This window comes from Mytilus trossulus, chromosome 8 (genome assembly GCF_036588685.1).
Source record: "Mytilus trossulus isolate FHL-02 chromosome 8, PNRI_Mtr1.1.1.hap1, whole genome shotgun sequence".
Classification (NCBI taxonomy): domain Eukaryota; kingdom Metazoa; phylum Mollusca; class Bivalvia; order Mytilida; family Mytilidae; genus Mytilus; species Mytilus trossulus.
The window spans coordinates 43,467,633-43,538,393 of record NC_086380.1 but is presented as its reverse complement, the minus strand read 5'-3'; the positions used below and the strand labels follow the sequence as shown (position 1 = coordinate 43,538,393).

At 31.7% G+C, this 70,761-nt stretch overlaps 3 protein-coding genes across 4 annotated transcripts; 2 read left to right on the top strand and 1 right to left on the bottom strand.

The window, feature by feature from the left end:
- The first annotated feature begins 14,129 nt into the window (after positions 1–14,129).
- Positions 14,130–50,948, top strand: LOC134727690 (sodium-dependent serotonin transporter-like). The gene is made up of 12 exons (XM_063592073.1): positions 14,130–14,458; positions 39,562–39,696; positions 40,191–40,518; positions 40,887–41,025; positions 41,516–41,650; positions 42,943–43,046; positions 44,258–44,382; positions 45,913–46,025; positions 47,726–47,854; positions 48,659–48,758; positions 49,228–49,328; positions 50,760–50,948. The coding sequence occupies exons 1-12, from the start codon at positions 14,275–14,277 to the stop codon at positions 50,946–50,948; spliced, it is 1,782 nt and encodes a 593-aa protein (XP_063448143.1). The 5' UTR covers positions 14,130–14,274.
- On the bottom strand, positions 23,454–35,425 carry LOC134680982 (uncharacterized). Of its 2 annotated transcripts, none has more exons than XM_063540308.1 (2): positions 35,210–35,425; positions 23,454–23,767 (listed from the first exon to the last, which is right to left on the bottom strand). In XM_063540308.1, exons 1-2 carry the CDS (start codon positions 35,288–35,290, stop codon positions 23,468–23,470), a joined length of 381 nt encoding a protein of 126 aa, XP_063396378.1. In that variant the 5' UTR covers positions 35,291–35,425; the 3' UTR covers positions 23,454–23,467. The 2 variants fall into 2 exon arrangements, 1 of the variants encoding a protein (XP_063396378.1); XR_010100545.1 differs by lacking the exon at positions 23,454–23,767 and adding an exon at positions 32,550–32,961.
- Positions 50,949–58,899: 7,951 nt separating the features above from the next.
- Positions 58,900–69,817, top strand: LOC134681927 (uncharacterized). Its single transcript, XM_063541554.1, has 2 exons — positions 58,900–58,944; positions 68,372–69,817. The coding sequence occupies exon 2, from the start codon at positions 68,481–68,483 to the stop codon at positions 69,450–69,452; it is 972 nt and encodes a 323-aa protein (XP_063397624.1). The 5' UTR covers positions 58,900–58,944; positions 68,372–68,480; the 3' UTR covers positions 69,453–69,817.
- The last annotated feature ends 944 nt before the right edge of the window (positions 69,818–70,761 follow it).

The window sequence follows — 70,761 nt, the reverse complement described above, 5'->3', positions numbered from 1 at the left end:
AACATGGTTCTGGTTGATAAAATGAAAAATAACAAAAAGTCTCCATCTTAACAAGTAAATGATTATGATGCTGTAAAAACATGGTCCTGGTTAATAAAATGTTAGTAATGGTAAACAGTCTTTATCTTAACAAGGAAAAGTACATGTTTAACGTCAAGCGGCAAATATAACATGCATAATCTGAACTAGAACATATGTGATGGATTGGGACAGTTGCGGTCATGATTTGTTTGACCGTTAATTAATATCTCTATCACAGATTTCTTCGAATGTGGTCTTGAATCGAAGCATCAAACCTGTTCTCAAATCCTTGTTAATGAACTTACTTTTTAAATTGTTATTTGGATGGGGAGTTGTCTCATTGGCACACACACACCACATCTTCCTATATCTATTGACATGTCAAGAGTTATTGGCATTTCACGAAGAACTCGACTGGCTTGACTTGATGTGCAAGAACAACGTTCATGCCAAAATCGCGAAAGTCAATCAGGTTTTTTTTTCGTTTTTAAGTGCAGTGATTTTGTTTATAACTGTTTGTCTCATTTTCGTTTGTATAAAGACAATGAATTAATGTATCTGTCTGTTTTCAACGCATGGATTCGTGCACACATTCAGGAACCAAGAAATATTTTTGACAAGAAATAGCTGAAGCGATTTTGATTTCTTCTTTTTTTTTACCAAATATTATATTTTTACATTTGTTCTGTTATCAGTTATGGCGTAATTATATTATGGAAGATTGTTAAAATCATGAAAACTTACAAGGAACGCTGGGAACCAGGATCACTCAGAAACATGAAGAATCAGAAGCAATAAACCATAGAACCGGGGAAACCAGAATCACTTTAGGATTACGATAGAATAAAGTAAAAAATGATGCTTCATTCATATATAATTAAAGTGTATAGAAGGCATACATTGTACACAACCTAGTCTTTAGTTTTCTATGTTGCCCCTTGTTTACTATTGCTTTTTATTGTTTAAGCCATATTGTTGTCATTTTGTTTTCTATCTATGAGTTTGGCTATGACCTCTGGTATCTTTCTCCCCTCTTTTGTGAGGTTAGATATGTTTAATTTGAACACTCAGTGTATACGGTTTTGTTCCATACACGTTTCACTGAAATATTGACAATTGTTCATTGCTCAATAAAGATGTCAAGTTGACACTAAATGACATGCGTGATAAACGTACCATTTCCGTTTGTTCCATAGCTTTCATTACATTCAAATGTATCATTTCCAACCAATCAAAATTGTGGCAATTCAAATCTGTTACTTTTTTTAACCGCCGTATCTTTTTTCCATTTAAGGTGGTACCTAACACTACAGGGAGATAACTCTCTAATATCAGCTAAACGTTTTAATTACGTTGCCTTGTGAAGGCAATATAAAGCTTCACAATGATCAAAATTAGTATTTGTCAAACTGCTATATAACCAGTGTAATTTTTCTGACAAAACTGTTGGTTCAAAATTTTTGAAATTTTTATATTTTTGTTAAAGGGTCAAAGTAAATACTTTGACAAAATTTTATGAAAATTAAACGAGCCAAAATAATTTTAGTGAAAGTGTTGGGTACCACTTTAAATAATATTCCGTTAGTTGTAAATGCAACCGCAAAAAAACATATTAAGAGTCAACTACTTAGTGTAAAATTAACTCTTTAAAAAGAAATTTTAAATAAAGGTTTCATAAAATGAATAATCAAAATCTCAGTATTTTTTTCTTTTCTTAACAATATCAATAAAATGTTAATTAGAATATAGTCCTTTGATTTCAAGTTTTATGTCATTAAATTCATTCTGCAGAGTATGAGTAGACTACACTTAATAGTGTTACATTGATGGTATGCTTTGTTATCTTTGAGTGTCTTTTCTAGGTTGTTTTTTTTTTTTTGGGGGGGGGGGGGGGTGTATATTTCGTATCTGCTTTCATTATGTCAAAATAAATACTCCAGCAATGCATGCTAAAAAAGAAGATGTGGTATGATTGCCAATAAGACAAATCTCAACAAGAGACCAACTCACACAGAAATTGACAGGTATGGGGTCACCAGACGGCCTTTTATAATGAGCAATGCCCATACCGGCTATAATATTAAGCTCCTGGAGGTCACTGAATTTTCAGTCATTTAATCTCTCTAAACTAGGTATTCCTCAGTGACCCAATCGTGTTCAAAAAGATTGTTACTGGACGTTGTTACGCAATCACCAAGTAATCAATTGATCGACTGAATGCTTTGGAAATTAAGAAACCTTCATGACAAGATAAGACCAGAAAACTTTATTTTTAAATAACATAAAAACAGTGCATTTTGACATATAAAACAACCTGTAATACAAAGTTGAAATCTCATACACATAGCATGCAAGACAAATAAGCAACAAATTTTCGAATGAAGTAAAACCATGCTTGACCAGAGCAACCAAAAGCAGCTTAAATAATAAACATTTCAAGAATTATCTGCAAGCAGAACAGTGACATTCCAAACCGTTCCAGGACTGAACAAGACATTTAAAATGTGAAAAACTGTTTTCAGTCCTGAAATGGTTTGGAAGACTGTTCCATACAGTAGCAGCAGCACTGCATCTACGAGTCCAATAGACTTTGAAAACAGGCAATACATCGAATTAAATTTGAAATGTAACCCCCGACCCCCGTTCTTTTTTTGTAGTTTATTTCGTTTTTAGTTGAAATACGTTAGTATTCTATCTATTACATTTCTTAAAAATTGAGAATGAAAATGTGGAATGTGTAAAACAGACAGTACTTAACATGACAAAAGAGCAGAAAGCAGTCGAAGGCCACCAATGGGTCTTCAACAAAGCGTGAAAATCCCTCGACCAGAGGCGGGCTTCAGCTGGCCCCTAAACAAAGTGTATACTAGTAATGTAATTCAGTGGTTGTCGTTTGTTTATGTGTTACATATTTGTTTTTCGTTCATTTTTTTACATAAACAAGGCCGTTAGTTTTCTCGTTTGAATTGTTTTACATTGTCTTATCGGGGCCTTTTATAGCTGACTATGCGGTATGGGATTTGCTCATTGTTGAAGGCCGCACGGTGACCTATAGTTGTTAATGCTTGTGTCAGTTTGGTCTTTTGTGGATAGTTGTTTCATTGGCAATCATACCACATCTTCTTTGTTATGTAATCGTGCTACACAAAACTAAAAACTATATATCTTTATATCTAAAATAGATATAATAAGATGTGGTATGAGTGCCAATCAGACAATTCCTCATTTAATTCAAACAAAATATACAAGTTGTACATTGAGGCCAAAGGTCAAGCTCAGATGAAGTTTCTATTGCCACTAGACTCACCATCTTATGAAAATACATCTACATGCCACATATTCAGAAGCAAGGTCAATTGAAAATTATATTTTGAGGTCAAGGTAATATACACACTGTATCCCGATGACACACCTAACGTGCATACACGTAGGTCAAGAGTCAAACAGTCATATTCTGGTCAATAGTTCCATGTCAAAAATATACACAGCAGTCATGCACGAAAGTTCATCATGGTACACCTAACAATGTCTTATGTCATGATGCACTGCACATGCCAAATACAGAAAACCTAGGTCAGAGACAGGAACACAACACATATAACTAAAATCAATGGAACTGTACTTGTATTGCAGGTCACTACAATTGCCTTCAAAATAGAACATAAACTCTCGCAACACTGCAAAATTAAAACCGTCTTTCACAAAAGATTAACAGGATTCTTTGCAACGATTATCTTATCACTATCAATTGAGAATCGAGTCGTGCAGTTATGTCAATAAATTAAAACGGTAAGCACTAAAAACTAGGGTTTACCATTAATTTCAAACCTAACCATGAAATAGTTCTATGGTAAACTGATGGAAACACATGATACAATCATAAAATTTAAAATTTGCAATAGTACGACCAGAACAATACAAGACAGAGTTGTAAACAAATGAAAGTAATGATACACGAATTTTTAATCACAATGCACAAATAAGGAACCGTAGTTTTCATTACCTAAAATGTACGCTTGCGTTAAACAATGGAAATTAACACTGTATATTTATATAAACGATCAATCTTGTAATAAAAAAAAAATAATAATGAATGAATGAATACAATTGAAAAAGATATTTTTTTAAATGTGCACCGATTTACACACGTATATTAAGCGGACAAGGAACGAATAAGTAACAGTGCATTAGTCAAGTACTGAAACGAGTATTTACCAGACGGAAGAAAAAATGGAAAAAATTGTTATAAGCGAATAAGTTACAGGGCATCGGTCTAGCGCTGAAACGGGTACATACGCTCTAATATATAGGGGTGTTTCACCTTTAAGGGCATACGATATAGTTTTGATCTGGTATTTACAGTTTGATAAAAATTTCCATACAGACTATTTTTTACCTGATTAAATCAAATATGTAATAAAAAATATACCTTCAAGTGCTTCTTTTTGAGTAAAATGAGGTCGAAATTTTGTATATTTGCTCAAAATTCGGATTTGCGGCAGTATTTTCTCTTTCGAAAGAAAGACATAACTTTTTTGTTTTAAAAGATAAACACAAATTGTTTTTTGTTCAATAATTTGTTAATTTCTGTATTTTATAAGTCTCCTAAAAATGTATACATTTTTTGTTCAGAAATAACTCATATTTATCAAATGTTCACGAATGTAGTAAGAAACGTCATTTTGTGCGGCATATTTATCAAATTTAAAAAAAAATGCACTATTTACGTTTTCATGAAAATTGGCACACGTATTCGTCTCGCGTAATCAAACCAAATGGCATTTTGAAAAAGAGGGGTCCATGAACTCGTTTTCAAGTTAAATAAGTTTGAATGATAAAAATCAGTCGAAAACTGAATCTTTTCCCGATAACGAATAAGTAACGGTATCAGTCGAGCACTGAAACGGGTCCTGTCCCAAGTCAGAAGCTTGTTGGTTCATACGTTATTTTCTCGATTGAATTGTTTTACATTTGTCATTTCTGGACCTTTTATAGCTGTATATGCGGTATGAGATTTGCTCATTGTTAAAGGCCGTACGGTGGCCTATATTTCCTGTGTCAATTGGTCTCTTGTGGAAAGTTGTGTTATTTGAAATCATACCACATCTCACTTTTTCTATTTATCTTTCAGAAGAATGACGCAAAAACGTCGTATACATTTTATGCAGATTTATTTTCATACCTACATAAAACACTTTGAATTCTAGATCGGTCTATCTCGATGTATCTAAGCGTTTTCATTTAAACAAATATCAGGGTTGCGTTCAATATCGTAGCGGCTACATTGGGCTACTTAGATTTTTGACTATTGAACGTTTAGCTAGCCTAGCTACTACATAGATATTGATAGAAGCTAGACTAGCTAATCGTTCAATAGTCATAAATCTACGTTACCCTATGAAGCCGCTACGATATTGAACGCAATCCAGGAGGTGGTATTTTTAAGTCCGATGGAGATCGATCTTTCTCATTTTTGAAATACTAAAGATCGGCTATCTTTATTGAAAGTGGAAGCGGGGTCTTAGATTTCTATTGATTTTAAGTAATTGTCATCAAAATTAAAAGGAACAGCATTCTTAACCGAAATTAGAATTCATGATATCGAAAGCAAAGTTCCGTCTTGTCTTTCAGATATACTTTGACTGAACTATGAAATAATATAAAAAATGTATTCACTATTTTAAGAAGAATTTCTGTTCAACACAGACATGTTAGCACTATAAACAACCTGAATAGAAATGTTGTTAATAGAAGCATTTGTGAGTACATTTGTACAATGCATTGTTTTCCAAACACCGCATCTAAATTACGTGTCTGTGAAACTGACTGAAAACCATGGATATGGGATACCAACTTTAAAAAAAATATTACACTGCAATTGACAAGAAGTCCCGATTTCCAAATTCCATGAAAAAGATGGCGTTTTAAATCGAAAACGAGGTCGGTGATCCCATTTTTTTATTTGCTTATTTTGAAGCTTTTGCCTAGCCTAAAGTGAAAACAAAATGTAAAGAAGATATTATTGGTAGATCTGAATAGAATAATTTGTCTTTAACTCCACGGATATTACATTTCGAGTATTCCGTCTTTTATAAAACATAATACGTGTATCTAAAGAGAAAGGTTGTATTAGAATTAAATTTTACACCGATATCAATATGTTGGGTATAGAATATATTTTCAAAACTGTGTTTATTTAGAAAACAGAGATTACATGCTGAACAAATTTCTGCATTTTTCACCATTGTTTCAAGACTGATAATCATATAATTTTGAGTATTTTAAAAATGACCATAATTGATATATTAAACTAAAATTATTCAAGGTAACCTTATAACTCATACTTCACTCTTTATTGTGCTAAATATTTCGCCAAGCTTGGGTCTTTTATCTCTTATTAGTCTTAACGGAAATTACAGGTTTGCGAAGAAACATTTATTACGGCCAGTACGATCACTATGGTAGTCTCAATTAAGATATGTATTAAAGATAATCATAATAATATGAAAGAAATATAGAATATCTGATAAAGTAGTAAAAGCTACAGATATACATAAAAAAAACGGGCTAGACGAAACAAATATTTTGGAGAATTTAGGAATAGTTCTTGGAAATTCATTATCAAATCACCATTCAATAAATAAGTCAATAATATTTGTTTAAACTTTAATAATACTTGCGTATAAAGATAATTTCGGAAGTTGCTGCGTTTAGAAATATAAAAAAAGCACTTGTTCAAATCTGATGAAAATCGAATGGAAAATCGTATCGTGTGAACAGAACGCTGTACGATTTACCTGTGCGACGGTGTCAAGTCGAATGGAAAATCGAACGGGAAATCGTATCGTGTGAATGCACCTTAAAAATTGGGTTTCAAAGGTCATAAAACTAACCATCAGTAACGCTAGTCTAATATAGCAATTCATAATGTTCAGCATTTTTTACTCTAGACTTTCTAATAAATCTATCATCAAGTAATGCCCTCAAATGTTGGTTTACTTTTGTCGTTTTGTTTTTGGTAACAGGAAAGTACGTTAACGATATCACCATATCCAATTCTATCCTGTTACCGATAACAGTATTGCATTTTGTATATGCTTAATTGCGAAGATTAAGACGTTGTAACCTTTAAATGATCTCAAACAACCAAATATTTCATTATGTGAAAAATTTTATGTAATTATATACTTTTTAAAGACGTTTCAGTCAAATCTGGTATATCCTGTTACTGTAACCATTGATAGTAACAGGATAGACAGAAGAGGATAGACAAATTTGTTCAAATATGAATGCTGTTGTGAAATAACTACTCCCTCTGATGCAGTGATAAGGTTTCTCTGTTGTATTTTTGGGTTCATCACGTTATTGCACTTTTTACAAGTATAATATTGTTGGAATTAATAAATTTGTTGTTAACAGCATAGACGTGATAAAAGGGTACCCAATAATGATTTTCATAAAATGTCTTAAATTTTCTTTTCTCTAGACTGTTATGCAAGAAACGTGGTGCGTTAACTTTTAAAGACCCTTCGTAGTTTTGAAATCATCGCTGGGACATTTAACTGTTGATCTAGTGTTGGTAACAGGATGGACATGAACTTCATGTACATGTTGTTCGCTGATTGAATTTAGTTTGTAGAACAAATGTTTCATATATTGATAAAGAAGCTGTGATTATTAGTTAGAGTTATCATTTATACTCTAAAATAATTGCTTTTGCAGATATCAATGCAAACAGAAAATAGGAAAACAATCATTAATAAGTACATGCATTATTATCCCACTAAATTACATATACATGTAATTAGTGAGAAAGCTATTTTCAGTTTTACTTTATTCTAGAAAAATATAAATGTTACTTTATCTTAAACGTTAAACAGGCATGACTCAAGAGAACTGTATGCGTATCCCTATTCTATGCTTTATAGATTTATATAATGTCTCCTATGCCCTATTAAGTTCTAAAAGATTTAAAAAAAAACAAAAAAACTACTACTTTAAGAATTTATATTTTACAATTAAACCCCTTTTCTAAAATGAGACAGCACACAACAAAACACATGACAGTGTCACTATCAGGCCAAATCTAAATATATAGTCAAAATGAAAAACCACTGCTTATATAGGGCATGACTGGAGCGGCCCCCCTCTTAGGTCAGTCAGTGGGCCCCCACTTATGAAAATTTCTAGATCCGCCACTGCACTGTAGAGAACAAAGTTCAATATGAAATGCAATATTCTTATGACATCAATTTCTTCAGGAATATATTTTACTTTTTTAATTAGTCTCTCAATAGAAAATGAAATAAAGCCCTGATTTTGTTTTTATTATTTATTATTTTTTTTCAATTTTTATTACTTTGTAATATTGCTACTTTCAAACATATAGAACTGACTTTTTTGGTAAAGCCTTCTTATAGAGTACTTTGATGAATTCAATTGTCAAAGGTATTTTATCCTAAGTTGTTATATTTCAGTGTTCATCATTAATAGGCCTCACATAAATACTTACTTGCATAAGATAAACATATTTAGAATGGAAATAAACATTTAATAAGTTCACAGATATAACTGACATTGGGTCATAACTTAACAGAAGTTCTCTAAAAACATTACTCTAGAAAAGAATATATAACAGTAAAATTGTACATTTTATACCCATAATCTTTATAAAATATATTTTCATATAGATCTACTTAGAAACAAATATGTTTCTGCATCACTAAATGCTGAATCAAAATGAAGAATTCATGTGTATTCAAGAATAATTATAATTTATGATTCTTCAAAAAAGTATGCCATAAAATAATTATTTTCATATCAAAGTATATATGACAAAATAGAGGTTACATACATGCCATCAGGGAATATGCTGAAACATTCCCCTCTTTAATGATGGAATTTTAACACCAAAGCTTTGGGTAAGTACTTTTTTCTAATAATTTACTGGTCCAAAACACCTCACTTTATATAAAAAAAATAACCATACAGAAAACTTTTTTTATATATTGCTACTGAAGCTGTAGTAATGTATTTTTTAACTGAATATGTAATAATATTTGCAATTTTCCCCGATTTCTAGATGATTATCAGATATTTGTATGCAATATGTAATTAAATAGTGATTTACCAAAGCAGACATACATTCTATTATACTTTCTCTCACTAGTTTGGGTCATGATACCTGACAGGTGCCCTCATTCCAATGATTAATTGTAATATCCAAGGTATTTTTCATATTTACACATTTTGCTATCGCATACTGATAAATTATTTGATATTTTGCCCCAGAATCACTCATTTACTTACTAAAATTGAGCGAAATGGTTATTTTCTCTCGTTTCTGATCAGCCATCACTTCAACGACTTTTCATTCGAGTTATCTCCCTTTGGCCGGTCGCCAGTTTTGGGCCTGTTGAATTGACACAATGCCGTTTTACCTGGCAAGTTTTTGTATCAATAGGCATTTCATGTTCATAATATCGGGAGGTATCATCCCTATAAAGGAAAATACGTTACCATTCCGTGTGTCATTTCAATTTACATTTATTTACTGAGAAGTGTCACGGCCGCGGCACGTTTTTTCATCTTTCCGGGTCAAATAATCAAGGAAATTCTATTTTTTCATTCTTAAATGAATAACGTAGTTAAAGTTTGAAACCTGCCGTATTTAATTATGTATTTGGTTAAGCATGTTAAATACACACAATAGCTTTACGCCGTCGATTTCGTGGCGTCATTGCCGTTGCTAAAAAATGCCATTTTTTAAAATGAAAATCAAGTGACCAGAATAATAAAATCGACGCCATTATGAGATTTGCTGTCCGGCTAAAAGCTGTAGTAAGTTACGCTAGGATTTACGCTTTTTTTACGATCATCTTAACTTACGACGGCTTTGTGAAACGGCTGTAAATCCTACGATTTATTTACGATGGACTTACGATGACACGTAAACTTACGAACGCTTTGTGAAACGGTGGCCAGGTGAGCTAAAAATATAATGGGCGTATTGCATTTCCGCTAATGTTTGAAAGTTTCAATACTACGATTCCGCAAATTTAAAGTATACGTTTCCAGAAATTATATTTTTTACTTTTCCGGAAAGTTAACTTGTAGTAATTTGTTAATAATGTATTATACAGTAACAGTATTACATTAAGACTATTATATGTGTAGTTCTTTTTCAGGTTCCAACATTGGGCTATTGGTGAACCCAACGATGGCACAGAACATTGTTTAGAGGTTGTTTCACGTACAGAATGGCACTGGAATGATGGGCACTGCGAACAAACGGGGCGTGTCAATAAACTAGTATGCGAACGGTATGAATTGACAGCTCAGAATGTTATTGGATGAAATATATCGATTATTGATTCAAATATCACATGACTTTATACAACTTATAGATGGACTTTTTCATATCATTTGGGATGTATTTTTTTGAAGAATGAAACTTTTTACATTAAAAATTACAGTAAAGTGTCTTTTTTTTTTATTGTGTTTAGATTTCAACAACAGCATCAACATGTATGAAAGATCAATTCTTTTATTCATTGCAAACAAAAATAATTTGTTTCAGAAAGTGAAGTGAAAAATTTTGTTTTCGGTGAAAATTGGAAATGAAAAAAATAATAAAATACATTCAGTTTCAAAACAAAATTCTTGATCCAGTTTGTTAATGAAAAACACATTGTGTTTTTTTTTTTTTTATATATTAAAGTAAAGACGAACACGTTTGACACAAAAAAGAACATTAAACAATTTGAAGTATTAACGACGAGAAAGTCGACAGTGAAATATTTACCAATCATTATATTGAGCATAAATTTGCAAAAATGTATCTATTTAGATATAAGAAAATGTAGTATCGGTGCAAATGAGACAAGGTAGCTAAATAGATAGAAGAAAATGTACATTTTTTTAGTATGAGTGCAAATGACACAACTCTCGATTCTAGTCACAATTTAAAAAAGTAAACTATTATCGGTCAAAGTACAATATTCAACACGGTGCCTCGGCTAAGTCCTTATAACAAGTTAGCGTAGTTGTTATAACGACTAAACAAAACCTCCAGCATGACACTAACCGTCTTCCGTTTGGACATCGAAGTTGAGAGTTTTTCCAAAATCAGTCGTATTGATAATATGCAAGATTAAAACATGTGATTACAACAGATTAACCACTCAAATTTCAAAAACAAATTCAAATTATGAACGAAATCCTATATTAACGAGTTTTAGTTTTTATATGGTAGTTTGTTAAGTTGGGCAAACTTATACGATAACAGGTGAAAGAATTAGTGAAATTGCATTATCTGTTGGTTTGTTTCAACTATCATTTTTTATATGCTAATTCCTATTATCGCTATTTTGTGAATTTTTTCTTTGATCATTTTTTGTGATAATTTTCATATCATGCTTCTCGCTTGAGATGGAAAAAATATCGCTAGAAACTAAGGAGGCCACCTGGCGTTTCTAACGAAATTGACATTGAAATTGACAACATCGTCATAGGTAAAATAGCGATAAACAGATTATCATTGGTCATCTCAACTCGATTGCTTTTCTCACTTTCGCTGTACCAGCTCAAGCGAGAAAATGAATCTCGTTGAGATAATCAACGATAATCTATAAATATTGCAAAGAGTTTAGTTGAAAAGAGGCATCTCAGCAAAATTGTTTTATGAAATTTTTATTTCAGACTATGATTCGATGAGGTATTTGATAAATAATTCATGAATACAACAAACTCTTAAAATAGTTCGTATAGATATAAAATATTGGCATGACAAGACAAGAAAAAAAACATTGTTACAGTTAATGGACACACCTGCTATAAATTTCTCGCGAGATCTGTTACTCGGTGCAAATGAATCAAATGTCCATTTCATACGCTGAGTAAATTAGAGACCGGACAGCTAGTTGACAAACAAATAAAACATTTCACGTCGTCTACGACACCGATTCCTCATTAATTAATTATCCCATCCTTATTTACAAAAACAGCTACAAACTGATTGCTTCCTCATAAATATGGTAATTAGTAGATTAAATATTTGTCTACCAATTTATTTGTGTGATATTCAATAGATTTTAATGGCTGAATAAGATATCGAACAGGTTTGGTCTGTGTATTTTTGTAAAATCAATCTCAGGATTGTTCCGTGTAGTTGTACTTGTATTTTACCGGCAAAACGTCAACACAATGATATCTTAAAAAGATGTGAAATAAAAACTTACATACAAAAGGTTCAAAGTAAAGCAAATGTTTAAAATGATGCATGAACACATCCATCCTTATTATACACATTAACAATTGATACAATTAATATCGGTGTCAAAATCTGTGAACGATATTAAGCGCTGAACATTACATCTTCATCGCTTGACTTCCCAGCGCTTTAGTTTACCGCTGTATAGCTGGACTTCAGATCTACAGTATTGGACTAACATCTCCAGCGCTTGACTTCCCATGCAGCGCTTAAGTTTACCGCTATATCGCTGGACTTCAGATTTACAGTATTGGACTAACATCTCCAGCGCTTGACTAAAAATGTAAAGCTCTTAACTTTTAAAAATCACAACTCTTTATCAATGAGACCAAAAGGGTTCTGCATAATATAAATTATTTGTTATCAAATAAGTTATTCATGTCGTGGTCTAAATAGTTTCACTATAAACAAGAAGCGTATGATCTCAGCTATGACTACCAGAAGTCTGAAACTCTGTCTCTTATTTTGTGGTTTTGGCTGTGTTGTTATTTGTTTCCTTTCGAATTATAACATAACATTCGCCATCAAAAAGTATTTGACCGATACAGTGTGTCTAAACTTATCAGTGAGATGTGATTTTTAGAAACAAAAATAGTCATCTGATATGTAAATTTGTATCCTATTACTGACATTTTGACTGAGTATTGATTAGCATGGCGGGTGAGGACTGTATAGTAGCAGGAGATGCTTACTGTGTGATAGTACCTCCCTTTTTTGACGCAATTTTGGAGTCCATGCGATTCCATGAGAATCGGGTTTATTTCCTCCAATTGTTTATTCCTTACATAACATTGTACTGTTTTATCAAAATCATTTGTTTCGCCTTTCTGTGTTTTGTGTACTTCTTCTCTAACGTGAATGCAAACCCACAGAGAACCATGCGTGGATTAAGCAAACCCACAGAGAACCATGCGTGGATTAAAGAAATATTGCGAGGTGTTCGATATTTTGTAATACAATGTAAAACAATCAAATGTATGTAAATATATCTCGTATGGTTTGAAATGTATCGTACCCACCTTCAAATTTTTTTTCTAATTTCCAGGATTTATTTGCACGCAGCCTTTTCATAACTTTTATAAAGATTCGTTATGTTTACTTTGTGTGCATATTTGTCTATGACTGTTTTGGACGTAGGCTCTGCTTTAGTTCGATCTTTGCCACAAATTTAAGCGGTAATTTAAGATACATTTTTGTAGCTACACTTTAAAACTATGTCACTACTTCTTACTATATAATAAATGAAACGATCAAAAGGGGACACTTTTCTTGACTGAAGTCTTAAAACAATTTTATTGTGTCTGCTAGTATTCCTTGATGGCCGTAGTTTATGTCTTTGTGACCATAAATACATCTATTCTAATCAAACCGGTAACAGTATCAAGTTTATTTTACAAAATCTAGATCTTGGATTACTTTTTGTCACCAAATTCGATGCAGAACATTAGTGGACAATTTTATCGTATCTCATGCATAAATTCATTTCACCATTTCTGATTACTTTCTTGGCCAAAAAGTTTATTTCTACAATACGTGGATTGTTGAAGATCGATAGTCTCCCTTATTACTATTCAAATTAACCAATCAAAATGTATACAATACATAAAATATGTCAGTACGTTTATCCTACCAGCTTGTATTGTCGCTTATAGGATCATTTAAGGTTAGAAAGTCACAGAGCAATTAGAAAATCTATTCATTTTTTTGCTGTAGATAACTATAACGTATAAATATGTAATCTAAAGCCATCTTTAAATAACGTACTTCAGTTACTGTCACGTGACATGAAGTTGTGCAGTCATACGTCTAAAGTTTTCTTGACGAAGGATCGGTTGAATTCTAATTGAAATGAATTTTTCTGTGCACCATGAACGTAATTTGAAACATTTGAAATATTTGTAACTTTTGAGTAATTAACCGCATGAAGTAGTTCTTTAGCCTATTTTTGGATAACTGTTCCCGCCAGCATTCAAATTTCAAAAATGGATTCTAAAATGCCTGTCATAGACGGAATAGGAAAACTAATGATAACAGAAAAACCTAAAGAATTACCAGAAAGGGAGAAATGGAGTAAGAAGATAGATTTTCTGCTATCCGTTATTGGATTCGCTGTTGACTTAGGAAATGTTTGGAGGTTTCCATATATTTGTTACAAAAACGGCGGCGGTATGTATATAGTGCCTCTCTTATTCTTACACTTTCAGCCATGTTGCTGATCTTGTTCTAACTTTAACCCAATGTGTCTAGAAAGTTTCATTTTCTATTGTGATTTTTTTTTTATCTCTTTGAGCCCTTCTCTATACTGAACGTATTTTATGAAATCATCAGTTTTTTGAATAATAAATAATCGATAATGAAACAGAGACAGTTTGTTTTGCAGAGTAGATAACGCTGAACCGTATTGAAATAGAAAAATGTTATTAAATATACAAAACTTTATATGGACTTCAAACATTTATTATGGTCACAAACTTCCCATTCATATGGCATTCTTTCAAATTTTGGTACCGTATAAATGGTATATGGTACATGTATATATGAAAGGACAAACAGTCTAATTATTTACAAACAAAACAGAAATTAAACGAGTGTTTTTAGAGAAGCAGGAAGTGCTTACCCATCCACAGAACCTATATTCATCCATACTATTTCACTCAAGTTTATGTCTTATAAGCTTAAATTCCTGATGCTTGTAATGAGTTTAAACATACTAAAGATAATCTAAGCCATCGAAATTTGCTTTTATTTATATACATAAATATAAGACATACATATTATATACAAGTAGATACCCGAATAACAACATTTTTTTATTTTCAATCGGCCGCTTTTGCATGTTCTACTGCTGGCTAAAATGTTGAAATCATCACGCGAAATGAACATACTTAATTACCATAGACAGATTGATACTTGATGGCTCTGCAAATTTGTAGGTACGGGCCTACACGTTGACATAAATGTTATTGTATATTCACTTGTTTTGTATATTTGTAAACTTTATTCTGATCTTATATGTAGTTTGGTTTTTCGTGTGGTTGGGTTGTTGTCTCAATGCGTATACGCGAGTTCTCCTGTTTTAATTATAAATTCGCAAATCAGAACATTATTTTCAATCCGTTATCAATAAATAACATATGCCAGATACTTGTGAAATTTTTGTCGTGTTCACTCGCTTATAATTATTATTCGAAGTGAGATCTTAAAATTTCGTATTTTTTGTACTTATTAAAGGTCAATGAATTTGGTTTGATTTAATATAATATAAATATGCAAAAGCAACACAGTACAATTAATTTTATTATATTTTTCATCTAAAGAACACTGTGCCATAATTACATTGTATTTGATTAAATCATATGAATGTAATATCTATTATTGAAATTTGAAAATTAGAAAATGTCAATTAAAAATTCTATACGGTCTTTTCACAAAAGTTTTTTTTAATACGACGAGGACAATATATATGGTGTTCTTTAATAATTTGCTTGTGACCTTATGAATAGAATTTATAATCATAAATTTTCGCAAATGTTTCAAGTATATTTTCAAATAATAACATAATCTGATTTTATTTAATCTAACAAAAATACCGAACACCAAGTCAAAGTCCAAAAAACCAAGTGAAAATATTTGATTGATAATTTTTAACAGATATATCATTTAAGGAGGGGTATTCGAACAAAATACTAGTCGCGAGAATGTTAAATTTCGCGAGCCGATGGGCGAGCGAAATACATTCTCAAGACTGGAATGTTTCGCAAATACCCATCAATAACTTGAAATATCTGTTTGGAATGTTAACGTTCAAAACGCATTGATGATCATGACGTTACAAGCGTCCAGTCGGATAGAGTATTTTTTGTCAAATACCAAGACAGAGAGGGTAAAAAAAGATGTGTACGGATTGATAGTTTATTCTAAGATGCATGAATTTTTTATTAGTTGTTAGTGCACGTGGCTTTGAACTAGCTGTCAGATAACTGCGAGTACTCTCAGATATGTTCATTGTGTCTTTTTGTGTCGGGATGTATAAGTACCCGGCCACGTCCACTTGTATTTTTGTCCATCTGATGAGTTAAGCCTTTTTCAACTAATTTTTATAGTTCGTTGTTATATTGTACTGTTATACCACTGTCCCATGTAAGGGGGAGAGTTGGGATCCCGCTAACATGTTTAACCCCGCCACATTATTTATGTATGTGCCTGTCCCAAGTCGGGAACCTGTAATTCAGTGGTTGTCGTTTGTTTATGTGTTGCATATTTGTTTTTCATTCATTTTTTTACATAAATAAGGCCGTTAATTTTCTCGTTTGAATTGTTTTACATTGTCTTATCGTGGCCTTTTATAGCTGACTATGCGGTATGGACTTTGCTCATTGTTGAAGGCCGTACGGTGACCTATAGTTGTTAATGTCTGTGTCAATTTGGTCTTTTGTGGATAGGTGGCTCATTGGCAATCATACCACATCTTCTTTTTTATATATCTTTTTTGCATATACTCCGACGGCGTTAAAAATGAACGATATTCATTTGATACATGTAACAGTAAATTGATGAAAAATACACTGGCTAACAACCGATCAAAACCCTTACATCCCAGCTGCTTTGTTCGAACAGGGGTGATCTGATCCGGATCATCCCTACCATATCACCCCAGTTTGAGTTTCATTGATATGCATGCTTTCATACCTGTCAACCTGTGACGATGAAAATGCAGGTCATGACCTGCATTGAAGAATCAAATCTCAGGTCATAACGCGTACGAACTTTTTCGAGCTGAATTTCAGTATTAATGGTACATTTTCTTATTATGTATATGGAAAATACCAAAACATCAATGCATGTTCACTTGGTTAAGTCATTTTATTCTAATTAATTATTATTTCATTGCACTTTTAAAGATTTCAATAAATGTGTGTAATACAGTTTTATGTTCTTTACTTTTTGTAATTGAGAATTGAATGCTTCTTTTTGTAAATTTATTGGGTGGTAAAAGCGTTGACCGAAGTACATTTTGTATGAAGCGCGGAAGCGCTTCATTCTAAAAATGTACGCACGGTCAACGCTTTTACAACCCTATAAAGTTTCAAAAAGAAGTATTCAATACTTATAATTACATTTTTTTAGCTAAAATCATGAAAACACGATTTTTATCCAGTTTTATTTTATTCACCTGTGCACTTTTTTTGTGAGACCTCGTGTCATCATGCATGATATAAATGTTATTGTCTGATGCAATTGTTTACGGAATAACATGTTAGCCAATCAGAATAACGTATTATAATGAAACTTACATCTAATGTAATTATTTATCATTGATTATCAGATACTGGAATTTTTTTCAATTGTAATTTGAAATGTTTGAGACTTTTGGCTCACACAGCAACTCTGAACAAAGTAGGAAATTAGACTAAGATAAAATATAGTAATACAGTTAAAGGCAGTATAAATGTAAAAAATAATTTTCAACTTTTTTTTTAAAATTGTATAAAAGTATTAAAATAATGAAAAGTTATTTTTCAAAATGTATTTGAATTCTAAATTTTTTATCATTTTATCTTTTTCACCCATAAAACGTAAATATAAGGAATAATTTTGAATGGTGACAAATTAGGGGAAGTAACTCTAACTCTATTTGAAAACAAATGTAGAGCAGTTTAATTACGACCTAAAGCTAAGGTAATTGGTGTTAATTAACAGTGTGTTTGAAACCAAAGCTGTCAAGTAAAGCCATGCACTTAATGGGTCACTTAAATTGACAGTTTACATAGCTAGATGAACTTCCTGTTCATGGAAGTATTACGAATTTCCCGGTATTTCAAAAGAATATTACTTATGAAATCAATCGCAAGGCTAAGAAATACGGGTGAAATCGGGTCATTTTCGGAATTCCCGGGTGATTTCAATGACCCGGCGGGTGTCCCGGGTGATCCCTCCGAATTGTGAAAATCTCGGGTCACACCCGCAGAAAACGGGTCAGTTGACTGGTATGTGCTTTCCTTTGTTCTGTAACATTTTGGCGGGAATGTCAAATCCAATATAAAACTTAAGTATATTTATTTATATTTATTTATATACCGAAAAGACTATCTATCAAAATTCACGTAGAAAAATCCAGTGTATATGCTGGGATTCGAACTCAAGACCTTTAGCATATCAAGTCACGACACATACCACTACACCAGGATGAGTGGATACAAACACACAGTAATTTGACCTACTTAAAGGAAGCAAGATCTTTTTATTCATTTATTAGTAATATATAATAAAATTAACAGTACCAATTTTCTTGCACCAGATGCGCATTTCAACAATACATGTCTATTCAGTGATGCTCGTGGCCAAAATATTCGAAATCCAAGGCTTATAAAGTATATTGTAATGGTTGTGTGGCGTTCTCAACTAGATTTTATGAATTGTAAATGTTTTTTCGTCAAATCTAAAATAGCTGGGATGTAAAATAGTTATCCCACTCAGACTTTTTATTCTTTTTTTTTACATAAATAAGGCCGTTATAGTTTTCTCGTTTGAATTGTTTTACATTGTCTTATATTATCGGGGCCTTTTATAGCTGACTATATGCGGTATGGGCTTTGCTCATTGGTGAAGGCCGTACGGTGGCCTATAGTTATAATGTTTGTGTCATTTTGGTCTTTTGTGGATAGTTGTCTCATTGGCAATCATACCACATCTTCTTTTTTATATTGGTGTGTCAGTGTTAGATCACCCTCTGACCTTCGGTCATCGTTGTGATCTTAGTATACACTGACACACCGCGTCCTTGTGGAATAACTATTAATCATCCCACTCGGACTTGGTGTGTCAGTGTTAGATCACCCTCTGGCCTCCGGCCATCGGTCTGATCTTACACTGACACACCGCGTCCTTGTGGGATAACTATTAAAGGATTCTTACGTAAGGTGTAATTAAGAAAAAAAACCAATTGCATGTCGTCGTAAGTTGGCCATATATTAATCTAAAGTTTCAAATTCTATTAAATGTGTTCTTATGTGGCGCTCAAAAATATCATTTACAAATTTTATCAAATGAAAAGATAGCAACAGTTTCATGATACCATACACACATACAAAAATCACACTTTTTCCTTAGAGAAAACAAATATTGATAAGTTTAACAAAAGGATTTTAATTTAGTAATTTTGCAGAGCAAAAAAAAATGTTTTGTATGTTTATAACATGCATTCTGAGATAAGAGAAAAAATCACAAGGTTTTAATTGCAAGACCGCGCTTTATACCCACGTACACTGTTAGGCCAGAAAACAGGTTATCAGGTTGTCAGTAAGATATTAACTACAAGTTTAAATATAAAAAAAATGTCAAGTGAGAGCAGACAAAATGTCTTCATATTATGTTGAGCAGCTGGTATTTTGAATATCACCTTATGTAAGAATCCTGGATTTTGATTGTCGATAGCCAGCATATGTTTCACCAATTTACTGTTATCAAATGAACATCGTTCATTTTTTTAATGCCGCCGGGGTATTTGCCAAAAGGATATGCCTTTTTACCCTCTCTGCCGTGGTATTTGCCAAAAAATACTCTATTCGACTGGACGCTTGTAACGTCACGGTCATCATGTAAAAAGGGAAACTTCACAAAAAAATCAAAAATTGATACATGTACTATGTTAATTCTGTACAAAAATGCTCAAATTCATAGATATCAAAGTTTTATTCCGCTAGATAAGAGATCACAATCGATTTTAAATTTAGAGTATCAGTTTTCTGCGTTCGGCCATTTTGTCTTATTTCCCGATTGATAACAACGATATGTCTATAAACCACAAAGGAACAAAACTATTCATTTACACAAAATGATAGAACAAAATGATAATGCATCAGTTGCAAAATTAACTTACTATTTTTCAGAACTTTTCCTCTAAGTTAACAAATAGTTTTCATTAGACGTTATACCATGCCAACCATTTCCATCTTTTCATTACATTTTTATCATTAATATTTATACAGTGACAGGATCGTCAGGAATAAGTGCATTTGTCGATTGATTTTAATCATTATCTCAAAATCGAGAACACAGAATCCTCTTTTACAAGAATCCCATTTGGCTTGACTATGTATGAAGATTTTAAAACCAATTATCATGAATAAATGGCCTATGGAGTTTTCTTAAAATCTAAATACTTATACTGCCAAACATACCGTTTTTCTAAAATCATGAATATTTGATAATATAAACTATTAACAAAGACCTCTTAAACAAATTTGAAGTATAATTTCTTTAAGGTGAAAAACTCGCGTTTGCTTATCTTTTGAAACAAAAAGTTTGATCTGTTTGTCCAAAGAATCGTTATACTCTAGAAACCCATATTTTGTTATAATTTCGACCTTATGTATCCTTAAAAGTATTAATAACTTGTAAGTGAAAAAGACAAAATTGTGTCTTTATATCTGTATGTCAAAATGATCGACCTTTGTCTTTATGTCATCAAGTGAAATAGACGTACCTGTGTCTTTATATCATACTGATTTCTTTGTGCTGATGATTCAGCTACAACCAATCCAATGAAAATAAGAACAGTACCAAACATATCGTCAGAATGAAATGTGAAGTTTGATCATCTTATTTATATATATATTGAGAGCCCAGGTGGTCGTGTGGTCTAGCGGGACGGCTGCAGTGCAGGCGATTTGGTGTCACGATATCACAGTAGCATGGGTTCGAATCCCGGCGAGGGAAGAACCAAAAATTTGCGAAAGCAAATTTACAGATCTAACATTGTTGGGTTGATGTTTAGACGAGTTGTATATATATACAACAATTTTTTTTTCTGTGAAGTATTAAATTTATAATAAGATCCATTTTGTTACAACCTGTGATCAATTTTATTTGGCAATCGCCAATGGCAGTCAGCAGGGTTAAAGAACATCAGTTGTTCGACCTGTTAGTCAAATGCGTTTTGTTTAAATATACTTTTCACTCTTTTGGTCTTTTGGAAAATGTTGTTTGTGCTGTTTTTAGACCCTTCTACAACGAAATTTGTTTGACATGCACACGTATAAAAATTGCGGTTTTTATCCAACGCAGTCATAGGTTTGAACGTAGTTTTCAATTTAGACTCGTTTATATTTTTTGTTTGGGCATGTATCATATTTTCCCTCCGGTTTATATGATCCGTTCATCCTATATATTGACTCTTAAAATTCAAGAGTTAATAAAAAATTGAGGGTACGTTCTCTAAAAATGAGGGTGCTTTTTATATGGCCTTCCAAATACCGTTTCGATCCCTAACATCACTGAAGAGACATTTATTGTCGAAATCCGGATATGGTGTACTAAAGAAATATTGACACCGAATGTTTGTGGCACAACATCCTGTCCACAAGTTAACAATTTTTTTTTCTGTGACGTATTAAATTTATAATAAGATCCATTTTGTTACAACCTGTGATCAATTTTATTTGGCAATCGCCAATGGCAGTCAGCAGGGTTAAAGAACATCAGTTGTTCGACCTGTTAGTCAAATGCGTTTTGTTTAAATATACTTTTCACTCTTTTGGTCTTTTGGAAAATGTTGTTTGTGCTGTTTTTAGACCCTTCTACAACGAAATTTGTTTGACATGCACACGTATAAAAATTGCGGTTTTTATCCAACGCAGTCATAGGTTTGAACGTAGTTTTCAATTTAGACTCGTTTATATATATATATATATATATATATATAAGTACGTCTGAGACAGTGACAACCCTACAACAGATGTATCCATCGGATCGCCATCAATGATGGTGATACATGGCTGTGTACATAATGTATATACAACTCGTCTAAACATCAACCCAACAATGTTAGATCTGTAAATTTGCTTTAAAGGACGTTGTTCTCTTGATTTGTGTCTTGTAAAGTTTACTTCGAACAGTGTAGTTTGATATCAAATTGAAATGTTTACACCAACTGATCATTTTATGCAAGATTTACCAGTTCTGTCAAATGAAATGTCAAGAGCTGTGAACCCGCCTTAGCACTCTCATCACTTAAACATATCCTTTGTAGGTTTGAATGTTTTGAATACAATCTGATGTGAATTTTTCGTTGATACAAATTTCACACGTTTTTGCATCCTAATGAAGTTATTTTGGTGTTGTGTACCTCACAAGTTTTATCAAATACTGATATGGATATGCACAAATGCGACATTGTATCTTTACATAAGCTTTGGATTTCAAATATTTTGGCCACGAGCATCACTGAAGAGACATGTATTGTCGAAATACGCATCTGGTGCAAGAAAATTTGTACCGTAAATTTTATTGTATCTGTGTTCATGTTAGTGCAATAATTAAGCAATGAGTATTGTTTAGTATAGAAATGAAATTTGGAGTCCTAGAAACTTGTACTGAAACGTCATATCTAGAACCTTCAAACTGTTTTTGTTTTCTTCAAAGAAAAATGAAGAAAAACACACAAAAATACCGTATAGTTTTTAGAAGATCGGTGTCATCTTGTTGGCAAAATTTATTTGAAAGAAATATAGGGTACCTTTTCTTTTTGTTATTATTATATTATACAACTATAGGGTTTCTTTTCTTTTTGTTATTATCATATTGTACAACATTATACATTTTAAGTAATCGAATTTGCTACACATTCAAACGTTAATTTCGACTGGTATAAAGTAATCCTTATTTTAATTATCAATATCAAACCATGTAAGAACGTTTGTTTTGGAGTCATGGATTCTGCTTCGATATTAGTTGAATATTTGAAGTATAAAACAACCAAATAACTTTGATATTTGCAGACCTATTGCTACAGGTAGTAAACAAAACCGACGAACCCTTGTTTTCATCCTGTAATTCTTACCCAATTTCATGAAACACCTTGCTTCCAAATTGGAAGAAACAAATTAATTTAACTGACCATTTAAAACAGCAACGCAACAAGACTTAGGTGACAAAACGTGGTTTTAAAACACAATTGAGACCATGACACAAGGAATGAACCAATGCAAAGTGATCAATAATGAGGCACAATGTATAAATGTATGTTCTTAGTCAGTTGAAAATGCATTCAGGACTATTTTAAACCCAGAATAATGAAGGTTGATTATAACTTCAATGTATAAATAAGAAAGGAAATAGTAATATATGTATTAATATAGATCTTTTAATGTAAACGTCATATTTACATCAATATATCTATTTAATATTTCCTCGTGTTTTACAAATTATAAATCTGTGTGTGTGATCATAAAACACTGCCCATCTTCTTCTCATTGAATTCCGTCTGTATGGCAAATCACATTTGCGTCTGCTTGGATTGTACACATTGCTTAAGTCATTGAGTCCAGGAACATACCAACTTGACCATCTTCCATTGAACCATTTAATTTGATAAGCAATAATTCTTCCTTTTTCGATCAACAAATCAGCCATATCTAATCCTGCAACCCATCTGCAGTCTCTTGTTGCAGGTCGTTCAATCTGTGTACACAAGGCCTGCCGAAATAAAATACTTAATTGTAGACAACAGCAGTTTAACGATTACAAATCTCATCAATTTATGAAAAACATATCTAAGAAGTTAACAAAAAAGGACAAAATATCAAGGAAAATAACTAAGAATATATTGATGTGTATTTGTCCGAGCGATACAATTAACAGTCTGTTTGTCGTGTAACGTCTCTGTAGTTTTAAAAAACAAGAGCAATATAAGACAAAAACAACTATCAGTTGCTTTTAGATAATAAAAAAAAGATACTGACCTGTGTGTTTATATCATACTGAACAGTTTGTGCAAAGGATCCAGCTACAGCGAGTCCAAGGAAAACAAGGATAGAAACACACATTTCGTCGTTGAAATATGAATACTTTTCATCCCTTATATATATATATAAATGAAGAAAAAAAGCGTACAAGATAGATTATTTATTTAGCATATTAAGTATCAAACAAAACAACAGCATGTCACTGCAATTAATTACTTAATTTGATTTTCTTTCATATTAAATTGTTTAAAAGAAAATGATGCAACAGTTTTTGTAATAATACATCTATTTAAGTTCAAAGGTAAATGGAAAATCTGCAATTAGATTTGCAAATAGGCTACAAATAAGAAAAACGTCGTCCATTAATAAATGTATTACAAGATAATGCTATTTTATTAGTTTCTTTATTAATATACGTTTATAATAACAAGTTTTTATAATGCAGAATAACATATTGTATAATTCTGCTTAGTAACACAAACGATGAGAATACAAAACTACACTAAGTACTACAAGGAACGACTTAGTAATAGCTTTACTGAAGCGACATCCTTGCAACAGTTAGATTCAGGCTAAACGGAACCAGTACATGTATCGCGAGACATGAATTAACACACATCTGTTTAATGTTTAATGTATATTTTTTATTAAAATTTAAATATAAAATGTTTATATGATACTTATGAAAAAGACAAAACAGGGTAAAGTTGGTAACCTTTATTTGTATCTTCTTAGTCGATTGACGATATTTCGACATCGAATAATTATATGACGTGAATGTTTCATTAATCACAGAATCCATTTTTAGGCAAAAACATAACAAACAAATAACTATTGTGGAAATAACGGCCACAGTTCACTTAGAATGACGAGGTCTGACATGATTACAGAATGCCGACATGCTAGTTTTAACTGACAAATCTGTGCACCATTGGTAGCAATGGATGCTCAAGTTCCTCCAGGTTAAATTCTAAAGAGAACGAGGGTTATGATCCCCAAATACGTCGGGTCTTATTCGCATCACCCCCAGGTTTCAGGGGAGTAAAGATTAACATTTTTTATATTATAAAACACTGAATACATAGGCCATACTATGTATCATTAACAGTCAAGCTCGAACTGGTACCAATTCAGAACCGGCCACTCAGGGTAGACATAAGATGGTCTCAACAGAACTTCCTGCGGTACCGCAGGAAAGTAAAAACCTAATATGATCCGACGTACAATTACGGGAAACGATCATAACCCCTTAATCTTGCCAGATCCCGACATCCTTTTTGACTGTGACGAATGATTTTATTACATAACAATGAACAATTAGAATCGAGTAATTAAAATAAAAGCTGCATGATTTTTATCCAAATAAAGTCAAAAGTTAAATGCATCTAGGCGAAGAACTAATACCAGGTATTGGTAATTCCATTTTCACACGGAATGTGTCTAAATATTTAGATAAAGGTGGTAGCCATTCATGAAAATTAGCATTGACATAATAATTATAGTTCTCGAACGTATGATTCAGCTAGCAAATCCATCGGCTTGATTGTCTCCTCTTTTTTGTCCAAAAAGTTATGGATCCGGCATGTTCTGGTCATTCTGAAAAGATAAATAAAACAGCAGCAGACACAAGAATTGTTATTAGATGGCAGATTGCAAGGGGAGGTGGGTGGGTTTTTGAAACTTTTACATATCTACAAGATTGGCTAGTGCAATGTAATGCTGACGAGTCATGTGACGTTGATTGGCTGGAAACAAGAACCGGATCCGAATGAGGCAATAATCATTTCTCTTTAATTAAATTGGTTTATCTTATAAAAGCGATAAACCGTATTAATCACAGAATCCATTTTTAGGCAAAAACATAACAAACAAATAACTATTGTGGAAATAACGGCCACAGTTCACTTAGAATGACGAGGTCTGACATGATTACAGAATGCCGACATGCTAGTTTTAACTGACAAATCTGTGCACCATTGGTAGCAATGGATGCTCAAGTTCCTCCAGGTTAAATTCTAAAGAGAACGAGGGTTATGATCCCCAAATACGTCGGGTCTTATTTGAATCACCCCCTGGTTTCAGGGGAGTAAAGATTAACATTTTTTATATTATAAAACACTGAATACATAGGCCATACTATGTATCATAGCAGTCAAGCTCGAACTGGTACCAATTCAGAACCGGCCACTCAAGGTAGACATGAGATGGTCTCAACAGAACTTCCTGCGGTACCGCAGGAAAGTAAAAACCTAATATGATCCGACGTACAATTACGGGAAACGATCATAACCCCTTAATCTTGCCACTTGAGTGTGTCTATACACACTCACCAGAATCCCCCCCCCCCCTTTTTTCCTACAACCTAAAGGTCCATTTAGGTGAACTAGCTAAGAAGGCATTATTCTTTGTTAATATGTTTGAATCTTAGACAATCATATTTTTCCTTTTGTAATAGCTTTGTTATAAAGGTGCTGTTTTTGAAGATATCACTTCTTTCGTTGTATTATCCATGTTATATATATATATATTCTGTGACGTATTAAATTTATATTAGGATCCATTTTGTTACACCTTGTGATCAATTTTATTTGGCAATCGTCAATGGCAGTCAGCAGGGTTAAAGAACATCAGTTGTTCGACCTGTTAGTCAAATGCGTTTTGTTTAAATATACTTTTTCACTCTTTTGGGAAATGTTGTTTGTGCTGTTTTTAGACCCTTCTACAACGAAATTTGTTTGACATGCACACGTATAAAAATTGCGGTTTTTATCCAACGCAGTCATAGGTTTGAACGTAGTTTTCAATTTAGACTCGTTTATATATATATATATATATATATATATTTATCATCATAAAACGCATTATTTTAGCAGTAATACATCCACTGATAAACCGATCATGAATTACCAATGGGTTTACTAAAAGAGTTATCTCGCCATAACCGGCTTAGTTGAACAAAATGTATTCTAAAGCACATATGTTTGGAACTTGTTAAATATTTCTAAGAGATATAATGCGATAAATCAGGAAGTTTCTTCATAAAAATAAACAGTATAATCAATAAAACTGAACATCTGTGTACACATTCGGAGATTTGGGTAATAACTAGACTGATTGGTCACTGCAAAAGTACAATGCAAGATGGTGGTATGCCATAAATCTACTCAATTGCTTTGTTAATCTGTAATATGCACTAATATTATTTTTCCATTTTCAATTTTATTGTCCTCTACAAAGTTTACGAAAATACATTACCTGTATATATAATAAGTGCACAGGCACTTGTCTCAAAAAAAAAATTCCTATATACCTTAATATAACACAAGGTACTTAACTAAATTTTTTGAAAAATGACACCCAGTCCCGAATTCACGTTATTTTTTTATTTCTCGGTTGTCAAACCTACTTAAAGTTAATATGCCGTAAATTTAAATTGATTTATCTACACAATGGTATATGACACGACTATCATTGTTGTCGGGATCATTGGTAGCAGGCCTCAGAAGTCGGTCAACGGGATGTTTTTTGCATTCGTCTCAATTTTTGGCAACACCCAGCCCGCAGTGATTGAATTATTATAAAAAAATATTAAAATAAAAACTGTTAGCTTCCCTCTGACTATGAATTATTACCTTTATTGTAAATTCTTTACAGATTATGTGAAACAAACCCAAATAACTTTGTTATGAAACACACGTGTACACAACGACACTAATGTAGAGTTATAAATTGACCAAAATTTCCCACATTTATTTTTAGCCAGACGATTGACCAATGAGAAACCAGTATAAAATTACATGCGGACCGGGTGTTGCCAAAAATTGAGACGAATGCAAAAAAACATCCCGTTGACCGACTTCTGAGGCCTGCTACTAATGATCCCGACAACAGTGATAGTCGTGTCATATACCATTGTGTAGATAAATCAATTTAGATTTACGGCATATTAACTTTAAGAAGGTTTGAAAACCGAGAAATAAAAAAATGACGTGAATTCGGGACTGGGTGTCATTTTCAAAAAATTTAGTTAAGTACCTTGTGTTATATTAAGGTATATAGGAATTTTTTTTTTTGAGACAAGTGCCTGTGAATAAGTGCTATCCTAGGCACTCCTTCAAAGTCGTGTACATTTGTATAGGCTAATCTATATATTAATTTTAAACAAGTAACGTGACCAATATTTTAGAAACCAAGGGAGTAGAACGTAAACAAAAAAAAAAAAAAAAAAAATCATATCAATCAATACATAGAAAGTACCTCATATCCTGTACTTACATGACTAAATTGGCGATCACATGCATTCCTAGTAGTACTTAAAATTCGGATACAGCTAAGCAGTATGTGTCGCTTTTTTGGAAAGTTCAAACTTGAATAGTTTTACGTCGAATATATTTTGTGACCTAAAAGAACTAGGCGTTTCCTGTACTAAATTGGCTACCCCATGCATGCATTCCTAGAAGTACTTAAAATTCGAATACATGTTTTTGGAAAGTTCTATCTTGAATAGTTTTGCGTCGAATATATTTTGTGACCTAAAAGAACGAGGTGCTAGAGTAAAATTCCATGGTATTACTTTAAGTAATGGATAGTTGACAGTAACTTATTTACCGCATATCTGTTTTGTTTCTAAAAATAGATGTGGGGAAGCCCATAGTTCGTGCCGACATGTAAAATAAATATGATAGTAAAATACAAACGTATTAAAACATCAATGTTCACATATCTGAGTTAGATAAGACAATCAAAAATAATCTTTTTGAAACTTTTACATATCTACAAGATTGGCTAGTGCAATGTAATGCTGACGAGTCATGTGACGTTGATTGGCGGGAAACAAGAACCGGATCCGAATGAGGCAATAATCATTTCTCTTTAATTAAATTGGTTTATCTTATAAAAGCGATAAACCGTATTATAAAACGTTGTTGTGTCATTCTGAAATTAAACTTCGATTGATGATAAATAAATCAACAATAACTCAAAATTGAAAGCAATGTATCACTTACATTTTATGAAAATCTTTGAATGAAATCTTTCAAAATCTAGAAACCCTTTCATAACGATTTAAATGTTGTAAGCAAATCGATTCCGGTTAAATGATGCAAGAGTTATAATAGGGTCACAAACATATTTGGTAAACATCAGTCAAAAGCTTTCATTGGTGGAAAAAAACTACAAAAAAAATATATAAAAAGCGGAGTTTCATCGCATGGTAATATCAGATTATTACATGTCATTTTTCATATCGCATGTATTATCAGCCCTATGACTAATATCAGCCCAAGAGCCACATGGCTCGAGGGCTGATATTGACAGAGGGCTGATAATACATGCGATATGAAAAATGACATGTTATGATCTTTTTATCATATGCTTCAACAGTAAAGAAAAATAACAGATTAATGTATTGATCCTTTTACGTGGTTCCCGAAGTTTAAAGAGTAAAAACGTTCACGGACGTCGGACCCAAAATTTGATACATTCAATATGAAATTTTTCTATCATATGCCTCAACAGAGAGAGAAAAAAAAACAAGTTTAATATAAACGAATCGACAAATAAACATAATTCAACAATATACATAATTATGAACATTGTTTGGAAAAGTCATTTTTGTTTGTTTTTTCTTATTATTTTTATTATTTTACACGATATCCTTTCCATAATAATTGTTTTGTACACTACTTTGAATGTTTTCACTGAAAACGTAGCATTGAAGTGTATTTTCCGGAATTTGCCGAGTATCACCGGAATGCCATGTGATAACGTTACGGAAAGGCATGTGATAACAATCGAAGCATGTGATAAACTTTTCATATCAGCCCGCTAAGCACCAATTCGAAAAATATGAAATTTACGTCAATTTAATGCTATTATCATACGGTAAAATTTATATGTTATTTAGTCTAAGTGTATGATAAACGTATTTATTTTACGTTTTCACTACCAACTAAAGAACAGAGTGGTTAATAGATAAAAAAAAATTGGTGAGTTTTTGAATACCTTACATTAATCAAATGGAAATATGTGTATCAGTAAAATACCATTTTGGAATTCATTTGGTTGTAAAAGATTTATTTATGTTAGACTTTTATTACGCTTTTTTCTCTGATTTTTTATTAGTAACTTTAAAAAAAAATTAAGAAAAGATAAGATTTTTTTTTTCAATTTTCAGTTAAGTTAAACATTAGGCAGCTGTATGCATAACTATGGACTTTTGTGTTGCTAATTTGACTCAATTGCTGTAAATTGACCTTAATATCGAAACCATCTAAATTTATTTAGATCAAGTTTTGGTAAACGTATTAAGCATTGCCTGTATCTCGAAATTCATTTTCATTTAAGCAATTTGCGTATATAAAGCTGAATGTCTCTTTTAGTTTATTATTGTTTATAATACATCTCTGTTTGTGTTTGATCGTGTTTGTATTGGAGCGTTCCTGGTCAAGGTATATACAGAAAATCACCTCGGGGGGGGGGGGGGGGGGGGGGCACGAAAAATATCCATTTAAAAATGAGATACACAATTAATGTCGTATTATTACCAAATGAAACTATCAACCGTAATTCAAATGAAGTGGATGTAGGTCATAATAAGTTATAGCTTGACACCTGGAAGGACCGTATCATTACGTACTAACTGTACATGTGATTTTGTGTTGCCTCAAATGATTTGAACTGTTAATGAAATTAAACATTACAGCAGTAGATACGGTTATTTTAAATGTTGAAATGATTTATAAGTTCTTGCCTAAAGTCCTGTGGGAAATATCTAATGCTTATTTCGACGAAAGAATGTTGGCTACATGTATCGATTAAAAATATGATAAAATATTATTCTTTATAACTTATAAAACTAACACAACGATTTTGTTGGGTACAAGAGATCAACTCCGGTTTTTGGTGGGTTCGTTTTGCTTAGTCTTTAGTTTACTATGTTATGTTTTGTATACTATTGGTTTTTTTTTCTTTTTTCCCTTGACATTTGTCATTTCATTTTTGAATGATTAGTTTAACTGATGTTTTTTATTTAAATGTCTCTTTGGAATCTTGAACACGAAGAGTGTTTTATTCCTCAAAGTAAGAAGAAACCTGAAACAATGTCTATGTTAGAAATAGAGAGAGATAACTGCGAGTACTCACCGATCTGTTCATTGTGTCTTTTTGTGCCACGTCCACTTTTATTTTTTGTCAATCTGATGAGTTAAGCCTTTACAACTGATTTTTATAGTTCGTTTCTTATGTTGTACTGTTATACCACTGTCCCAGGTTAGGGGGTGGTTTCGGATCCCGCTAACATGTTTAACCCCGCCACATTATTGATCTATGTGCTTGTCCCAAGTCAGCAGCCTGTAATTCAATGGTTGTCGTTTGTTTATGTGTTACATGTTTGTTTTTCGTTCATTTTTTTACATAAATAAGGCCGTTAGCTTTCTCGTTTGAATTGTTTTACATTGTCTTATCGGGGCCTTTTATATCTGACTATGCGATATGGGCTTTGCTCATTGTTGAAGGCCGTACAGTGACCTATAGTTGTTAATGTTTGTGTCATTTTGGTCTTTTGTGGAAAGTTGGCTAATTGGCAATCATACCACATCTTCTTTTTTATAAAGTATGTGCCAATTGAGTATAAAAAATACAAAAAACCAAGAATATCAAAAGAAAAACAAAAAAGAAGTCAAAGATACAATCAGTTCACAAAAACCACAATAAAACATTAACTGCGCAACAGTAATCTCATTAGAGTCTGGGATGCCCTTGAAGGGTTATAAGATATTACTCTACAAGTGACGCACTTTTGCTACTCTGCATTGGTGAGTTACACTAAGGGATCAGGCATCACGTCATAGTGGATTTTAATTGACTCTGATCAATTCTTAAAAAAATCAGCAAATGTTTCACTGAAAGCATTAAATACTATGCGTAGCAATGGTCGTGGTTTGAGGAAAATTTGCAGTTTTGTGGATATACGATTTCGTGGTTTTGACGAAATATGCATATATTTATAGAGAAAATTTGTAGTTTGTTGAATATTAGAATTTGTGGTTCCCCTGTTATTTTATATCCAACTATTACCACATGTAATAAAAACACATATCTTAACGAGTTACTTTTATAGTATTTGTAGATCTGACGAATGTTCTACTTTGTTAAGAGATTAAATATATCTTTGTATTTATATTTTATATTTCTCTGTAAACTTGTAGTTATTTTTGAGAGAAAAAGAATCTATTCAGTTTCTATCGGTATAAAACCATTGCAATCAATTTGTAAACTAAACAAGAAAATATTAGTTGAACAACTTTAAGTAGGAAGGAATAAAACTCCAACTATCACATGCCTCGTTTAAATGTGTCTTTTATACAAGTGAATCATTTACGTAGTGTTTCATCGATATGAGATTTCGGGTCGTTGTGTGTGTGTTTGTTTTTGGTAATCTACCACCAAGATCATAGGATTAGAAAACAAATAATAAAATACAAAAATTTATAAACAAGTGAAAAGAAATCAAGTATCGATATGTATTCTTCGTTTTTATTTCTGCGTTCTATATATGTGATCAAAAATATACTCTTATTTAAACTAATATATAGACTAAACAGTTCCACGTTTTCGCCTTTGTTATAACTCGATATCACGTGGTTTACAAATTATAAATTCATGTTTATGGTCATTAAACATTGCCCATCTTCTGCGCATTGTCTTGTTGCGGTATGGTAGTCCACAGTTAACAATTCCTGTAGGATTATAAACAGTGTCCAAGTCGTTCAATCCAGGAACGTACCATCCCGACGATCCTCCACCAAACCAAAATATTTTATATGCAATAATTCTTCCATTTTCAATGACTTGGTCGGCCATATCTAACCCCGCTACCCATCTGCAGTCTTCAGTAGGACCTCGTTGTACCAACGTACAATTTGCCTGAAAAAAAGACTTGCGTGCTATACTTCTCCGAGGAAGTTCAATTACTGGTACATATCTATACATGCCTTTTTTTGTTTTTTTGCATTCTGAGTATGTAAATTGACCGGATTTAAACAATACCATACGTCATATCGAGTTACTGGACGTCAGATTACATATTTACAAATAATTTGCTTGATGACATAATCTGACTGTGATGACATTAAAATGTATCTTAAGTTAAATCAGTAACAATTTTTGACAATCTTGCGATTTCGTTAACAGTTTGAGTAACATAGAGCATGCATTTCTTATCATGATGTTCTTAATATGTGATTGCTGATTACAAGGAATCTTTAAAATCAAAAGTTCCATGTACCAACACAACGTATGCAACATATTTAAAAGCAGGGCAAGTTTACATTTTTGAAACACCTTGCATCAATCGAAGGTTTCAGTGGGTTTTTTTGTTGCCTCTCATTCTTTAGTTTTTAATGTTGTGATTTGTTTACTGTTTGTCTGGAGGAGGCATTTAATGTTTTACCATTCAATTTTAAGTTTGTTTTTTACTTATGAATTTGTATACCCTTCATGCATCTTTTTATACACCTGATCACCATAAAACTATTGGTGAAGTATCCTAATGTTAGTAGCAAAGCTATTAAAAGAATCTTAATTGAGAGTTGAAAGTTGTATCAATTTTGTAATACATGTATTTATTTCGTAAAGAGCGTCATTTACTAGAAAGATATGATAATTCTGTATAAACACCTGTTATTATAAAGAAATAAGAAGATTTGTTATGATTAACAGAGAGACAACTCTCCATCGGTCACCACAATGACGTAGAAGCTAGAAACTATAGATCCCCGTACAGCCTTTATCAAAGAGCAAAACTCGTACCGCCCTAATAGCTTTTAGTAAAAGGCCAAGAAATGAAAAATGTTCAACAGGTTAAAGGAGAAAATTAACAGTGAAGTTTATGTACAAAACAATAAACAATGATTGAATATGATAAACATTAACAAACGACAACCGATGAATTAAATTCTCCTGACCTGGGACAGGCATATACATTACGTGTTAGGGTTAGGCTTGTTTGCGTTTACTTAACCCTCTACTTACAAAGAACACAGTACAGAAATAGTAATAACCTTTAGAAAGTCAGTTGGAAAGCCCATCTAAACGACACAAAGCACAAAAACAACTGAAAAAACAATTTAGACATAATGAACAGATTGAAGATATTGCATGACGGTTCAAAACCAATAAAAAACTAATAAATACTCATGTATCTTCAACCTGTTGTAAAAAAATTAAAAAGTGGTATAATAACCAATGAGAAAACTGTCCACCAAAGTTAAAGTAAAGCAGGTGTTAGAAAATGTAGTCAATTGTAAAAACTATGTCCTTTAATTATGAGAAAACCCCATGCGGTATACTAGTAGTCTGCTATAATAGGCATCGACATGAAAATGTAAAACACTTTATTTTCAATTAAAATTTGTATTGTCTAAACTATATGTACAAAAAAGAAGATGTGGTATGATTTCCAAAAAGACAACTTTCCACAAGAGACCAAATGACACGGAAATTAACATCTACATCATGTACATGTATAGGTCATCGTGGACAATAACTGGATTCATATATAAAAATGGTACATCTAAAAACGTGAAAAACTTACGAGAGATTCATCCATTGGAGAACAAGTGATCATTGATGGTGATACACAACTGAAATTATAATTCCTCAAAATATAGCCACAACACTGATAAATAGGACTGCAGTTTTTTTTATAAGATCAATATTTGATAAATAAAATAAAGTGGTACTTGTTTACAAGTTAGACAATTTTTCACCGAAAACACTATGGCATAGAAGTTAGCAACTGAACTGGCAACTTGAATAAGATAACTTGATCCCAGCAGTCTACGAACTTACAATGTAATTGTGGTCACTTAACATTATAAAAAAAAATTGAGAACAGAAATGGGGAATATGTCAACAAGACAACAACCCGACCAAAGAGCAGACTTCTGTTTATTATTTAAACATATAGTTAAATTTAATTCTACCTAAAGATATATATCAAATTATCATCTTGGTATATTATATACCTATGCCCAACCTACTGATGCAGATCTTACAGATTCACAGCAAATACACATATGATGTTGAATCGTCGACCAATACTGGACACATTGACGTAAAGAAATCTTTAGAACCAGGCGAATTAAACTGTTCTTGATAATACTTAACTTACCTGAGTATTAATGTCATAGATGATAGTTTGCGCTGACGCCACCGCCACAATAAACCCAAAAGAGATAATGTTTATCAACATATTTCTTTCACAAAATAAAGAATATTAACTTGCAAAAGTCGTGGTTTATTTATATTGTAAACAAAACAGGATGCGTGAAATGAATAATGTCTTAAACTTTGTATCTCGTATTCCAGATCCTGACAATATTGTCAGAAATACTGTTTGTGACTGCATAATAAATGTATTTATATTATTTATAGTGATATACTAAGCAGAAATTTTAAGGGACTTTTTGTAAGTGGGATTATGAATTAATAATTAATTCATCTATCATTAACAAAATATAACAGACATACACCATGCACATGTATTATATGGCAATGTATTAATAATAAATCATGCATGTAAGTGAATGTTTAAAAAGCACTATTTTCATCTACATGTACCCGACTTTCACTGATATTAATAATTTTATTAATGCACGTCTATTTTGACATGAATTATCGTTAATATTGTTATATGTTGATAAATCATATTGTTAACAATACTTTAAATGTTTTGAATTACTAAGAATGTTCTACTGTGCACAACATTAGATAACCGTAACTATATTTGGCCAAACCTTCGGAAATTGTGGCTCTCAATGCCCTTAAAATTCGAACTTCATTTTGCTTAACGCGATCGTTTTGAAGTTCAAACGCGCGACTGGCTTGGAAAATAATAATCCTGCTATCCTTGATATCAAAGCAATTGAAACATACAGAACAAAGTCGGTAACTGTAAAATAATTATTAAGTATTGCAGAATGAATAAGGAACTCATTCAAGACGCATGTGTGATGTGATATTCTGATTTGGGAACAAAATATGAATATTTTTTTAATATATTGGTTGACGTAAATACCCAGCGTTTCTTTAAGATTAACTTTTTTCTTAGCTTGTTTCCCTTATTTGGTCAATTACCATAAAATCACATAATCACAAAAAACGTCAGTAGCCTTCAAACAAGAACAAATAAACAAAATATAAATAAAAAGTAAAATTTTAAACAATTTGCATTTTTAATGTAACTTGACATTAATTTCGATGTTAAAATTCATTAGTATAAACACAGGTGCAAACATTATTTATCTTGAAATTTATCTGTTTTTTACATTTACACATTAGAAATAACTATATGTTTATGACATTTACTTCATTAGAAGAATAACTGTTAAACATAAGCTAACCTCAAATTATACATCATGATTTTACACGTATAATTCCATAATTATTTTTTATTTTATAAAGCATGGGCGGTGGTACCTCCAAATTCGGAGCTATTATGTCATTTTAAGTGATTGCAGACAACAGATTTCTGATTCACCACCTCCCCCCCACCAAAAAAAAATCAAAAATCAAATCAAATGGGTCATAAGATCAACGAGCCAAGTTCTTCAAATAATTCTGTCAAACCAATATCATAAGGATCATAAGTGCTACGGTTTCGCAGCTAGGATGATGGTTGTATTTCCTTAATAAGGGAAAATGTTTTGTACTAGTTTTATTTTGTTACAAAAAAAACCATCCCCATACAGTTCAAACAAATATTGAGATCATTTTCCGGAAGCTACTGAATTGTTCATTTTTAATTCGATTTAGATCTATCAAAAAAAATATATACATGTAATACTAACTCAACGAGATTTGCAAATATAATTTTTATTCTAAACTCGAGCGCATTCAAGACCGAAAATAATGTTTTTGATTGATAAGAGATGTGTTATTCATACACTTAAAAGATTATTGCACTGTTTCTTTCATTGGCTGTTTTTTTTTCAATTTTCAGACAAACTAATAATTTCAATGTGATTCCACAACCTGTTTGTATTTTTTATATCATTTCAAAATAGAATGGGATATTCTGATTGTTTCACAGATCAAAATGACAATAAGATATTGAATTTGAATAGAAAGAAAAGTAAAGTGCTACAATGATAATATCACAGTGCTACGGTTTTTTTTTATCGAAAGTATAATGTTTCTTCTAAAACAACAAAACGAAACATTTTCCATTTAAAAAATAATTTATTGAATATAATTCTATTGTTTTCAAAATGGTTTCCCCTTATTATATCATTTAGCAAAATAACTAATTAAAACCTCAAAAACTCAAACCGCAAATGACTTATAGTTTGAGAAACAAATGTACTATTTGCAGTCAATGTAATGTATACCATACACTCATGGTTCTACAAGTGTATGCAGAGTATTTTACCTTTCATGCATATGATAAAGGTTTATCTTCGATATTAACAAATTTGCAAGTACTTTGCTTTAGACTCCCCTGACAAGATATAGTATTTCGAATGTCCGTATGAAACGTTAGCGTTAACATATGTTTTATTTAGACTTATACAAGAGAGAGTAGTTAAAAAAATTTAAAAAAAATATAATGAGAGCGGATAGATACAAAGAATTATATATCAGTGATTTCATTGACATCATATGATGAACAATCGACAAAACGCGCGTGTGGCGTACAAATGTGAAATATGGGATCTATTTTATCCTGTCCTCACATGTATATTTTGCATTCGAGCGTTTATTATAAATATCCTTTTATGTGTAAAAAATTTGGCATGTTCAGATTTGTTGAGTAAGCCCTAATCACAACAAAACCACTACGCATCTTTGCAGCGCTACGACATGGAATTATACCGTAGTGCTGTCGTGTGTCGTGTGTCGTGGGACGACAATTGGACATGCACCTTTTTTGCTCTACGTTTTTTTGTCGTGTCACTGTCTTGTGGCTGTCGTGAAAGTGTCTTACCGATCCGCGACAATACAATTACGCTTTTTTTTTCTGTCATGTACCCATCGTAGACATGTTGTAGCTGATGTGACCAATCGAAATATTTTTTTGACATTTTGCACGACAGTGCCACGACAACTATTTTATAGATCTTCCGCGACAAAAAAACGTACGATCTGTGGTGATTGGGGCTTAACTGATCACTAAAAGTATTTCATAAGGCACAGTAGTTGACCTTACTTTGCTTATGTGGTTCAAAAATGTTTCTCGTTTCTCGTTTTAATATAGATTAATCCGTTTGTTTTCCTGTTTGAATAGTTTTACATTTTTGGGGCCCTTTATAGCTCTTACTGTACAGTGTGAGCTAAGGATCCGTATTGGAGACCATACTTTGTGATTGTAAATGTGACTTGGATGGTCAGTTGTCTCACTGGCACTCATACTTTTTGTATCACATCTTCTTATATCGATTTGATGAAGATATATGATTCCGGGGAAAAGACAATTATGAGATAATCAATAATTGATCTCAAACAACAATGTCGTAGATATCGAAAACTTATAAAGCAAGAATAATGTTTCATGACACATGGCTTATAAATGTAAATAGGCAGGATTACATAAGGATAAAACATGCAAATGTGAACTTTATATTCCTATAGAAATATGCATTTAATCATATTTTCTATACTTTGATATGAATTCATAGACATGATAATAAATTGTCACGATATATCAAAATAAAAATCTTGAAACATCAATCGATTATTAGGCAAAATTCTTTACAGAAACTAGACTTGCTTATAAATAAAAAAAAATACCATGATCAAAGAACAAGGCGAAATTGTTGATTAAGGTCATCTGACTGATCAGAAACCATTCTGATGACGTCATTCCGATTTGGTCCTTTTGTATACTAGTATGCATCTACTAAGATGACAAGTGCTAACTTCTCTACTTTGCCCTAGATAATGAATTTTGGTTTCTTTGTCTCTGAATGTTCTGTTTTCACCAATGTATACTTTAGTGGTTAGTTACTTTTGTACTTGATAAACACATAAATGCTTAATTTGATACACATACCATGGGGTTTTGTGATAAACACTTAATTGCAAAATACACACGAACACGTATGTGCAAGCAGCAAAAAATAACTCCAAGTTAAAGTGAAAAACAAAATAAGTTTTTATTTTTAAAATTGAACATTAAACATTTCTAAGTTAATCCGTCGTAGCTATCAGGATTAGAAATTTTTTCTTAGTTCAGTTAGTTTTGAATAACAAAAAAAGGCCGAATAAAGTACGAATTCGAAGTTGCAGAGCATTGAGGACCCAACATTTCGTTTGAGTTTGCAAAATGCAGCCGAATAAAGGTAATCCATTCACAGGTTTGAAAATCCTAAGTATTTCGAAAACAGTTGATTTTTAATAATGATTTTATCAATGGTTGTTCATATCAATACAGAGGCCATTCGCAATTAGTATTACATGTATAATTATTTTGTGATATTTCCCCCCTTTTTGTTTTACAACATACGTTTTTTTTTATCTTTATAGGTGCTTTCTTGATACCATATTTTATAATGTTAGTATTTGGAGGATTGCCGCTGTTCTATATGGAACTTGCATTAGGACAGTTCCAGAGATGTGGATGTTTGACGGTCTGGAAGAGAATATGTCCCGCTTTAAAGGGTATGTAACACTTAAATGCAGAAACGTAGTGTTTATATTGATTACAGAAATCACGATCACAAATCGTCTTTAATTTACTTTTTTTTTTAAATTTAATCTGCATAAAAAAATATAGCATGTACTATAAAGAATAGATATCTCATAGAAAATTGACAAAATCTTGAAAGCAACCGATACAATTATCTTTAACAGTTATAATCCTGGTACTTTTGATAACTATATGCTTTTCATGCCAACATACTATACAAAATCTCGTGACTAGATGTCTGTTTGTCAGTCATAACTCATACCGGTACTGTTACATTTCATGAGAACATTTAAACAATCTTGCTATAATTAACTTTAACAGTTAATAGCAAGTAATTTCCTCCTTAATATGCAACATTATAAGCGCATAAGTTTTGATATTTAATAGATAAAATAATATATCTATATTTACATGAATAATTCTTCTGTATGAATAATGTTTTATTCTTGTGTTGTCTTTTATTCAGGAATTGGATTAGCAATAGTTGTAATTGCAACCTATGTTTCGTGGTATTACAACACTATAATTGCATGGGCAGTTTTCTACTTTTTCTCAGCAATGGCATCTGATGTGCCATGGAAATCTTGTAATAATTCGTGGAATAGTATCGACAAATGTGTGGTATATGAAGGACGTAGTGCAGTTCAAAATACTATTGACTCAAAACATTTGCTAAACATCAGTTTAAAAAACAATGCGAATAATTCTGTTACATTGAATCCATTAAATCTGACTATTGCAAACGGTACCAATTTCACTATAGACACAAAGACGGCAACAGAAGAATTCTTTGAGTAAGATGTATAAAGTTTCATTTGTCAAATTTTACTAGATTTGTTTGATTTAGGGACCGGGTAATTTAAAAGTGATTATTTAGAAACACTGATTTTAATATAGTTTTCACTGGCTGGTGTTCCTTTAGGCCATGACTAAGAGTCACCAAGAAACTTATTTATTGAAATTTGAAAAAAGTCTATTTAAAAGATTCAACACGACACTCTTTCAATAAGATACATGTTTGCAAATGAGGCAAATAATATAAAAAACAATAACTGGCCATAATGTAATAATTTTTATTTATTATCAATATACATTTTAATCATTGTATAGATTTAAGCACATGGACATGTTTTAATGAGTCTGCACCCTCCTTTCATTGTAGATATCAAGTACTTGGGTTGAATTATGCTGATGCCCTTGACGATGTAGGAGGTGTTAACTGGATATTAGCTTTATGTCTGTTTGGAGTTTTTATTATAGTTTACTTTGCAATGTGGAGAGGGGTCAAAAGTTCTGGAAAGGTAAATTTTGAATCACACAAGATGTAGAAAAAAACATAAATTAAGTAAAAGAAAAAAAATGACAGTTATTGCAAGCGTAAGATATTCGAATACATGATCACCAAATATGAGTTACTGGATGTGACTGAGGAGCAGAAACTGATGAACCTTCCAAGACAAATAAGGGAACGACAACAGAAAAAAGGGGGCATCATTTTTTTACGGAAATATTCTGGTAGCCATTTTGATGAACAGGAATAATTGTTATGATCTAGCAGATTTTCCAGATTTTCCAAAAACCTTATGGTAATAAATTTGGAAACAAATTAGTTTGATTGATTAGATTGACAGCGTTGAAAAACTTACAGTGAAATGGTTTCTCTGAAGTTAACTTCTGATTTTCAGTTGCTATAATATAATTAAGAACAAAACTAATTGAAAAAAGCGTTATTATGGATGGTAAAGACTATTATGTACTTGTAATATTAATGATATTTCTTTGACTTAACAGGCAGTGTGGATAACAGCAACCATGCCATATGCAGTACTGATTATTTTGTTAGTGAGAGGTTGTATGTTGTCAGGATCGTGGAAAGGCATTATGTATTATCTTACTCCAAAATGGAATAAACTGCTTGAAACTGAAGTAAGTATACCATTCGTCGTAAGTTTACATACATTTTTTTTTAAATATATACATTCTTGCTAGGTTTCTATTAATGCGAATAATGCGACTCAGTCAGTGCTGCAAGAACAAGAACTGTCATCTGACAAAATTAGAATGGAAATGGGGAATATTTCAAATAGACAACTACCCAAGCAAGTTCAAAGATCAGGAAATAGCAGAAGGCAACCAAGGGGTCTTCAACATAGCAAGAAAATTCAGCACCCATAAGCCGGCTTTAGCTGGCCTCTAATCAAAATGTGTACTATTTCAATGAAAATGGACGTAGCAAAACATCTATATGTATGCGATGTACTGCAATCGCAATAATTAATTTTGCATCTTTGTTTCGTTCTTTAAAAATCGCAATAATAAATGAACGCAGTATTTTCTGAATCAATAGTATAATATTCCAATAAGTGCACTCAGGCATAAGTATATATATATACATAGCCAAACCTTACGATCAAAGTCTTAACCGCAAAAAGACACAATCATATAATATGAATAAATTTACAATTTTTAGGCGCATCAATTTTGGAATCTTTTATACATAAAATTCTTTTCTACATAATTATGTAAGAAACATTTTATCTATTCTGTGAATGTACGTTTTTTCGGTCACGTCACTTCCATTTTCACTGAACTAGTATACGCATTTTGTTTGGGGCCAGATGATGCCGGACTTTGGGTGTTTGATTCTCCCGCTGTGTCTAAGACCTTTTGATGGCATTCGGTTGTTTTCTGTCCTTTGGTCGGGTTGTTGACTCTTTTTACACATTCTTTATTACCATTCTTACTTTTGAACGTAAAAGCAACTCACAAATAGTAAACAGATCTTTTTTTGAAACTCATGAGAACAGTGTAAGTTTGTTTTTTAACTACATATCTCTTAGAAACGAATCACACCCTTCGACAAAGAAATATCTTCAATAGACATGTTGCAAGAGAAACAACTAAGAATCAGCTAAGTCTTTCATGTTTCGGTGTTTCGTTTTGGAAATTTCTCTGTCTTAATTGTTTTTGTTATGGAACAGTCTTTCTTTTACAAGTTATGAATGTAATTGTCTTCGTGTATCCATCTTTAAAAAAAGCTACACATTACAAAGAAGTATATAACTTTATCTATATTTCAACTGGATTTATATGACATTTAGTTTTGAAGAACTAAATCGTATTGTTGAGTAACGATTGTTTTTAGTTAATGACATTTATTATAATCTTAAGTTACCAACCACCGACCATTCGACAAATATCTTAAATTCTAATTACAGATATGGATTGCTGCGGCAGCTCAAATTTTCTTTTCGTTAGGTCCAGGTTTTGGAGTCCTTTTAGCGTTATCAAGTTACAACAAGTTAGACAATAACTGTTACAGGTAATTAAAGAAGACCCATTGTTTTATGAGGTTATGATTTTCTGCTCCTAATGAGAGAAAGGAGGAGGGGAAGGGGTTATCGGTGGCCTTGTGATCTAAGCAGTCAAAATACTGCAAATACTGATCACTAGCTAATCCACTCTGAAGTTGTGTGTTCGAAGATCTATTCCCACGTGAGCAGGTGTCTCGACTCAAATTTACATTTACAAAGAATGCCGTATACAATACAGGTCGGTTGGTCTCTCCGGACATTTCCATCGCGCACGGTTTCCTCCACCAGAAAAAAAAGTTACCATCATGAAATAAACAATTGTGTTGAAATTGGCATTACACAAAAATCAGTGTCCTCCTCATAAATAAATAAAAGTAGATGTCAGGTAGAAGTAATTAAGAAGGCAAACTGACAAATAAAAAAAATGTGCATTTCTTTCTTACTATTCACTATTCAAACATTTATCTGATGAAGACGATGAACTGGTAATCACACTATACATGAATAGATGAATGATGTCCTGTGTGTCTGAAACATCTTCTACATAAGCTATTTGCACGCGTTTTAAGTTTGATTACAAACAATCAAACAACATGTGCATGCATTTTCGACAGTCCAAACATGGTCAATAAACACTTATTAAACAAGGCATTTTTTTTCTACTTTTGTAATGTTTATGACCTTCTGCTGTTGTTTTTTTTTCTGGTCGGGTTGTTGTCTCTTTGACACATCCCCATTTTCATTCTCAATTTTATAACACAACATTTGTTTGAAAGAAATTTACTCAAGATATCCCATTACAATATGTTTTAATCTAACGAAATAGTTAAATCTAAGGAGAGTATAAAAGTTTCACAGTGAAATGTTTGCATTACTTGGTTGGAATTGCACTCGATCATCACCGATGAAACTTTTGTATTGAAACAAGCATCCGACGTACGCATTTTAAAATCATGGGCCGCATTTTTGTCAAATACAACGATGCAAACGGCTAAGTGCGTACATGTTTTGATCATTAATTTCAAACATACGTTTGTAAAGTTAACATAATCGTTGAATAACTATGCAAACGCTAAAAATGCCTCTTTGACGTTAAACAGCCATCCTATATCATATTGTATGCATGATTATACCAGAATTATTCTATTGTTGTTTGCTTGGAAAAATATATCAAGTTTTTTGCTATGTAAAGTCACTATTTTTTTAATTTTGTTTTCAGAGATGCATTACTGACCAGTACTATTAATTGTATTACAAGTTTCCTGGCAGGGTTTGTTGTATTTTCGGTACTTGGTCATATGTCACATATGTCTGGGAAAACAGTGGATAACGTGGCACGAGATGGTAATGTATGAAGGACAACATTGGCCGAGTTCACTTGAAACTCTCGAGTTAACTTTACTTACTCGGGTTTCAACAATTCGATTTTTACTTGAACCACTCGAGGTAACCCCGCGTACCCTCGTTCCAACCCCATCGGGCCAGGGTTAAACTCGAGAAACTCTTGAATGACGTCAAACCAATGATAATATTTTATTTTTTATGCTTGGTCAGTGCCTTACCCTAGAGTTACTTAGAGTTGTCCCGAATATCAACTCTGGTGCGTTCACGTGATAATCTATTAACTCTAAAGTTGATTGTAGAGTTTCAAATGAACTCGGCCATAGAATATTAGATACACTGTACGACCAAATTTAACACGCATATTTTGTATTTGGGATAGTCATCTCCGTATTTGAAAAAAAAGTACATTAAATGTTGAATGCAGGACCAGCGTTTGACTCTTCTTATACTGCCTTTATTATAAAAAAAATCAATTTTTATGTTTGCCAATGAGAAAAAAAAATTCGCCAGGGTTCCAATGAAGTTAAGGATTATGTACCCTTTGTTGATTCAATGCTAAACATATGAAAATGTTATAGAAAATCAACAGCCTCTATCCTTGTACTTTCATGATATAGGATTATTGCATGCAGTGCTAGCATTTATGTTATTAAAACAATTTTATTAATGTAGTTATTGGTTCAGGTTCATGTGGACCCTTTGGCTAGAAGGCCGTATTTTCACCTGAAAATTTACTCTGAGTACTTTGTGCAAAGCTTTGTTTTTTAGTGTTTCGTTGCGCTAATTGCTAAATGTGATTATGTGGTAAATAAATCCAAGATTTGTATAGAAAATCCACAGCCTTTCCCCTTTTGTTCTCATATTTGAGCATTTGGTGCTTAATAAATAGAGGATTAATTTATGCAGTGTTTTTTTAATTTTTTTTTAATTTGAGTTCATTTATATGTTTAGGAATTTAGTAAGACGGTCATTTTCACCTAACTAGTACACATTTTTGTTTACGGGCCGGCTCCGGGTCCGATATGTTCACGTTGAAGGCATTTTCGTGGACTTCATCTTGTTTTTTTTACATTTTGTTCAGATTATTGTCTCTATGAATGATTCCCCATTTCCATTCTCATTTAATTATTTTTGTGATTTTCGAAATTTACCAATGTTGAGTTTGTTGCAAATGATTGTTATTTAACGAGTTATGTTACGGATCGTTATCTGTTTGATTGATTGATTGATTGATTGGTTGATTGATTGGTGGTTGTTAAACGTTCAAGGGCAAAATTTTCAAACATGTTGAGTATGATTATGTGTTTGAATAATACACATCATAATGGTTTATGTATGTATATGTTAAATATTATATTCATTCAGAGGATACATGTATAGGCAACTGCGCTGTGTGATCGTTATAATAACGCCAAAAACTTGCAAATATTTATTCTGATGTATGCAAAGCTGCTTCTTAAAACAGGTAGAAAAAGAGTGCAGTCAAGCAATTACGTAGTATAATAATTATATTAATTGAATTTATTTTAGATGTAGGATTGATATTTATTGTTTATCCAGAGGCTCTGTCATCATTAGAGTTATCCTCCTTCTGGGCAATCTTATTCTTTTTTATGCTGATAACACTTGGGTTAGATACAACAGTAAGTCGCAAAAGCAAAACAAAACAACAAAAATAATGGAAATTTAAAAACAATTGCGCAAAGGATCGGATTAACTTTTCATTTAAATAATAATAATTTGTTGTAACAGAGCAAATTATTTTCATATAAATCATGTTTTTGTTACATTGTTGGTTTCTGGCATAAACAATGAACTACACTCACAGCGCATAGTCAGCTATAACATGTAGGAGCAGTCAAACGAGATATATTAACAGCATGATTTATGTATAAATTAAAGAATGAACAAACTATTAAATACAGCAACAAACAACATCCACTGTATTTCTGGTTCCTGCAGTCTTGGTACAAGCACACACCGAATGTTTTTGCTTACCTTGTATAACTTACATTTCACCAAGACATATTTAAAAATGAATAAATGGAGAACATATCCAATCTTAGATTTGCGGTTATTTGATATACATTTTAACTTAAAATATCAGTTCTCCTAAACAGTACATTTTAAGTCAGCTTGACACTTGTCCATATATGTTAAATCAACATATGTGTTTAAAAGTGACAGCTGAATAGAACGTTTATTTTGATTGAACACATGATTATTTTCTGCACGTGCAAAGGCATTTTGTTTTATGAATGCACCGACGTAGTAAAATATTGAAAAAGTGTCACTATACAGGTGCTTTTAGTTTTGCAAATACGACCATGAAGATTGCTTGAAATTAAAAACTAAATCTGATTCGGGATGACAAATAAATTGTCCGCTTTTAAAAATTACAACAGAAATGAATAATTATATTTTCCGCTAGGTTGTTTGAATACACTGTCATCACCTAGCTGTTAATTCAAATCGCGTAATCTATCATTAGTATCATCTTAAATCGCAATCTTACGAAAACTTTTGTTAATAAAATCATTTTCAATATGCTAAAATATGGTTGGAGTTATCCTTCTTTATATAGCTTTAAAACTTGTAACTGCAAATATTTTAGCAACTACTATTATACATCGACAAAAAAAGTTTATGTCACTAGTTTCATTCTATAAATATGAGATTTAATATGCGCATATATAAATGCAACATGTTTCCAACAAAACACAGCCTTAGCCTCTGGCTGTATGAATGAGAGAATATTATACTTTTAATTAGTAATTGGCCTCAAATCTGTTACATTTTATCAATTGAATTGTTTCTTTACTTTACATCGACACAATTTACACTTATAGATCATATATAGTGATTTGAAAAATATCTATCAATCTTGTAGACTTCTTGTAGCTAAAAGAAAACGGAAAATCCCCCAACAAGCATCAAAACATCAAACGAATGGACAACAATTGTCGTATTCCTTACTGGATACAGATATTTTCTAATATAGAAAATATTGGATTAAACCTGGTTTTATAGCTAGCTAAACATCTCACTTGTATGACAGCTGCATACAAACAAATCTATTATATTGACAAAGATGTGTGAACAGAACAAACAGACATATTATGTACAAATATAAATATATTTTTTTCTTAAAACTTTTAACGTTAATGTCTGTCCGTGTGATTGAAGCGCCCATGCGGTCCAATTTTGAAATGGGTTCTCTATTTATTGCTTTAACTAAGAAGGTAGAAACAAATTTTGAAACGGGTTCTCTATTTATTGCTTCAACTAAGAAGGTAGAAGCAAATTTTGTAAAAATTACTCAGATATTAATTTATCATTTCAGTTTGGAGGATTAGAAGCCATAACTACAGGTATACTAGATGAGTGGCCACATTTACGGAAACATAGAAAACTGTTCGTTCTTGGTCTTATGTGTTATTGCTTTTTAGGTTCTCTTCCTACCATTACATATGTAAGTACAAAGTTAGAATAAATCATAACAATTCTGCATCCTAATTTCAACGGTTAGTGTTATGGCAAATGAACAGATAGAAATGCAACAAAAACACGTTTTATGGCGTATGAATTCATATGCAAGCAAAGAAGTTCCGGAAGTGTTTATTTGAGATTTCGATTTCTTTGAAATGATACACATATCTCAATTCATTCTTATTAACACATGCCATATAAAATCTCCAACACTGAGTAAAAATATACTATACCTCATGCGAAAAATTAAAATATATTAGAAAAATCGTTTGCAAAGGTAGAAAGCAAGTCTGTCAGCTGTAGGTTAGAACATGTGCTATGAACAATCTAAAACAGCACATGTGTGTTGTATGTTCAAACGATGAAAATAGCAAAAGCATCAAAACCAAAAGACCACTGTTAAACAGAACAGACGATACTTTTTAAGGTTAAAAAATCGTTAACAAGGAGAGGCAAAAATGATACAAGATTCCGAGAAAATATTAAAGTATAACTCCAGTAGAAACATACAACAGCATTCCATATTACACTTCGAAGAAAATTGATGATTGGGTTACACGAGAACAAGTCTGGTATTAAATAAGAGATATAAAGGTGGCGAAATGGCCCAATAAAAATCAGGAAATGAAATAAAATCATGTATTATCAAACGGTATATTTCGTTTTTAAATAGTCCGATATACTTGGGTGCTAGGTTATAGTCTGTTTAGTAATTAATATATTCAAATCTGTGAAAGATAACGATGTTATTGTATAATATAAAATATTTATTACGATGTATTTACAGGGTGGAATATATGTCGTCCAGTTGTTGGATTCGTTTGGAGCTCCGATATCAATTATATTTGTTGTTTTCCTTGAATCGGTTGCTGTCTCATGGATTTATGGTACTTCATAAATAGTTTTTCTTTTATATTAATTAAAGATTGAATAAGTTTTGAAAATTAAACAGAAAATAATATTTGAATAATGTCTCAACAGATTGTCAGAAGATGTCTTGTGATTATTCTTTTATTTATCTTGTACTGACGTATGAATTCATACACAGGCCAATAAGTTCTGAAAGTGTTCATGTAATATAGAAGTAAGAAATGTGGTTTTGTTACTAATGAGATAACTCTATACAAGAGATTATATGACACAGACATTACCAATTTTATAATTTTGTAACTTTAGTTATAACTTAGTATATTTTTCAAAATAGTTTATATATGAATAATATGTGCTCCCCTTAAGTGTAAAGCAAAGTTGATATCAAAATTTATGACAAACTATAAGCTCTCTTGTTAAATTTTTTTTTAAACCTCACATAAAGAATAAATAGTATAAATAATTGTTGAGACTGTATCTTTCCAGGTGTTGAAAGATTTAGTAATGACATTCAGTCCATGTTAGGATTTAGACCAGGGATATTTTGGAGAATATGTTGGACGACCATCAGTCCGTTGTTTTTATTTGTAAGTATAGCTTAGATGAAAAACAAATTAAGCATTTGCATTAAACGTTAAAGAAACGTTTAACAAAACGTTGTTATTGCCATTTAAACAACATTCTCAATAGAACCACTGTTATCGTTTTTTGTTATTATTTTTGCTTCACCAGAGCGTTTAGATGATTGATTTCTTGAACCTATTTAAAATAAACTTCTGTACTGATACCAGATATCAGGATGCAAACGACGAATACGATAAATCATTGAAACAACTGACTTAGAACTAATGTCATAGAATATGTTGTTTTGCCTGAACCGATGATTTTCTAACAAACTAATATCGTATGTTTAAGACATTGTTTTAAACATCCAACTCATCAATACTAGCTTGTATTTGTTTTGATCAAGTACAGTATTTTCATCTTTCAAGTACAATATGTTTATTGATCAAGTACAATGTATTCGTTGATCAATTACAGTATTTTCGTTGATCAGTGACTGAAGTTTCGTTGATCAATTACAGAATTATTATAAATGTTAGTTGACAAGCTAATCTGTCATTTTATAAGGAACAACAAATTGGTCTAATTTTTTTAAGCATTAAATGATTTCTATGCGTTATGTACCTATGACGTTGAAGGTTGCACTTTGTAAATACAACTGTTTCTCAAAACACGCCTTTTTGGGGAGATCTTGAATATTCATAGAAATTAATTTTATTTACATACTGGTTCCCAGTTATACTATCTGTGTTCTGTGTCACAGAGACATAACTTGGGAATGTTACCAGTAAATAAACATGTGCATATTGTTTACATTGAAAATTGTGGTAACCTTTCATTCGAGGTAAGGGTAGTTAAGAAAATGAGTGTTAGTTTAAACTCTGAGAAGTTCATGGCATATAAACGTTGAAAATATGCAGCACAGCCCTATATTTTGACCTTTGAAAAAAATTGTGGCGCATATGAACTTTCAATTCTAGGATAAGATTTTTTTCAAAACTTCATAGAAAAAGTGGTACAGTTTTGGCCGTAAAAGGAGTTCCTATGGGAAATCGCATTGTCAGTATTTACAGAAATGCAACCTTTAATAGTCAGAAATCGATAAAACGAAAACAAATCCGGGTCATAAACCAAAACCGAAAACGGAACAATAGTAAAACACTGAACTGCAATAAAACAAACGCCACAAAATATATGGTCGAAGTCGGTTATATGAAAATGGTCTTTTGTCATTCGAAAAAACAGTAAAGGATAATTAATCTGACATACATGTTTGTTCTTCTGGTATAGATCTGAGCGTCACTGATGAGTCTTATGTAGACGAAACGCGCGTCTGGCGTAAAAAATTATAATCCTGGTACTTTTGATAACTATATAGAGTATTTATTATTTTAAGATACTGTTAATCATGTCTGATGATCAGTCTATACAATCACTTATCTATTGTTTTTCAGACACTTTTTATCTTGTCCTTAGCTCAGCCTATGCCACCCCAGTATGGGACGTATGATTTTCCAACCTGGTCTCACACGTTGGGATGGTTTATCGTTTCATCTTCACTATTGTGTATACCAGGTTACGCAATTTATTTGTTCTTCGTTACTCCAGGAAGTACTGCAGAGGTATGTTTTATAGCATCTTGATAAGGGATTAATTTGCATTCGTTGTTGAGTAAACCATGCATAGACAAAACAATATATGGGCAAAGATCGATGTTAAATAATATCGAATTCAACTTCTACCTTAAGGATAAACTTAATTCAACTACTACCTTAAGAATAAACTAAGGTAAGGTTTTGGGTTTTGTATCAAATGATCGGACCCCTTGGTGTTTTTCTATACGATACAAGGTAAAATAAATTACCCCATACATTTGAAGACTTAATAGCTTATAACAGGTTATTTAACAAAATTTAGGAAGATTCTTGATTTTCTTTCTTTTAATTTGTGACCCAAATAATACCAATGCACATACAAGGTAAAACACCTAGACCGAACCTTTCCCCCCATATATTATAAATCAAATAGAAAAGGAGCTCCATGACCTATCAATATTTGTAGCTTATTTTGATTTTAAACTAGTACTCTTTCAGCTTGAAGTATCAATTTTAAAGTCTTGATTTATTTAGTTTCATCTAAGATCACCTAAGTACATCCTTAAAACGATTAATAATTTACAAACACGGTTTTGGTTAAAATCTCAATTTTGTGCCTTCGCAAAATATCTGCATCGATTGGGCTTTGGATTCGGAAAAGGAATGGTCTAAACGATTAACTCTACTTACTAAATGATAAAAGTCTTGAGAATATGTTCAATCCCATCGAATTAAAAATATAAGAATATACATCAACAATAAAGTCTGCTCCTTATACTGACTTACATCTGTAGAATTACAAATAGGGTAGCTTGAGAGAAAAAAATCTGCATACAAGATAAAATAAGCTTTCAGTTCCTAAACTGTTGTTTCTATATAGCAATAATCCAGTAGACCCTTCAAATTGAGTAGTTTTCTCAAATTGAATAGAATATTTCTATCATACGAAATTTCCTTACATTTGATAGGGGATTGTTGCTTAAAAGAAACCTATTGACGGATAGGGTTTTAACATATGTCCCAAATATCGTAATTACAATCTCGTCCGCCTTTCTTTATCGTTATATCATTGCATGAGACTGATCAAAGAATTCTCACCTATGACTGGTGCAACTAATAACATAATTTTGCTTGCCTTAAACCGAGATCCTAAAATTCTATTTTTTTAGGGGAAAGAGGGGAAGGGAGGGGGGGGGGTTCAATAGATTATTTTCTATCTTGTGTTTGTGAACTTAATTGTTTTCTCCTTTCATTTTGTCGAAGGCGTTGTCAGATGCTCGTGACTTATTATGATTTCCTTCTTGGTGTCTTTTCCCTTAACCTACATACTTATTCTAAATACAGATTACACAGTATTTGCATCTGAATCTATTTTGTAAATTACCTTTCACCAGAACGCTCAAAACATCTCAAAAATTGAATGTCAGTGATGCATTTCGGTTAGTAAGAAAATAGTAACAAAAATATCGAACTTATAAAATAAATTCGAAAAGGTGAGAGTCCATTGAACATGAAAAAACAAACATTACTATAAGAACCTTCGAAACGAATGGAACACAAATGTCATATTCCTCAGTTGGAACATGTATAATCCGTGGAAAATGGTGTGTTTTTATCTTATTCTATAGCTATATAATCTAGACCCCACCTGTATGCTAGTTGGTCTTAGTTCTATTATACTGATAATATTGGGTGAGCAAATCAAACAAAATCACATTTTTAATTTAGAAAATAATATAAATTTACTGAATTAAAGGTTTCAACTCCCTCATGCAAATTTGATTTCGATTGGTTCATTTGTTTTGCCTTTGGTCATTATCGTATCTGATAAATATTGTTTTACAAACACGAGATTTGCACTCGGGAATGATAGATATATTTTTTATTACAGCGTCTAAGATCTATGGTAGTCCCAACAGAGGTACCCAATCATTCCGATGACGTTGTTATCCCGGTGCAGCTGTAGTTTATCTGCAATCATTAGAATAACTTAAATTATGTTAATATTGATTTAATAAATAGAGAAAAGTATGGTATTCATATACGATGCAAATGGAAAAGTTATTTATGTATATGTATACCACCAGATGGCACATAGATATAATCATACCATGGTGAAAGGTATATTATATAACGAATTGAAAAACTTCCTCCATAATTTATTCCGATGCTGTGAAGTAAATATTCAAAACGAAGCTTGGAAGTTGATCATGCGTTTAGTTTTCCTATCTTGGAAATAACTCAATTATTTATCTATGAAAATATGATGAGTCTGGTTGGTCCGTAACTGGTACAAGGTACATACTAAAACATCAATGATAGAAAATTGTTCGGATTTCAGTTTATGTACAAGAGACAATGAACAAATAGACCAAGAACAAAAAAGTGTGATCGAGTTACTATGGGCTATATATTTTTTTCATTGTTAGATACATATATAACTCTTAATAAAGTAGCCTTGTTTACAAAAATCTCACGTGTAAAATTAATCTTACGATAGAAATATTTAGTTGAATTGTTAAGTAATATTTAAGACCGACGACAAATTTCACACTAAAGATTCTTTGTGAAAAGGACTACAGGATCTTCTCTGGTTTTGTTATAGTCGTTATCAAAACAAATCAGAGGTATAAAAAAGAAGATGTGGTATGATTGCCAATGATAAAAATACCCACAAGAGACCAAAATGACACAGACATTAACAACTTTAGGTCACCGTGCGGTCTTCAACAATGAGCAAAGCCCATACCGCATAGTCAGCTATAAAAGGACCCGTATGTTTGTTTTGTTTAAGATTGAAACCTACGAATCTGAAATCTCAGATGATTATATAAAAACAGTATACCGTTTATTTAAGTGTTAATAATGGTGAAAGTGTTGATTAAATTTTTCATTATATGGTGATGCACCATGTTATATTTCTATAATCGATTGACTATCTATTGCTTTTCATAGAATTCCAGATTTCATTTGTAATGTTAGAATAATCAATTATAGAATAAATGTGCACAATATACGCCTATTCAAATAATATTTTTTAATCAGCGTCTGCATCTTTTAAATGACCTAATAGTAGAAGAAAAAATTGATAGTATGCTTGAATTTTATTTTTTCATTGTTATATCTAATATACTAGTATTTAGTGATTTAATGGCCAGTTAAACTTTGATACCAGTTAACAAATTATTGCAGTTCATACACACTATGTAAGATTTGAAAGTCATTATTTCGGCAATACCTGGCCTTGCGGTCATAAAACTTTCGAGTCAGTTTTCTATACTCGTACTCCAAAATCAACCAATCAAAATGCTGAATTTCATGTTTCAAGTATGATTTTTGGGCTCAAAGCACTGAGGAAAGTTTTATGACTTCAACCCCAGATGTACAATAGGGGTCCCGATGGCCAAGTAGCCTAAGTAGTTTATCTAGAGTATCACTATGCTTTCAATACCAGTTCTGTCTGTTTGAACCCCGCACGTAGCAGGTGCGACTTTGAAATTTATTGACCATTAATACATGTACTACTGTTCCTGCTAAAGTAAGGTTGTTCTCTTTAGGCGGCAGCTTAATCTACACAAAAAATTACCGTCACAAAATAGCAAATACAAATGTATTTCTGAATGTGGTTCTAAGCATCAACATTCCAAAAGAATAATGACAGGTAATTCGTTAACAAAATGATTAACAAACAGATGTGTACCTACTATTTAAGGTTTTTGAACATCAAACTCTTTCTTGTAAATGTCTGATTGTAAAATAAATACTCCTACCGTGAAAATTTAATATTTTTTTTATAACTGTACTCATATATAATATGTTGAATGATATGGCTAATGTACCGCCAACTTTTATTTTAAATGACACTAAATAGATTAATTATTTACTCGGACTGTATTAAATGTGTCAATGTGATGTTAATGTGCCCTCATTTATTTTCACGTTCTTTTGTTCAAGTTACACAATGCGTCTTTAGCGTTTTACAGAACAATCTATATGTGTTGCTGCATTGATTTAACTACAGTAACTGGTATTGTTATTCATTTAATGTTTGTTTAAAAAGAACTGCATAGTTTGATTCTGCCTCTATCTTATTATGGTTCATGACGGGCTATAGTATCATAGTGCATCTACTTTTATTTATTATTTTATTACAATGCTAATATTTCTGATACAACTGAGAAATTTGTAAGTATAAAGTTATCTATTTGTACCGTATATGATGCGTATCATTTGTCTGTACATTTGTAAATTATAATCAGCTTATTTCATCACATTTTTCTTATCAGATGTTTATAAGCCATAAGTCATGATATCAATCTTAGACCCGAACGTTCGATGGCTTAACTGATGTCGATCATAACTTTCATAATATATTCTTCTACATAGAAAAATAACTACGCAATTTTATATGCACGTCAACAACATAGGCAGTTGAAAATATTTAATCTTATTTACGATGTATTAAATTGTACAATTATGAGACGTCCTTATATATTTTAGGATTTCATACTAATATTTTTGTACGACAAAACTTTATTTGCACATTATAGGTATACTTGAAATTGAGAAATAGTTCGTTCCTTTCTGTTACTTTTATAGAGCATATAAATATCATTACTTTGAAAAATATAAAAATGTATTTATTGTATTAAATGTTTTACATTTCCCCTTTAAAAATGTCCTCTTTCCTACTATATGTCTTTAACCCTACAATGTTATTTTTTTTCCTTTTGTTTGTAACGTTGACGTGTATTTTTCTGATTAAACAAGTGCCATGCAAAAACGTCACCCACAGGCATGCGAATTAACATCCAAAAAGAGAACATCTTATTTTTTATATAACCGCGCTTTGCACTGTTTAGGATAATATGGAATTTACATAATCTAAATTCTTTCATGATATGGTAAAACCGTGTAAGTTATATACTCTAAGCATTTTTCAATCAGTCAAGTATTAAATAAATAACAGATATACTCAAAAATTGTCTTATTTCTAAAGGTTATATAACACTTTCCTGTTATCCTGTTTTATTTTGACGTAATGGTAACGTTACAATTATTGTTCAAGTCACGAGTGTTATTTAAGACCTCTTGGCGATCCGAGTTTGAGCCATGATGAATCTAATTAGAAACAGAGAATGCGATTGAGTAATAGAAAAGACAAAAAACAAAACGTTTAAATATCAAACACAAAACTTTAGAAAATAACAATATATGAGAGTGATGGTGCATGTAAAGGATAAAAAATAACGGAAGGAAATCTGGAGAATAAAACACAAAAAAGGATTGGGTAAAATAGGCAAGAAAATAGGCAAGAACAGAAATGTATGGGTAAGATATATCAATAATAGAGAAAATTGATATAAAAAGTAAAAAAATGCGAGAAGGACCCTACCATTACCATTCCAGATCATCATATATATGCATTATCTAAATACATAAAAGGGCAGGAAATATAGGTTGATGCGGTGAAAAATACGGAACAACTCATTTGTGCTGTTAAATTACCGACCTCAATTATTGATTTTGTCGTGGCACCTATTCAATTACATTTTGTTATGCTTATTTCAATGTAATTGCTTAGGAAAATTGTGATTTGTTTTAATACCCGATAATGTTTCATTTAATCAATCTTTTACAAATAACATTAAAATTATAATAATTTACATGCAGACGTTGATTTGACATTTGGCAGTAATCATTCGAAATATTTAATTGATAAGTCTACATAGTTTATTTGCAATGTCTAGAAATTTAAAATATATATAATATGTGTTTGATTATAAACTCAATAAAGATATATTATAATTAGAAACATTGTTTTTTTTAATTATGCACAGCAAAATATCTTTTCTTTTGTCAGTGTATTTATTTCAGTCAAAGCCCAAACATGTTAATCATATTATATAACATATACAGCACAGTTTATCTTTAAATTTGAACTGTTACTGTATAAAGTAAAATCACAAAAATACTGAAGTCTGAGAAACATTCAAAACTGAATGTCCCTAATCAAATGACAAAATAAAAAGATAAAATACATCAAACGAATAGACAACAACTGTCATATTCCTGACTTGATACAGACATTTCTTGTATAGTGCAAAACCTCTAACTTGTATGGCGGTGAGTGAACAAAACAGAAAGAATAGGTAAAAATATCAAAATAGGGCTATAGCAGTCATCACCGTGTCACAATCTCTATCAAAACAAAACAAACGAAGAGTTAACAAAAAAGCACAAAAAAAGCATACATCGAATTTAACAACAACGTTTATGCTGACTTATTTATGAGTGTCTTTCTTTGCAATGCCCTTTTGTTTCGGAAAGCTCGATCCAAATTGTCCCTCCTTTCTATTTCCCGTTTCCTTCGATTGATTCTTTTATGTGTGTAAGTTCTCTTGTAATACTGTATACAGATATAGACCTGAAAATAAATTTATGTATTCCGAAATGTAGGGTTTACCTACAGTTACTGCTAATAAAACGAAGGAAAGACCATCAAATCTACAAAACGCTACACATAAAACATAGATTAAGTAACACGAACCCTACCAAAAATCAAAGATGAACTCAGATGCTTAGATAGGCTACTTGCAATACATTTGTCACCTGTCGTGCTGTTTAAGCAAGAACGTAATTTTCTTGAGTTAAACTGAGCTACATCGTCCATCGTGATTTTCAGATTGTTTTAATATCACTTTTAATCCGTTTCATTCTATCACTTGTTCTTGATTCTGTTATGAGAAAACAGCTACAAGCTTTGTAACAAACACTATCTGCATATTCATTTTAAATTAAAGTAAATTAACATCAATACCCTATTAATGTTAAAGTTCTCTAATTGGCGCTATTATAAACAATTTAAAGTGTATACTGTCTGATTATTTCTGTCATCTAGACGATTTGAATACATCATTTTGTACAATTCAAGGTGAAAAAAGCGACAAAAAAATAATTGCAAAATAAAAAGTAAGATTTTTAAACCCAAACCAAAAATACTCTTATCATGCTTATGGTAGACTACACGAAGGACGAAATATGTATGTCTCAACACTATGTTTTCTCCTAACTTGTAGATTTATCTATTTTCGGAGACTCACGATCAGTTTAGAGGGATGACATTACAAAAGTAAACGCGAAAAAGACCTAAATATCATTTAGGTTTAAGTAAGTTTAAATTATAACGGTTATGCAATGAAAACGAAAAATTAATATCAAATCCTACATAAATCATATATAGCCTATTGTTCACATGTTTAACCTAGTTTGAAACCTGCGGTTTTTTTTCTTGAATTGCTGATCGATAGGTTCTGACAAAGCCAATAATGAAATTGAATTTCAAATTACATGTTATTTTCCAAATATCTTTTTGAATAAATATTTTATCTATGAACTTAGTGAGTGTCTACATTTTAATGATTTTACAAAGAGGAAAACGTAAGGATTTTCATAAAAATCATGTTGAAATATGTTTCCAATTTGACAGATGACTTTAAAACAATTATTACCCAGAAACTAGCTCAGTTTTACATAAAATGTAACTGCTGACAATTATATTGGACCCATTGGTCCATATTAACAATAAACCTCCATCTATCTTCTTTAAATGTTTATATGATAGCTACAGTAACTGTTTTGACCGGTATCCCTGGCGTTACCTCCTAGTCTTTAAAACTGAACAATAAACAACAAAAACAATGCATTTGTTTGTTCTCTGTAGGTGAACTGGCATTAAATCGATATAAAATAAAACTATATTATATGTTCTACAACAAAGAGAAAAAATGTTGTAAATCTAACCATCTGTAGTTAATAAGCAACCCTGTGAGAGTTATTGAAATTCACATTGGTAAATTAAATACAACTTTGACCTTAAAATATTTTGAAAAATGTGGTTAAACTTAATATCAATCTGAACTACTGAATCATTTAAATGAATATATTTATATATATATATATGTATGTTCACTACGTAACATTAGAAAACAGTACTTAAAAACCATTGTACACAAACATATATTGCGTGAACAGGCTGTAGACGGTAAGAACTTATGAACATCTTTAAAAAAGTTAAAAACAAAATATCATGTCTCCTATCGCATTTTTCTGTTTTTCTGATATTTGAATTGTATCAGAGTATAAAAAAGACAATGACAAATACGTTTAAATCTTAAAAAATTGAAAATAATCATCTTAAAAAAAAATGTCAATATTGAATTTCATTACAAAAAATTAATGACAACAACGACGAGGTTTTTTTTTTGTTGCCATCAGATCAAAGAATTTCCAATACGATTTCAAATCCCCCCTAAAAAATAAGATTGAAAAATGTGCGATAACTTGTACTGTATAAATTTTCGGTCCCAAAGGTGTGTCTTTCCTTTTCTTCAGTGGAATTTTTAACCGTGTTCTTTAAAATTGCAGCAAACCATTCTGCACTGTGTAAAACCACATACACCACTAGACCATGTTGGCTATACACAAATATTGTTTTCGTTAGTCAATTGATAAACCCGATGTGTTGTTGAATTTTATGTAACTGCATGGCAAGTATTTATCATCCTTTCCCATGGTCAACCCTGGTGTCTTTAATGATATTTTACGAATGATATGCATGCCACACTATATAGCTACATCGTGTACTGTGTTACAAGTCTAGATTAAGCCATCGAAAAATGGTATCGATTGTCCAATAAACACTATATTTTACATAGCTCAGTTGGTTTAGCTGTCTAGCTGGTATGATAGAGTATATGGTAGATTCGCTACGATGTAACAGGAGCATGGGTTAAATTCCAACTGACCAGAGGAAGTCATAGCATTGTTGCCTACATTTGAGACGCAGTATTTATACACTGTTGGGTAAAAAATATGGAAATGTTTTTTTCACAAGAATAAAGAATAATATTGCAACAAGAAACAGTGTTTTATTTGGAAAAAAATACATTTGGATTGACAAAATTTAATTTGTTACCATAATTGGAGGTTTTAAGTGTTGTCTTTTAAATCATGCTGCATTTCAGTACTTCTAAATTCATAATAGTTCTATGCTCTCAATCTAATCTCACTTTACAAAAATGCGTCATGTGAAAACATCGCAGAAGTGTGCGATAACTTGACCTGTATATTATCTGTATGAGAGACCGCAATACGTTAACAGTAAGATGGCAGAGTCAAAATAAAAAAGGGTGAAATATGAAATTGAAATCTAAAAAAAACTCTTTTCAATTTCACATTCGAAAAAAAGAATATAAAGATGTCAAAAAATGTGCATGTGACCTTTTTTAACTTCAACATTGAAAGTTGACTATTTCGAAATTTCCTCTCCAAACCGTTTCGAAAGTGTTCAGGCTGAAATATAAGTCAACCTGCGTCATAAAGTAATAACAGTGATGACACTCTGTTATCTTAGAGAAATATTACGTGCTGTCTCATATTACGGATTTCGAAGCAATATGACAAACTATTTTCAACAAACTCCCTTTATGCACCTTCTTAAAAAAGTAAAAATATGCGTGTTTGTTAATGTTAAGTGGATCACATCGCCCATTCATCCTTCCTTGTCAAATTGATTCTATGTATTAGGTACCACAATGGTAGATGACACAGTCATTGATTAATAAAAATATTTAAATCAATGAATGTTAAAATATCGATGAAACGCGTGATCCATGTCTATAACTAGTGTTTAATGTTTTTAGAATTAAATGTCTTTTAAACGAACCATTTTTTTTCTTAAAGTATTTTTATACAGACAAAATTCAAATGATCTTCTAACTCTACATTCAAATGCATTCAATCTAAAAAAAAAAGTAGAGTTAGTATATCTTGAATTATCTCATGTCTATAGATAAATAGAATTAATAGATTTCGAAATTTAAATACTCAATTAAATACAAAAAAAATAAATAATTAAAATACAAATAAAAAAGGAAGCTGGAAAAGTTGGTTTGTTTTACCATTTTATTTCTTCATAGTTTCGATTAATATTTAAGTTTCTGGTAAACAGTTTTTCTCGCTACATTGGTTGCCTTCGGCTGTTGTCTGCTCTATGGTCGGGTGGTTGTCGCTTTGACATATTCATCATTTCCTTTCTCAATTTTATTATTTTTAGCAATGTCTAAAATAATTTTTTATATTAAGTAAGACAACTGAAATGTTTTAGGATATTACATTTTATCTTACCTCCGATACATTTCTGCGAAAATGATTGTTTAAGAGCAACCTCGAGGAGATCGTGTATATTCTGTATATTCCATATTAGGTTAGTAAGGTTCCTTATTAGGTTAGTAGTGGAGTTGTGTCCCTTTATACAAACAACACGGTGGTGAGAAAAAAATCTTACACGTTTCAACGGCTCTTGATACATGTAACCCTCATATTCATACACATGTTGTAATAAAAAAGCAGATTAAGGTAACACGATACCGAATGACGTTACGCCACGAGTTATCGTTCCTGACGTTATCGAATAACGTTCACACTTACAAGTCAATGCAGCAGGTTCTGACTGCAATCACAAAGTGATTTAATTATAATAAAAACTATATTTTTGATAACTATGTGACATTTTAAACGGTAACATTTGCCGAGAGTTTTAATGCAATACGTTACGGTTAACTTTTCGATGATGATGATAGATGATCATAGATTGCTTTATCGTTTTCCGGCAATTTTTCTGCTCATTGTTAACCATTTAAAAAATGCATTACTTTACTTTTAATTTATATTCTGGTTCTTTAATATTTAAGCATCTGCACGATTTATCTATATAATTATGTTCTTATGCAAAATAGACTGAGTTTTATCACTATTATTTTATTCTTAGTTTATTTATGCAATAAATACTTTTGCATGATGCACGCCGTATTCCCACGAATTTTTGTTTTGAAAATAGAAATCTTATCTAAAGAAACTTAGGATGATGTGTGAAAAAACAGGGAATTGTCCAACTATTAATTCGTGTGAAAATGCTCGGGCAAAATGAAAAAAGGAAATTTATCTGGATGAGAATACGAATAGAATAAGGCGTAAAAAGCACAATACAAGCAGAAACTCATATATATATATATACAGAAAATAGTTTGTTAGTATAGAATGTAAAAAAAAGTGGTTTAACTTGGTTATTTTGCCGAAAAACATTCCAAGTGTTAACAATCTCATTGGTATGTACAGAGTAAATCCGATATAGTTTCGGAAACATTTTTAAAATAAAGTGCTAGCTTTGTAATATTATAGACTAAGTCTACACGAGACAGGCAGCATAATATACCCTAATTTTTCAGTGTCAGTCCAAATTTTCTCAACCATCTTCCTTAATCGCCCCTATTAAAAAATCTATCTAGTATAATTGTAAATAGTGTAAACTTGACCTCTAATTTGTTCTCTTCCTGAACGTGCATGCAATATTTGCCACTGGACGTTAACATGGTTAAGCAACCAAAAATCAATCCTACAATTTTCATTCGTCACTTGAAACTTCATTTGTTAAAATTTAAATCATTGCCTCTAAATTTTCCAAGAAATTGATAAAGTTTACGAATATTTACGCCATTCGAAATATCTACGTTACTACTTGCTAATTATGGAAGTGGGGTAGCATGAGACAGTACAAGTACAAATAAAACAAAAAAACATATGGAACATGTTATTTGTACAACAGTTGGCTGTCAGAATGATATATAGAGATATGGGGTATGCATTTAACGACATCAAAACCAAAGACATCAAGCAAATTGTGACTAATTGTAATTGGACGAGTATCTTTTTTTTCTAATTTGTAGTTTTAGTAAACGTTGGTCCCCTAATTAGGAAAATTTTGATAAGTATAATTATCACAGTAATATTTCAGTCTCCTTGTACCTATGTGTTAAACAATGTTTAAGTCCTAAAATCTTTAAAAATCTGTTCTTCTAGAGAAAATTCAAATCATAATGAAATATGGAGGTGCGTTAAAATTGCCAATTAATCAACTTTCCACCAAAGACAAAATGACGGAGAGGTTACCTTGCTACATCGCTATGTTTCATTTTAGATCTTTAAATTACCATTCCGTTATATGAACTGCATATTCAAAAATATGTTTTGTCACCAAAATCCTAATAGAGCACGTATGTCATCATGTTGTTTCATCCGTGTCCGTTCTACCGCCAATCCAGCACTTGGTGTATATAGGCTTTATACGGCTTGTTATTTAGGACTAGTCTTTTTGCTCCAGGTTTAAATTATGTACCTGGTGTTACTACTAATATTAAAGGTGCGCACATTTTCTGGATTTTCTTCATTTTTTGTTCATGACAGATTGCTGGATAAGGCGTTAATTTTGATAAAATATGAAAGGCACACAGACTCCGACTTACATCTCTTACATGTGGAATTTCAAGCTGGAACTTTTATATTTCGTCTTTGCAGTTTGTTTTACTTATAAAGAATGCAAGATTTGTTTCGTAAATATTTTTCAACAAATGACACTGTTGAACTTTGTGAAATTTTGCATACAGTTTGCAAGGTTTGTCCGACTTGCTGAGCAACCAACTCATACATTTACAGCACGCAGACTACGCTAAACTAATATATGTAGCAAGTGAAGAAAATGACGGCTGTTTATCATTTTTGTCGAGCCTTCGAGACTAAGCGATCCTGCATTCCGTCGTCGTCGGTGTCGTCGTCGTCGGCGGCGTCCACAAATATTCACTCTGTGGTTTAAGTTTTTGAAATTTTAATTACTTTCTTAAACTATACTGGATTTCTACAGAACATGGACAGAAGCTTGTTTATGATCATAAGATAGTATCCAGAAGTAAATTTTGTAAAAATAAAATTCCATTTTTTCCGTATTTTACTTTTAAATGGACTTAGTTTTTTTCTGCGGATAAACATAACATTCACTCAGTCTGCAGTTAAAGTTTTTAAAACATTTATTAGATTCATTAACTATCCTAGATTTTTAACAAACTTGTACAGAAGCTTCTTACAATCATAAGATAGTATCAAGAGGAATTTTTTTATGATTTTTTTCCTCATTTTGGTTGAGCCTGCGATTTACAGCAAAAGTAGGCGAGACACTCAGTCTGGGTTCCGCGGAACCCTTACAAATTTTTTATATGTATTCGTCATTTGATAAGTGACTTTTAAGTTTTGAACTTTTCTTTGAGTTTTGTTTTTAAGAATGTGTATTTTATCAGAATCATTATTTTTCCTCATAATATTCACAACTAACAGAATGTTAAACCTTTTTTGACTGATGCATCAAATGTGTCTTTTATTTTAACATCTGTTTCCAAACTTGTATTGTATCGTTTCGAACATGCATGAACTATTCGCCACTGAATGTTAAACAACCATCAAAAACCGAGCAATTCTAATTCTAAAATCAAATTTTTAAAGGACTCTATTTCTGTATGGATGAAGCAACCACACCACCATTGTCTTAAATGATGGAGTTAAAAACTCAGTAGTTCAAAGGAATCACACATTTTTCATGTTATTTTCACATGAACTTTACAAAAATATGAAGGTATTTTTCATGATTTTAATGAAATTTAAGAAGAAAGATATTATTTGAATAATCTTATTATAAAAAATTACGCATACTTAACGTGTACCAAACTCTGGTGATTTATGCATGAACTATCGTATATAAGATTCACGTGGAACCAACCAGTTCAAGATCGTTTGGTGTAAAAATCAGACGAGATTAATATGTTAATTCATGTGAGTGAAATTTCCAGGTGCAGGACGAAATAAATTATATCAGCAAAATGCATATTGCATTACTAGGAAATTTACGAAACCAGACAGCGGAAATGAAAATAAAATAAACACCATTCAGATCCGGACACATACTTTTTTTCTATATCTCTGAATAGTTATACCTTAACGTTACATTCTGCATTCAACAACGTCACACGTTTTCGGTCCATTTCTAAGGGTATCAATCAACTTTGAAGCCATTTATCTCAAAAACAAGGATGGTGACCTATGAGTTTAGATACGTGTATGGATTCAGTATGCAATTCTGGATATTATGTTAGTTTTTGGTTTTTCTCCGTATATTAGAACATAGCCATTCATTGGAAAATCTAAATAGGAGAGCCGAAAAAAGGGCATTTCCCCTCTATAACTAGGTAAAATTCACGCCAGAATTGACGTTTTCTTATGAAAATACCAAGAAAACAAAAATGGTGACCCCCATTTTTTATTACATATTCCGATGTAACTCGATAAAAAGAACACGTGTGCCAAAAAGTTTGGAAATCGGGAGATATGCCATTCGGTATCGTGTTACCTTAAGTTGAGTTCCTGGTTTTTTTTTAAAGACCGTTTCCCTAAAATCATTGGTAACATACATGTGTACGATTATTTCATTTTACCCGTAGACAGTTATTGAGACAATTGAAATGCTGATTTGATGCACAAATAAAACAAATGATAGTCTTCCGAACCGTTATAAACTTAATAACTTGACTATTTATAGAAATCAAACAAGATACATTTGCGGGCAAAATATAGGTTATATTGCTTGAAATCCAAAGAGCTGTTATACATTAACACTTATCAGTTCCTGTATGGTATTGTCTGTGAATTATGAGATCCTCACAACCTGTTAAACACTGAACTACGAACACCGTCGAATATTGAACTTGATTAACTTATTTTTATAAAGGCATAGGGGTCGCGATAGGCGAATGCTTGTCTTATCAGTCATTTTCGGTAAATAGATCCACTGATTTTGCCATCAAAACATTAGATTAAAATGCCACTAGAACGATGTATGTAGCTGGTGTACTAAGATATCAGCCTTTATATTTCTTCCCTGAAGATTTTACAAGCTCAGAAGAAATCAACACTCATCCCTGATGTTGACATACATATTTTTGATTTGGTCATTTGCTGTAAATTTGATATATATAAATTTATTTAAGTTATTCAAACAATTCTGTTTTTATTTAACCGAGGGCATAAAGGCCCTGAGGCTGATTTGGCACAATTGAAAGTTTGATCTTTTCCATTGAATGATCTACAACTTTAAAATTGATTTAATCATCCAACTGTTTTAATTTGAGCACCACATTTTGGTTTTAAGTAGATGAAAAGCGAGTCCGACGCACTAAAAAAAAATTTCTTCGTGCATTCATTAAATTGTACCAAAAATACAGATATAAAAGAAATGATTGACTTACTAACCCCTATTACCTAATTTATGTGAGTATTTCTAAAAGTCAAATATATGGTACATTATACACCTAATAAATGGTAAAAACTAACGTAAACCTTCATGGTCTCATTAATATAAGAAATTGGTATAGAGGAAACACAGGAAATTTGTTTTTGAAAGAAGCATTGCAATTGGTCATATAAGACATGTTGTAAAGATAATAATATGACTTTTCTAGTAGCTTTATATTTTTGGTTCAGATTTTTTCGTTATATTGATAGTGTTCAATGCTTTATGTATCTTCAAAAGAGGGCGAACTACGATTCACTTAAGGATCATTCAAAGTCTAAAACCGAAGACGATCTGGCAACCAAATGGAAATAAACGAAAAAAGACGAAAATAATAAAAAAAAAAAAACCAGCCTACAAATCACAATAAAAACAAATACATTCTAAGTCGCACGATGACATACCAAAAGCTGGCGATTATAATTAGATACTCATGAATGGTAATAAGATCATAGTTTCGTAAGAATAAATTGGGTGAAATGTCGAATTATAAGATGTCATATTCTATGACAAGAAGACGGCATTGTGTTTATTATATAATGTCAATTACATTGTTGTTAATGTAAGACCTATGACCGCACATACGTTATTAATTCTTCATTTCGTTAAGATATAGGAAGATGTGGTACATATACCAATCCGCAAAGGTGACATTATAATCCATATACAAGATGTGATTATTTACAATTCAGTTTACATTTATATATAGATAAATCGCTAGTAGAATAATTTGCACAAGTTTTTTCTACTACCAAAAGTTGAAGGTCTGTTTGATATCTTTGTAGTTTATCTGTTTTCAAATTTCATTCATCGATTATAAACAGAAATGAAGGTACAATGTAACAAACAAAATCTGAGGAAATAGCATAAAATACCAAAAAAACAAGACTGTCAGGTTGGACAGGATGCACATCTCCTTCGAATCGATGCATGACTTACCAGTCTTTCTTTCAAATTAGATACTTCGTATTTACTGCATTCACACCAATAAGGAACGCTCAAGAAACATGTGTGAAAGCCGCGGATGTATAAGAACCGATACAGTTAAAGAGCTGTTTTGTGAAAATATACCTCAAATAAAAGTCTAAAAACATGTTAAAATACCAACTACTAAGCCTAGTATGATACACCTGGGGACTAATAGTCCAACAGCATCGTTATTGATCCAGTGCTGTAAATAAAATAAAAATAAAAAACATTTAAAATATTTAAAACTTATGTGTAAACCATGAAATAGTACTGTAAGCGATATCGTCGTTATTCTAATAATGAACACACACTTTAAAACCTTACAAATGCCAACCTCTAAAAATATAAATTCTTTACGTTTTGCTGTGATTATTTCAATATCAACTGTTGCCGTGCAAAAATGTGAGTATTACTCATTAAATCATCATGTTTTTTTTATTTAACAGAAACTGAGTACGTGACACAGATATATCAAATCAATTAAGTATCATCGGTACACCATAAAAAGTACATAAAAGAGCATATATAAATATCAGCCAAGGAAAGTAATTTACTCTTACATAAGGGTTTACTAGATTACAAAAACACACGAATGAAATGATATGGGTTATTTTATTTGCTAATGAGTAGTTCATCTCATGTTTATAATCCTACGTGTCAAATAAAACCAGCTGTGATCGTTGTTTTACCAAACAACATAGATTTTTTATGATCAAACGTTTAAATAAGAAGAAATAAATAATATTTAACTTTTCACATTTATGAGTATCAGTCCTACCCTAACAGATATATTGTCACACGACGTCGTCTTCATTTATGTTTGTGTCAATAAATCATTTTTCTGTGACGCGTTAGATCATACTTTGCTATTTCTGCAGAAAAATGTATATTATGGCTTTGATTGACGTCTCATAGAGATTTTATATTTACATGTTCTGAAATCAAAATTTATTTTATGGGATTTAATTTAATATCAATAAATGATATAATTTAAAGAATTGACGAATATTCTTAATTTGAGGTTGCAAGGGCACTATTATGACACTTATCATATCTAAGAGGTTTATTGGATATCAAATGTATTATTTTGTCTAGACATCAGCCTTTCTATGATAACCTACCTTATTGCATTGAATAAAATAAAACAAAAATGTTTCAAGGTCGACAGCGTGTTTACCTTTTGATCTGCATAGTGGATCATGGATAGATTTTATATTAATGATATTTTAATACCAAACATTTTATTGTTGAAATTGACTTCTTTCCTCTACAGAATTGTAAAAGAACTAAAGGTACCAGTGCGGTAATATTGACTCGGCTATTGGATCTTTCAACGAAAACCTATTTATTGGAAAACTGATCAATTAACTTACCTGGAACTAATGGGATACGAAGGTAGAAATAGCAGAAAGAAATTTGTTGATGTACGTATCGTTCGTAGCAAAACTGGACATGCTATACTAAAAGGATGTTCATTTTATAATTGGACTTTGGACCGAGATTTACGGCGGTTATCCAAAGATGTAATTGATAAAATTAACACAATAAATTATCGGATGAGACTCGTGTCGTTACAGTCTGCAAACAGAATGAAAAGAAGTGAAAAGTTAGTTAAAACTTTTGATTTACCACCTCTTAAACCAAAACAAGTTACGATAGCTTCTGCCGGTAAGGATGATAAAAAGATTGTGGATGCAAACAATCCAAAACAATCGGACTATAAAAAAGGATATAATCATTTGTTAGGACTTCGACAAGACATGAGGTCTACATCTCCATCTGATGGGAGGGATTATAGGAAAATGTTTTATTCCCCTGCACCTCGGTCCGACCAAGATTTTGAAGATGAAAACGAGGACCAAAATGTTTCATTGATTGAGGAGCAATCTGGTAGTAATCCCCATATCAAAGTTGAAAAATGTGATGAAAGACTTCCACCAGTGGGGAAACCAGTTCAGGGTCCTCCGGAATATGCTCAAAAGAAACCAGAAAGAAGTGCTAGCTCGAATAGTTTAGAAGTCCCATCACCAATGATGAAACGACGGAGCCAAGATGGGAAGTGCGTCACAGTTCTTACTCCTAATATACAGTCTAATTTTAGTCATTCCGAAAGCAGTATTGTAGATGCCATTAAGCAAGATGACGATGCTACTTTTGAAAAGGGAAGTAACTCAATTATAAAGCCTTTGACAATTACATGTGGTAAGCCAAGATCAACAGCTAGAGGTCAAACGTCAAATCATTTAACGACAAAGAGGACAGTTTCAAGATCTCTATCACCGCGGCCGAGGTTAACAAATAGGACACAAGCTACACCAACCTTGGTGATTAAAGGATCTAATTCTCCGAATTAATATGCAATATACATGTACACATGTGCAATGTACATATTTTGTTTGTTATTGTTGAACCAATAATCTTAAGGTAGTGTTTGTATGCATATTATGTAAATGCCATGTATTTATAAATCTATAATATATACAAATATTATCAATACATCACTATGGAATCAAACAATTATCTGTAAAGCGGTGAAATCAATATCCTAATTGCTTGTGTCAATTGTTTAAAACACATAATATCAATGGATCTAGGAGATATTAAAAAGGGATTAAGTAATAACTGTAAGTACACACAGACTGAATACTGCTGATTCCATAAAGCCAACAGGGTTACAGTCCTATTTTGTGGCGACTTATGCTCTGTCATGGATCTTAAATTCTCGATAATCTGGTTTAATTGTCTTCTGCTATGTATTAGACATACTGATTTTTTTTGTCAAGAATGTACAAATATTTTTTCACAGAAATGTTCGTTTGCGACTGTCTGTAGCAATAAAAAGATTCTGGACCCTTTTTTTTGCAAAAAGGTCACTGTAAATGTTGGTATGACATCATCAACATATTTTAACCCTAAAAGATAATTTACACATTCATATTAAAGTGTATATATAAAAAGTTAAATAACACCCTTATCAAATTGCATTATAGAAAGCTCTAACACATTCAACGAATTGCCAAACAACTCTCGTTTTCCTGACTTGGTTCAGTCATTGCATAACGTAGATATCCAGTAACCAATAATGTTATCTTCACAAAGTCTTGTTTTTTTAATCTGTATATCAATAACTAGGTGTAAAAAAGCTATTATGGCAGTTCTGTTTATGATTTATGAACATCGGTTTAGTACTGTTGCCTTTTTTTTTTAAATATAATACTGGAAGCCTAATGCAATTATGTAAGGCAAAACTCAAAAATATAAAAAGTGATGAATGACAGTTGTAAACGTATTATTTGAGAAACTGATAACTACTTTACTGATTATAGGACTCAAAATAAGTGGCATTATCATACATTTTCCAAATAATTCTAAGTCCTTGAGAAACGTTTTGGGAGTAATTTCTCATATTATAGAACTTAGATATGCGAAAAAGGAAAACTTTATCTCTCAATATCAGTTTCGTGGTTCTTATATCAATAACAGTTTGCGTTAGGTCAACAATTTTAATGCAGTATACATGTTGTACCAATATATTGTGTCATTGTATATTGGTTATATACCTGTATACAACATAATCTACAAATCTATTTATTTAAGTATTTTCTCTGGTCGTTGTTGTTTAAGGTTTATTTATTGAAGCTATTTGAACGCAGGAAATATTGT

Coding starts and splice junctions, on each gene's coding strand:
- LOC134727690 (XM_063592073.1), top strand. CDS start 14,275: ATGGATTCTAAAATGCCTGTCATAGACGGAATAGGAAAACTAATGATA. Junction 41,651..42,942: donor ATAAACTGCTTGAAACTGAA/GTAAGTATACCA, acceptor TTCTAATTACAG/ATATGGATTGCTGCGGCAGC. Junction 46,026..47,725: donor CACTTGGGTTAGATACAACA/GTAAGTCGCAAA, acceptor TTATCATTTCAG/TTTGGAGGATTAGAAGCCAT.
- LOC134681927 (XM_063541554.1), top strand. CDS start 68,481: ATGGGATACGAAGGTAGAAATAGCAGAAAGAAATTTGTTGATGTACGT.
- LOC134680982 (XM_063540308.1), bottom strand. CDS start 35,290: ATGTTGATAAACATTATCTCTTTTGGGTTTATTGTGGCGGTGGCGTCA. Junction 23,768..35,209: donor TCTATGACATTAATACTCAG/GTAAGTTAAGTA, acceptor TTATTTCGGCAG/GCCTTGTGTACACAGATTGA.